The sequence below is a fragment of the Hemiscyllium ocellatum genome, chromosome 21 (assembly GCF_020745735.1).
Source record: "Hemiscyllium ocellatum isolate sHemOce1 chromosome 21, sHemOce1.pat.X.cur, whole genome shotgun sequence".
Taxonomy (NCBI): Eukaryota; Metazoa; Chordata; class Chondrichthyes; order Orectolobiformes; family Hemiscylliidae; genus Hemiscyllium; species Hemiscyllium ocellatum.
The window spans coordinates 22,732,132-22,795,466 of NC_083421.1; the positions used below are offsets into that span (position 1 = coordinate 22,732,132).

Here is a 63,335-nt window from a genome sequence, read left to right on the forward strand (position 1 = left end):
AATCTGAGCAAAACACTAAAAAAAACACAAAAGAACAGCTGGAAATCTGAAACAAAAGTTACTGGAAAAACTCAGTTCTGAAGTAGAGTCACTGAACCTAAAACATTAACTCTGCTTTCTCTGCACAGATGCTGCCAGACCTGCTGAGTTTTTCCAGCAATTTCAAATTCTGAACAAAACACCATTCTACAAGATGAAACACATGACAACTCAAAATGTGAAGAAAAACTTTATTTTAGAATCCTGAATAAAATATTCCCACAAGTCACCCACAGTGAAACGTTAATCATTCAGCTCCTCTTTGCAAGTAACTTGATCTATATTATAAGATGCGTCCAGAAAATGCCAGACTTTACAATGGAGTGTATAATTGTCATTACACTTCAGAATTTCTTTGTGCAGCTCTTCACAGAGATGGCACCTAGTGGGGATGCTGACAGAGTCCCTCTACATATCACAGTAAGATGTACAAATTCATCAACCCACAACTGCTAACTCCCCAAGAGACAATGCAAAACCTCACCAAACAACATGATAGCATCTTGGAATTCTTATTGTCTCGCAGTGAAAACACATTCCCTTTCCTGTGGTACATTTAACAATGGCCTGACAAGTTTGGAGACACATATAGCAAGGCAGTTATTTCAGGAGGCCGATTAGCTGCTGCAGAGAGTGGAGAATGTGAGCTTTGGGCACTAGCCCCTTTGCCCCAGCAGGTTGCTCCTTCTCTCTGCAAAGCAAGTAACTCTCCATTCCCACGGCCCTGGCTGCTAGATAATCCTTCTGCAAATCATCACCTATGTGAGTGGCCTGTTTGGGCTGTATCTGAGCAAGGCTCAGGGCCTTAATAAAGATACGAGGGTCTGGCTTGCCTATTCCAAAGTCCTCTGATGTTAGCACAAACTGGAAATGCTGCCGCAGGTTGCAGTTGGTTAAAATCTGCTCCAGGCGGCGGTCAAAGTTGGAAATGACTGCCATGTGAATGCCCAGCCTGTCACAGTGAATCAAGGTGTCCTTCACATCATTAAACACCTCCCAGTTCTTAGCACTGCTGAACCCACGATACAGGTTCTCTGCCAGTGGAGTCAGCACCTGTTCATCTCTCACCCCACAGAGCCGAAAGGTCTGTTTGACTGTTTCCACCCACCACTTCTGGGAGCTTACGCCCTGGCTTACACCATAGCTTGGGAGCAGCTTGTTCTGTGTTCGGAGGGCTGCCAGGAACGACCTGTCGAGTGCCTCAGCCTCCACCCGGATCCCATGCAGCTTGGCCTCTGAGGAATATTGCTCGCCGACTGTGTGACGTACTCGGAGCAGAGTGTCCTTTACATCCCAGGTCAGCAATCGAGGCCTCATCCTCAGTCACTGCTTATTTTAACCAATATAGACCATGGCTGCATACTGAGCAAAGAAAGAAGAACTCACAATATACACCGTCTTTCACATTCTCAGAACATCTCACAGTGCTTTACAATCAGTAAAGTTCTTTTGAAATGTAATCATTGTTGTAATGTAGAAAATAAGAGCCAATTTGTACACCACAAATTCCTGCAACTAACAAACATGAGAATTACCAGAGGTTCAGGTTTTGAAATCAGTGTGTAAAAAATGATTTGGACAGATGCCCACAATTTTCTTGAGTTATGAGTAGCAATTTATCATCAGGTATCCAAAACAGCACAGCATTCTCCACAGTGGATCTGCTGTATGAGTAGACCAAAAAAAAACTTGACTTTTCAATCCAATCATCAGATTGAAGAATCCGCTGAGACATGCAGAGTCTAAACCAGGAACTATAAAAGAAAATATAATTAATTGTAAAATTCTGTAAAGAAAGCAAAATAAAAAAGCCTAGAGAAGGGATTAAGAGGGTGAAAGTTAAGAGACAGAAGAAAAATGTTCCAATAAAAGTTTAAAATATGCTTATAAGATTAAGTTGTGATTTCAGAGAAACTGGTCGTAAATTATTTTTTACTCTTTTTTATAAAAAAAGATTTGAATGCACCAACTGTAACATTTTTGCATATTCAGTGGATTTCACATACTTACGTACAAATGGTGAGTCTCTGGGTGTGGTTTGGGTATAATAACATTATGAGGGAACATGGCAACTCAAGACAGAAACTTTCTGATTCCCTGCACACTTAGTGTCTTTGGAAGTTACTAACTGGTTTATTCTTTAACAATTAAATGTGATCACTGGCAGTCTCGCTGTTATTAACTATTGCAAAAATCTGGACCATTTTTCAGTGTTGTTTGAAGAGTAATAAACATTGGCTACCTCACCAGAGAACTCTCTTGCTATTCCTTGAAATAAAAACAAAAACAGAAATTGCTGATTAACACAGCAGATCTGATAGCATCTTTGGAGAAACCTTTCTTTTAATGAATCGGCTGAAACATGGCAGTGTGGCAATCCCGCAGTACTGCACTGAAAGTGTCAGCCTAGATGGTACGATTAAACGTCTAGCTTGGAGTTGAAATTCATAATCATCTGATTTAGCAGGTATAAGTGCCAAGTGTTAATGGTGAAACAGGGAATGAGGTTGACTGACACATTTAGTACAGCTTTAGAGCACAGAAATGGGTAACTAATTAGAAATTCTGCACTGCACACAACCTCTCAACCGGTGACAATTACCCTACAAGGGGTGAGAGGCAGCACATTGCTGCACTGCAGTAAGCAGACATTCCAAGGGTTGAGCAGAGGCAGATATTTTCTAAACGAGACGAAATGACACACTCCTGGAGCAAGTGGGACGTGAACCTGGGGCCTCCTGGCTCAAAAGGTAGGGACACTACCACTCCACCACGGGAGCAGTGTGAGGTGGCAGCATCTTAGCCTCTCACCACAAAACGCACACACCGTGAACCATTTACCCTGGCAGCAGGAGATGTTACCTCCCACAGTGACAGCTGTCCTGTCAGTGCGTTTCCCTGGAGACCAGGGGACGAGGCTTCAATTCCAACCCCAGCAGCTTAGCAACTTCACCCAGGGAGGGAGGATCAAAAATATCACTATTATTAATCAGCAGCCTGTCTACCGTCCACACTCAGCAAATTACCTGCTCCCTTTCCGCTCCAGCACCGACAGCCTTCACCACCGGAAGCGGGCTCACCCGGAATACTGAGGCAGCACAACTTCCGCTTTGTTCCCCCCGTCCCAACCTAAGTCCGATCCGGAGACAGTCCCCCGGAAACCTGTTGTCGCTGCCCACTGTTCCGCCGAGCGTCCCCTTCAGTGCACAGGTGGAGGCCTCTGCTGGGGAGTCACATTCTGAGAGAGTAGAGTTTATAAAAGTGGGGTGGGAGTCGAATTTCGCTGATGTTTCTGCTTTATAAAAGTTTGAGGAATTCCAATCCGTGATAACTTGTAAACCAGCTTTACTTCATTATTTGCCTCAATGAAAAATGTTGCAAGTTCAAATGAGAGACTGAAAGAGAAAAAAACAATAAATTTTTAACTTTTTTTCTTCAAAGGTGTAGACAGCATTGCCCTCGAGATTGACATTTGACTTCCTGGGGACTCTGGTCTTTGCAATTATACCTGGAGCTTTTTGTTTCAGATTCCCAGCATCCACAGTATTTTGTTTTACAGTACTTACCTAGATCCTGGATCGCAAATCACCCAAGGAGCACATTCCAGCCAAATAGAGCTGCCAACACAACAGGATAGCCCTGGCGACTTTAGAAATTCATCTCCTAGATTTTACTGTGTATACACAAATTTATCAGGATAGGATTTTGCACCCCCCCCCCCCCCCCCCCCAGCAACACCAGTGGTGATTTAGTTCTAAATCTGGATTTTATATAATTTGGAGGAAACTATTCAGATGGTGATGTTCTCGTATGACTGTTGCCCTTTTGTTTTACGCAGGAGAGGCTACAGCTTAGGGAAGATGCTGTTGAAGTAGTCCTGTCATGTTGTTGCCATCTGTCCTTAAGCTGGTACCTAATGCTGCTCCTCTGTCCCAATGGTGATGGTAGTGAATGTTACCTGCCAATTCCCCAGTTTTCAGATGTTGCTATATGAGGGTAGGAACTGCTTCTGCATCTGAGGAGTTGCAAATTATACTGAATGTCCTCACAACTGAACTTATGATGGATGGGAGTTAATTGTTATGAAGGTGAAGGCATGTGCTGTACCTTTAAGAGAGTTTGAATGCTGAGAAGAGCAGCAGGGATGGCAGACGAATATACATTTGTGCATCAGGCAATGTTTAGCTTCCGACAAGAATTCCGTCCTGTGAAGGATAGAATTTGGGAGAAGGGGAGATCCTACAGTACAATATAAAGAGTAGGGAACACTGGTAATAGTTGACCATAGGTGAAAAAGGAAGCCCTAGAGGGTGGACAGGAGGTGAAAGGCCTCAGATGTTTTCACTGTAATGGAGACACAGAAAATTACAGTGCTGATGGTTTTTTAAGGGCACTGGAAAATGTGTTTTCACTGCCAGAAGGTGGAACACGTAAAGTCACAGTGCTGGTCATTGAAGAAAAGATGTTGTAAAAGAGGCTAAGCCAGTGGCATTAGTGAAAGTAGTAAAGTTGAGGAGCTGCAGGAGAATGCACAGCCTAGGGGCTGAGTATGGAGTTAATAAGTGATCTTTATAAAGACTTTGCCTCTGTGGGTAAACTTTACTCAGGAATTACAGGGGGAGAAGGGAAAGAAGTTATAATTTTGAGAGCTATGGGATCTAATGCGTCTCTAATAGTAAGAGATGAATGTATTTGCACTCTTTCTAACCAAGAGAGTGGTAATTGTGGAATAGATGGACAGAAATTTAGCGTTCCCCTATATAAGATCATGTTGGAGTACCAATACAAGACTGGGGAAGTAACAGTGGGAGTGATTGACAGAATGTGAGTTTCAAGAATACAGTTTGTTCTTGGGAACGATTTAGCAGGATCCAAGGTGGGGGTGACACTCCTTGTGGACAAGCACAAGGAAGACCAGGGAACTGAGGAGTTAAAAGAAAAATATCCTGGAATTTTTCCAGATTGTGCAGTAACTGGATACCACTATCATAAGTCACAGCACAAAGCAAAAACTGAGGAGTGTTAGGCCGGAACCTCGGGATTCCAGTCTTTGCGAGTTCTTTGGAAGGAGAGACCGCACCAGCTTCTTTAGTTTGGAGCAGAGCACCGTTTATTTTACAGAATCAAAACTGGCAAACTATACAACGAATTCTACAGCATGCAATTCGTTGGAGAAGGCGTTCTGTCTTCTCCTTCGGACTTGGCTCAATTATACTTCGCGCCGCCAGGAGTTCCCGGTCAGTTCTCCCTCGTTCGTCCCTCTCATTGGTCAGTACACCTGAGAGCGAGGGGTCTGCGCCTCTATTGGCCGCATCGAGGTGCCTGTCCAGCTCCCGCTGTGCCGGACAATGGTACAGCCATCCTGGGGTCGGCAGTTCCGACCCTGCAATCAATAGTCCATTGTTCAGAGTATCGATCTCATTACTATGTGTCTGACAGGCTAGGCGTTTTCCGTAACAGAGTCAATGGTTTTCCGCAAGCGAATTAACAATCATTATTATTTATCATGGGTTTCGATGGGAATCAGTTCTAGTAGGTACATTAACAGATGCTTTAACAATCATGTACTCCGATAGCGCAATCCACACCGTTCGACAGTTACCGGTTCCTTTATTAGTCATGAGTTCTCAATGGGGCAGTCTGATACTGGCTGACATGATCTAATCAGCGAGGAATGTTACTTCAGACAGGTAGCCCTGCAGTTGCTAGGTTCTCCCCCATGGCTGTGATTAACTGTTTGGGGACTGGAACTGGTAATGTCTGCTGTAGCAATAGTGCTACCCTCCCTAGCCCCACTCTAGGCAATCTGATGGTGTATTCTCCCCAACAGGAGAAAGACGAAGGGATTGACGTTAGTGGACACCCTGTTTGATGTAATGGTGTAGGCAAAACCTGAACAAGCTGAAGTGTTTAGTCCTGAAAGGTCCTAATGGACTTATAACAGAAAGACGAGACTACATATATATCGATGCATACTCAGAAAAGGAATTTGAATGTATTCCTGAGGGTTATTAGCTTAAAGATAGAATGCTAAGTCAAAAATGGAGACCACGGCAGGTTAGTGCAGGAGAGAAATGGGCAGAAGTGCACCAGATTGTGTTGCTGGTAGCATACAGACTGTAATGTTACGGTAGCACATGAATTACCAATAGGAGGTCACCTAGGTGTGAGGAAGACTCAGGCTAAGGTACAAAAATATTTCTATTGGCCTGGAATGCACAAGAATTTGGTTAAAGTTTGCTGTACATGTCATACATGCCAAATGGTAGGTATGCTACAGGCATTAATAAAACCAGCACCTTTGTTGCCGATTCCCGCATTCAAAGAACCTTTCACGTGGGTTATGATTGATCATGTTGGTCCTCTCCATGAAACTAAAAGTGGGATCCAGTACTTGCTAACCATCCTGGATGTGTCTACCAGATTTCTGGAGGTCATTCCATTACGAAGTATTAATGCAAACAGGGTGGTAGAGGAGTTAGTAGCTTTCTTCACGTGGTATGGGCTACCCAGAAAGACTCAATCAGACCAAGAGTCTAATTTTACAGCTAGGCTGTTTAAGGAAGTTATGGATAGCTTAGGCATACAGTGCTTTAAACAAAGTGCGTACTATCCTGAATCCCAGGGAGCTTTACAAAGGTGGCATCAGACCCTGAAGACCATGTTGAGAGCATTCTGTCAGGATTACCCGAATGATTGGAATGAAGGTATCCTATTCGTATTGTTTGCCATTAGAGATGTGAATCTACTCAGTTTACTCCCTTTTAGTTAATATTTGGACAGGAAATGAGATGGCCTTTGAAATTAATTAAAGAAAAATTGACAGGACTGAAGTCAAAGACTTCTGGATTAGGTATGAGGTGAGGGAGAGATTAAATCGGGTGGGTGAGTTAGCTATACAGCACCTGAAGAGACCACAGCATAGAATGAAGCACATGGCAAATAAAAACTCTGAAGTTCGGCCGTTTTCCCGTGGGGATGACGTATTATTATTGTTGTTACCAATGGTAGGAAATCCCTTCCATGCCAGGTTTAGTAGTCCCTATCAAAGTGAGAAAAACATTAAGTCAGGTAAACTATCCGGTAAAGATGAAAATGTGTTGCTGGTTAAAGCACAGCAGGTTAGGCAGCATCCAAGGAATAGGAAATTCGACGTTTCGGGCATAAGCCCTTCATCAGGAATGAGGAGAGTGTGCCAAGCAGGCTAAGATAAAAGGTAGGGAGGAGTGACTTGGGGGAGGGGCGATGGAGATGTGATAGGTGGAAGGAGGTCAAGGTGAGGGTGATAGGCCAGAGTGGGGTGGGGGCGGAGAGGTCAGGAAGAAGATTGCAGGTTAGGAGGGCGGTGCTGAATTGAGGGAACCGACTGAGACAAGGTGGGGGGAGGGGAAATGAGGAAACTGGAGAAATCTGAGTTCATTCCTTGTGGTTGGAGGGTTCCCAGGCGGAAGATGAGGTGCTCCTCCTCCAGCCGTCGTGTTGTTATGTTCTGCCGGTGGAGGAGTCCAAGGACCTGCATGTCCTCGGTGGAGTGGGAGGGAGAGTTAAAGTGTTGAGCCAAGGGGTGGTTGGGTTGCTTGGTCCGGGCGTCCCTGAGGTGTTCTCTGAAGCGTTCCGCAAGTAAGCGGCCCATCTCCCCAATATAGAGGAGGCCACATCGGGTGCAGCGGATGCAATAGATGATGTGTGTGGAGGTACAGGTGAACTTGTGGCAGATATGGAAGGATCCCTTGGGGCCTTGGAGGGAAGTGAGGGAGGAGGTGTGGGCGCAAGTTTTACATTTCCTGCGGTTGCAGGGGAAGGTGCCGGGAGTGGAGATTGGGTTGGTGGGGGGTGTGGACCTGACGAGGGAGTCACGAAGGGAATGGTCTTTGCTGATAGGGGAGGGGAGGGAAATATATCCCTGGTGGTGGGGTCCGTTTGGAGGTGGCGGAAATGACGGCGGATGATACGGAGGTTGGTGGGGTGGTAGGTGAGAACCAGTGGGGTTCTGTCTTGGTGGCGGTTGGAGGAGCGGGGCTCAAGGGCGGAGGAGCGGGAAGTGGAGGAGATGCGGTGGAGGGCATCGTCGATCACGTCTGGGGGGAATCTGCGGTCCTTGAAGAAGGAGGCCATCTGGGCTGTGCGGTGTTGGAACTGGTCCTCCTGGGAGCAGATGCGGCGGAGACGAAGGAATTGGGAATATGGGATGGAGTTTTTACAGCGGGCAGGGTGGGAGGAGGTGTAGTCCAGATAGCTGTGGGAGTCAGTCGGTTTATAGTAGATGTCTGTGTTGAGTCGGTCGCCTGAGATAGAAATGGAAAGGTCTAGGAAGGGGAGGGAGGAGTCTGAGACAGTCCAGGTGAATTTGAGGTTGGGATGGAAGGTGTTAGTAAAGTTGATGAACTGTTCAACCTCCTCGTGGGAGCACGAGGCAGCGCCGATACAGTCATCAATGTAGCGGAGGAAAAGGTGGGGGGTGGTGCCAGTGTAGTTGCGGAAGATGGACTGTTCCACATATCCTACGAAGAGACAGGCATAGCTGGGGCCCATGCGGGTGCCCATGGCAACTCCTTTAGTTTGGAGGAAGTGGGAGGATTGAAAAGAGAAGTTATTCAGGGTGAGGACCAGTTCAGTCAGTCAAAGGAGGGTGTCAGTGGAAGGGTACTGGTTGGTGCGGCGGGAAAGGAAGAAGCGGAGGGCTTTGAGTCTTTCGTGATGGGGGATGGAGGTGTACAGAGACTGGATGTCCATCGTGAAAATAAGGCGTTGGGGACCGGGGAAGCGAAAATCCTGGAGGAGGTGAAGGGCGTGGGTTGTGTCCCGAACGTAGGTGGGGAGTTCTTGGACTAAAGGGGACAGAACCGTGTCGAGGTATGCGGAGATGAGTTCGGTGGGGCAGGAGCAGGCTGAGACAATGGGTCGGCCGGGGCAGTCAGTTGTGTGGATTTTGGGCAGGAGGTAGAAACGGGCAGTGCGGGGTTGGATTTTGGGCAGGAGGTAAAGATGCCCGATAGAAAAAACTGTATTGGGTATGTCATGTGAACATATTCAAGCCGTATAAGGCAGGGAACTGGAGAAACAAGTGTTAGTTACTCCCTGCAGAGTGAGGAATCAAAACCAGATGTTATGGAATTTGATGTGCCTCAAAATACGTTAAATAATGAGGCAGTCCTTGGGATAGGTTAGTGAATTATCTGTCTCAGGAGCAAAGAACTCCTTTGAAAAGTTTGTTGCAACAGTATGAGGACATATGCAGGAATAAGATGGGAAGGACTGATATTATTGTGCATGAGGTAGATATAGGAGATGCTGTTCTGTTAAAACAACACTCCTACAGGCTTAATCCTCTCAAAACCAGTCCAGAAGGAAGTGGATGCGGTGCTCAACAAAGAAATCATCAAACTGAGTCAGTGAGTAGCGTTCGTCGATCATGTTAGTTCCCAAACCTGACAGGACTCAACGATTTTGTGTGGATTATCAGAAGATCAACGCCATAACAAATCAGACTCATACCCAATACCAAGATTGTAGGATTGTATAGAGAAAGGTGGATGAGCCAGGTACATCACAAAGTTGGGACTTACTGCACGGTTCTTGGCAGGTACCTTTATCAGAGAAAGTGAAAGAAGTTTCTGCGTTTGTAACTCCAAATGGGCTCTATCAATTCAGAGTGATGCCCTTTGGAAGGTAGAATGCACCGGCCACATTCCAAAGACTCATGAACAGAGTTGTGGCTGGGTTAACAAACTGTGCAGTCTATCTCGATGATGTAGTGATCTTTAGCAAGTCATGGAACGATCACTAGGGACAGTTGGCAGAACTCTTTGAACGATTACGAGAAGCAAAACTGGTAATAAACTTAAAGAAAACAGAATTTGCAATGGCAGAGGTGCTATTTTTGGGACATAACCTTGGTCATGGAAGATTGACCCCAAGGAATGCAAAGATGAAGGCCATTGAGGAATTTCCATGACCAGTATCAAAGAAAGAGGTTGCTTCCATTTTTGGGATTAAGCGGATTTTACCAGAAGTATGTTCCAAAAGTCAGCAGCACAGTGACATCGCTAACAGATTTACTGAAGAAGAACACAAAGTTTCGGTGGACAGAACAATGCCAGGAGGCATTTGAGAATTTAAAATCAGTATTAAACATGGCACCAGTTTTAGCTACACCAATTGTTTGAAACCCTTCAAAGTTGGAATCAATGCTCGTGATACAGGAGTTGGAGCTGCTACAGGAAGATGATGATGGAATTGAACAGCCAATTGGCTCCTTTTCAAACAAACTCAACAACAACCACCAGAGAAAATACTCTTTCTTTGAAAAAGAATTACTGTGTTTGGTACTGGCCTTCCAACATTTTAATGTTTATGTGATGAACAATGTGTCGGAGACAGTTGTGTACACGGATCACAATCCTCTTACATTCTTGGAACGATTTAAAGACAGAATTATGAGACTATTTTGTTGCAGTCTTATGTTACAGACTTTTAATTTACAAATTACATGTTGCGGGTCGTAAAAATGTGATAGCAGATGCATTATCGCAGATTTAAAGGATAAAGTATAGATTAGATTGGACAGATTCTAATGTTATGTATATGTGTGCAGAAATGAATATAGATTAATGATCTATATATTTCATTGTAATGGGATTAAGAATTAGAAAAAAAGCCGTCCTTTCATTATGATGATTCATTTTTTTCTTAAGGGGGAGGTGTTATGATGTTGAAGGTGTGTACTGTACCTTTAAGAGAGAGTGAATGCTGTTCTGAACTGAGAGCTTACAAGCACCTGTGTATATGACTAGATGGCAAGCCCAAAGTGTACTGGAAAATTGAAAATATGTAACATTTGACTGTGAAATAGATACTGGAGTTGGTTGTTGTTTTGACAACAAGTTGAATTTAACCAATCAGTTTAAATTATGCCCCATGATACTAAAACCCAATCAAGTTTGAATTTATTGTTTTGCCAACACCAAACCAATGAGACAATCTGATGTTAGGGATATAAAAAAGGCAAGCATTTTCAAAATTGGAGACAGAGCAAATGCCATCAACACATATCTAAGAAATTAGGAAACACTCTCTATCAAAGGTACCTTTTTCCTACAAAACATATTCTCAGTAAAAAGAAAGACATGACCCAGGGAGATCTTCAGCCCAAAAAAGAAAGACACCAAAGACAACAGTCGCTGTGTGGTTTTGAAATTAAGTTGATGTAATTTTAATAAGTGGAGCAGCATATTATAGAGTTGGAGGCAGGTAATCAGCTGTTAAGAGAAAGGGGGGCATAGAGCTGTGAATAGTTGTTGTTTAATGTTCACTACAGATTTAAAGAATAATTTGATATTATTTTCTTTAAATAGTGGAATTTGGGGAGCTCTCTGTCACTCATTTTTTAACAGATTACTAGGTGAGGTGAGCTTTTCTGGGTGTTTGGTTTAATTAACAGAAGGGTTCACCGCCGTGTCATAACACAATAATAAAACAGATATGGAAAGGAAGTGACTGATGTAATGAAGAAATTCAAATCTTAATTGAAATGAAAGGAATTAATGAAAATAAATCACACTGAGGACATCTGAATAAATGCCGAGAAAGCGATGAGAAAACACTATAAAGACCACAGGAACAGAAGGAGGCCATTCAACCCATTGGGTTTGCTCCTCCATTCAATGAGATCACGGCCGAATCTGCTTAAGTCTACTTTTTAACATTTTTCCATAATCCTTCATTCCCTCACTGATTAAAAATCTTCCTATCTCCACCTTAAGTATACTTACCCAGCCTCGAAAGCTCACTGCAGTAAAGAATTTCACAAATTCACCACCCTCCTTGAGAAGAAATCCCTCCTCAACTCTTTTAGATGGGTGAGCTGTTACACTAAGATTATACCCTGAGTCCTACACTCTCCCATAAGGGGGTACACTCTCAGCATCTACCCTGTCAAGTCCCCTAAAAATCCTAACTGCTTCAATAACATTGTCTTTCATTTTCAATGAGTACTAACGCAAGCTGCTCAGCCCCTCCCAATAAGAAAATCCCTGGTATCAACCTAGTGAACCTTTTCTGGACTACCTCCAATGTCAGTTTATCTTTCCTTAGATAAAAGGCCCAAAGCTGCCCCAGTATTCCAGGTGTGGCCTTGTATAGTTTTACCAAGACCACCCTATTTTTATATTCCATTCCCTTTGAAATAAAGAACAACATCCCACTTGACTTCCTTATTACCAGCTGATCTTATATGCTAGATTTTTGTGATTTAGACTTGAGGATCCCCAAATCCCACCATGCCACTGCGTTCTGCAGTCTTTCCCCAATTTCCCCAAATAATATTGAGCTCCTCTCTTCTTCCTGCCAAAGTGAATTGTGTATAAAAGCATTGAGAACATTGGAGGCCTGACTACTGCAAAACAGCAAAACCTTTGTGAGATGAAAAAAAATGTAAACCTCAAACATTCATCGAGTTTGAAACAGAGTGAAAATATTTAGAAAATTGTTTTCGTTAATACAATGAACAATGAAAACATTTTTCTCTCTCTCTGCCACAGAGACCAATTGTAGGTATTAATAAAACAAAACATACAAAGACATTGGCCAGCTATCTGGGGACACAAAAGGATTGCATTTATTACCAATTCCCTTTGAAGATGGAGACAGTCAATAAAATATTATACTGGCATGAGTATATTTTTCATTAAATCTTATTTGCTTGAATATCCAAAGGGGTTTTCAAGGTGGATTTAAGCATTATATAACAACTTGAAGTAGAATATGCAAAACCATGCAAATTTGTAAGGAGATCTCAGTTATCTGTAAGAAAATAGGGTGGTAATGGTAGGGGATTTTAAGTGTCCGAACATAGACTGGAACTACCACAGTGTTAAGGGCTTGGATGGAAAGGAATTTGTTAAGACATGAGATAGCTTTGGCAAATAGGGTTGAGGAGAATCCAAAGGGTTTTTACAAATACATTAAGGACAAAAGGGTAACTAGGGAGAGAATAGAGCCCTTTAAAGATCAACAAGGCCACCTGTGCATGGAATCACAGGAGATGGGGGAGAAATTAAACAAGTATTTTACATCAGTGTTTACTGTGGAGAATGATATAGAAGCAAGAGAACTTGGGAAGATAAATAGCAACATCTTGAAAAATGTCCATAATACAGAGGAGGAGCTGCTGGACATCTTAAGGTGGAGAAATCCCCAGGATATGATCACGTGTATCTAAGACTTTTGTAGGAAGCTAGACAGATGATTGTTAGGCCCCTTTGTAAGATATTTGAATCATCGATAGCCAAAGGTGAGGCACCAGAAGACTGGAGGTTGGCTACTATTGTGCCGCTATTTACGAAAGGTGGTAAGGAAAAGCTAGGAAACTATAGACCAGTGACCATGACATCAGTGGTGGACAAGTTATTGGAGAGAATCCTGAGGGACAGGATTTAATGTACTTGGAAAAGCAAGGACTGGATAGTCAACATGGCTTTGTCTGTGGGAAATCATGTCTCACTAACTTGAGTGTTTTGAAGAAGTAACGAAGAGGATTAGTGAAGGCAGGATGTGATGTATATGAAGTTACTTCATTAAGGTATTTGACATGTTAACCAGTCTATCATGAGGAACCAAGGTTAGATCTCATGGAATATATGAAGAACTAGCTACTCGGATACAGAACTGACTCGAAGGTAGAAGACAGAGGGTGGTAGAAGGTTGCTTTTCAGACTGGAGGCCTGTGACCAATGGAGGGCCACAAGGATCGGTACTTGGTCCACTACGTTTTGTTTTTTATATAAATGATTTGATGTGAACATTGGAGGTATGGTTAGTAAGTTTGCAGGTGAACCAAAATTGGTGTTGTAGTGGACAATGAAGAAGGTTACGTCAGAGTACAATGGAATCTCAATCAGATGGGCTAATGGGCTAAGGAGTGGCAGATGGAGTTTAATTTAGATGAATGTGAGGTGCTGCACTTTGGACAGACAAATCAGGGCTGGACTTATAATACTTAATGGTAAGTTTCTGGGAAGTGTTGCTGAACAAAGAGACCTTGGAGTGCAGGTTCATAGCTCCTTGGAAGTGGAGTTGAAGAGTGAAGAAGGCATTTGGCACGCTTGCCTTTATTGGTCAGTGTATTGAGTATAGGACTTGGGATATCATGTTGCAGCTTTACAGGACATTGGTTAGGCCACTTTTGGAATACTGTGTGCAATTCTGGTCTCCTTGTAAGGAAGGATGTTATGAAACTTGAAAAAATTTCAGAAAAGACTTAAGGATATAGTCAAAGTTGGAAGGTTTGAGCTATAGGGAGAGGCAGCTGGGACTGTTTTCTCTGTAGTGTTGGAGGCTGAAGGGCAACCTTACATAAGTTTACAAAATCATGAGGGGCATGGATGGTGTGAATAGCCAATGTCTTTTCCCCAGAGGAGCGGAGTCCAAATCTAGAGGTTTAAGGTGAGAGGAGAAAGATCTGAAAGGGACCTAAAGGACAACTTTTTCATGCAAAGGGTGGTGCGTGTATGGAATAAACTGCCAAGGGAAGTGCTGAAGGCAGGTACAACTGCAATATTTAAAAGGCTTCTGATTGGTATGTGAATAGAGGGATATGTGCCAAATGCTGGCAAATGGGACTAGATTATGGGGCGGCATGGTGGTTAACACTGCTGCCTCACAGTGCCAGGAACCCAGGTTCGATTCCAGCCTCGGGCGACAGTCTGTGTGGAGTTTGCACATTCTCCCTGTGTCTGCGTGGATTTCCTCCAAGTGCTCCGGTTTCCTCCCACAATCCAAAGATGTGCAGGTCAGGTGAATTGGCCATGCTGAATTGCCCATAGTGTCAGTGCATTAATCAGAGGGAAATGGGTCTAGATGATCAGTATGGACTTGTTGGGCCCAAGGTCCTGTTTCGACACCAAAGGGAATCTAATCTAATCATTAACTTAAGAAACCTGGTTGGCATGGATGGGTTGGACCGAAGGGTCTGTTTCCATGCTGTACATCTCTAGGACTATCGTTGATTGACGATAGAGGTACCATTCAGATGATGAAAATACAACTATAGTGTCAGTATGATCCAGTGTAGCTTAGAGCAGTCAATATCTGTATAAGTGATGTGATTGTCTTTGAGTGTCATATTTGCTCAAATACATAATATAATCCAGTTCCAGTCCCACACTGACAATAACACAAGCCTAAATTCAGACAACAATTCATAAATTAGGATTCGAAGTTCTGATATTAGTAGTGAAAAATTAAGCTGTTTCTGCCTTGATGTATGTGTAGGTATATTAATGCCAGAGATAATTTTGCTGAGTTGGAAATGTGGGGAAGAGGAAATTTCCTTCAAAGAAGCAGTAAAGGGTGCCCTGTCTGAACAGTATAAACAGCAAAGGTAGTAAAGAGTAAAGTATTAGGACAGGAGTAGACCATTAGAACTTTTGAGCCTCCTCCACCAATCAATATGATCATGACAGAGTTGGTAATGATGTCAGCTTCACTTTCCTGCCTGCCTCCCTATAACCTTTTGTCTCTCTTGTCTATCAAAAACCTAAGTTAGCCTTAAATAAATTCACACCTTCAAAAATAAATCTATTCTTTATCCTTATGCAAAGTGACAGCCAGGAGCTCTTCTTTTAATGTGTCCAAGGTAATTGGTTAGAATCGTGAATGAATTTAAATATTGTAGAAAGTTGCAACACCGCAGTGTACTGTATTTCAATATGTTACCCAGAGTCTGGACTTTCCCCACCTCCAATTCTCTAACCAGTGACTTACAGGACAATACAGAACTGATTGGCAACCACTGTGGAAGCAGATTTGCAAGGGGACGGGGGGGGGGGGGGAAGTCACGGGGACATCTGGGGATTCAGATTGGCAGATTCATTTCAGGAAGGTGGGGCTATGCTTAGCGTGAATGTCAAATTTACTGAAGGAAGAGGACATAAGCTGCTGACTAACTTCAAACCTGTCTCCTCCTCACCCATTCTCGTTTACATTTGTCTCAGTCACAGAGAAAGATCAATGAGAATGTATGGGAAAGACATAAATTGTTCAATAATTTAACATATGACTCAGAAGTACAAACATAAATACAATTTTAAAAATACTTTTGTTTAATTATATCACCACTGATTAAGAAATACATTTATAATGAAATAACTGAGACCAAGCAATTGTACTGTACCAGAAATTCAAAGTTTTAAAAGTTTTTATGAATTAATGACATTGCTGGCACTGTCCTACAGTGTCAGTATGATCCAGGGTAGAATTTGAGATTGTGGGAATCAGCTCTGTCATCGGGGCATGTTTAAAGTGAGTGACTGATGCCAATGCTTGCTAAATGGTGGCACACAATATTAGAACATAGAACATTACAGTGCAGTACAGGCCCTTCATCCCTCGATGTTGCACTGAGCTGTGGAACTAATCTGAAGCCCATCTAACATACACCATTCCATTTTCATCCATTTGTTTATCCAATGACCGTTTAAATGCCCTTAAAGTTGGTGAGTCTATTACTGCTGCAGGCAGGGCATTCCACACCTCTACTACTCTCTGAGTAAAGAAACTACCTCTGACGTGTCCTATGTCTATCACCCTCAATTTAAAGCTATGTCTCTATGTGCTAACCATCACCATCTGAGGAAAAAGGCTCACACTATCCACCCTGATTATCTTATATGTCTCAATTAAGTCACCTCTCAACCTCCTTCTCTCTAATGAAAACAGTCTCAAGTCCTTCAGCCTTTCCTCATAAGACCTTCCCTCCATACCAGGCAACATCCTAGTAAATCTCCTCTGCACCCTTTCCAAAGCTTCCACAACCTTCCTATAATGCAGTGACCAGAACTGTATGTAATACTCCAACTGCGGTCGCACCAGAGTTTTGTACAGCTGCAACATGACCTTGTGGGTCCAAAATTCAATCCCTCGCCCAACAAAAAATAACACACCTTATGCCTTCTTAACAACCCTATCAACCCAGGTGGCAACTTTCAGGGATCTATGTATATGGACACCGAGATCTCTCTGCTCATCTACACTACCAAGAATCTTACCATTAGCCCAGCATTCTGTATTCCTGTTGCTCCTTCCAAAGTGAATCACCTCACACTTTTCCACTGTTGTCTGTGTATGCTTCAGATGGAAGAGTGCAACACAGTGACACACCTTTCTCTTCTTGTCAGTGGAATTTAGTGTTCAGTGACTCTCCTGCCACCCTCACCTTCCTCTCTCCAACCTATCGGTCCCCAACAGTTTGATATTGCCCACCCAACATATCTTCCACCTGAATCTCATTTAATGCACCATCCAATTAGTCAGTGCTATCGAACGGTTTAACAATTCTGTTTGCAAGTATTCTTGGATGTTTTTATCACATGAGTCCAACGACCCTATTCAGCCTTTCACCCTTGCCCTTACCTTCAATACATTTTAAGTTAATAAGCAAAAGTTTTCAAATTAGAAAATGAACAGAAAACATAGTTTCACTGCCCTGGTTAATTTTCTTTTAGGTTACTTGGAAGAGTGTCCAGAAGATTAATCTTAAATTTAGAGAGACTCTAGGTCAATGCTGGAAGGTGGATGGCTCAAACCTTGCTCTATCCCTGACAAATCCTCTAAAAGGTAGCGTTAGAGTGACATTCCAAGAACTATGTGAGAAAAAGAGAGAGAAACAGAGCAGAGGCTAATTTTGTATTCTCAGGTCTCACATTCTAACCCCCACTAACCAGGCAACATGGTTCCAGTCACCAGTATTAAAAGCAGGAGGACCTGGAACTGGTCATTCAATTCTCCTGTCTCTACTGCCCAGTATCATTCAGATTAATCTGGACCTGGATCTAGTAGACGCTGGGAATCTTCACATTCTCCAGGGAACACTGAGTTGGCAGACACGAAAAACAAAGTTTGAATTTCACACAGTTTCCACAATTTTACAAACTGTCTGCAACCCCTTTGTGGTTGCTCCGTAAACTAGCTTATATTCTGATGAAACTAAGTTACCAGGGTGACAGTAACAACAACGAAAACTTGTAATAAAACATTCCCGAGACATAGAGTAATAAATCACAGTATGGCACAGAGCTACACAACCAGGCATGAGGTCAGGTCAACAAAGGTTTAGCCAGAGGTTGCTGGAGCTTCTTAAAGGCAGAAGGATTTTGGGATGGAATTCCAGACCTTGAAACCCCAGTGACTGAAGGCGCAGCCACCAATGGTGGAGCGGTTATAATCAAAGAGACTGAAGAGACCAGAATTACAAACAGGATATGATCAGGGTCAGTACTCCTGGGTTAAGGAGAAATCAGAGCTGAAAAATGTGTTGCTGGAAAAGCGCAGCAAGTCAGGCAGCATCCAAGGAGCAGGAGAATCGACGTTTTGGGCATAAGCCCTTCTTCTCATGCCCGAAACGTCGATTCTCCTGCTCCTTGGATGCTGCCTGACCTGCTGTACTTTTCCAGCAACACATTTTTCAGCTCTGATCTCCAGCATCTGCAGTCCTCACTTTCTCCTTAAGGAGAAATCACCCTGGTTCCTGACCATTGTCTCTATCCAGTAAGTCCCTCCTCTGACAGTGAAATAACCACTGTACTATAATATAGTGGAATGCACTGGGTATGTTACTGAACTAAGAAGCCAGAGAATGAGAGTTCAGATTCCACATAGTAGTTTGAGAATTTGATTTAATTTTATTTAAATCTGGGAATGAAAAACTGATATGAGTAATGATAACCATGAGTTTTTGAATTTTAATTAAAACACAACTATTTCACAAATGTGCTTTCATGAAGGAAAACTGCCATCCTTACCTGGTCTGGTTTACATGTAACTCCGGCCAATGAACTATTATAATCTACAGCAGCAAAAATAAAACAATACTGGGCAGAAAACTAGAAAGGAAAAACTTGATGATAAATGTTTTCCATGTTTAAATCCAAGTTCTGCCGGACGTTGCTGTGACTGGAGGGTTTGAGCTATAGGGAGAGGCTGAATAGACTGGGACCTTTCACCTCTGGAGTCGGAGATTGAGGCGTGACCTTATGGAGATTTATAAAATCATGAAGGGGATAGATACAGTGAAGAGCCAAGGTCTTTTTCCAAGGGTGGGGGAGTCCAAAACTAGAGGGCATAGGTTTAAGGTGAGAGGGGAATGATTATAAAGACCTGAGGGCTATGTTTTTTATGCAGAGGGTGGTACGTGTATGGAATGAGCTACCGGAGGAAGTGGTGGAGGCCGGTACAATTACAGCATTTAAAAGGCATCTGGATGGGTGTATGAATAGGAAGGGTTGGAGGGATGTGGGCTAAATGCTGGCAAATAGGACTAGATTAATCTAGGATATCTAGGTGGCATGGATGAGTTGAAGCAAAGGGTCTGGTATGACTCTATGCCTGTAATCTGCTTTTCATTTAGATTGGGGTCTCTTCCTCGAATTATTTTCCTCTTTATTCTTTAATATTGGTGTCAGTGTTAAGGCCAACAGTTGTTGCCCATCCCTAACTGTCCTTGAACTGAGTGGCTTGTTAAGTTATTTCAGAGGGCTGTGAAGAGCTAACCACATTGCCGTGAGTATGGAATATCGAGGTGAGAATGGCAGCTCTCCCTTCCCTAAGTGATATTAATGGATCACATAGGTTTTTACAACTATTGACAGTGGTTCTCCAATTCCCTTCAGACCTTTTTTACAATTCCATAGTTATTGAATTAATTCCAATTTCACCACATGCCACAGTTGGCTTTGAACCCATGACCTAAAGCATTACCTTCTAGATTACGAGTTGAGTGACATCGCCATTGCATCACCATCTCCTCAATAAAGAATGAAAAAATTGAAGGAAAATGTTAGGGTGCAGACCTGGCGACTTTCAGTGTTCCCATTAAATCTTCTATTGGACTATTGTAATACAGTTGTCTGCTACTGCGAACGCTGCGTGGACGGGAAAGGAGAGTTTTGTTTGGTAGCTGTGAATTATAGCACAGGCGTCAGCATCGTAGAAGAGAATTACACCTCCATCATAGTCCACCAGTACACCGATCAACTTTGGGCGCCGCAGCAGATCCAGGGTCTTCACCTGGCCGTCATGAGCGACCGTGTACTCTTCGGCGTAGCGGGAGAACACCCAGGAGGACGAGTTATATCCGAGACGGGACTCATGACCGGTTCCCTTGCGGGGAAGGCAGCTGTAAGCCAGGCCCACTTTGTAGGCGCAGCTATTCTCCACGTCTACTCTCCAGGTACAAAGGCCCCTCTGGAAAGACTCCAGGCCCAAGGCATTTGGCCAATGCTCAAAGCGCTCAGGACAGTCCGGGTACAAATGGACCTTTTTCCTGACGAAACTCAGTCTCTTTTTGTTCTCGGACAGTGTCAGCGATGAATGCAGTGTTTTCTCATCAATGTGCAAGTTTTCAGTAACTGAAACACAAGATTCTTGTGTTACTGAGGATCCTTACCCATTAAAATCTTTACATATCCAGCTCACCAGAGTTGGACCTGGAATGATCTTTACCCTTTCCTTTTGAAAACAAAATAATGTTTACAGTCCTGGGTTCCAGAACACCGAGTCTTGGTTCGCTCTCCCACGGGCAGGACTACGGAAATGCTGCACTGGCACAGATGTTGTTTTTTTGTCACACAGCCCGAGTATATAGTTCGGAGGATTTGGAGGAAGTGTGGAAATTTACTGCAGAGGGGAAGAAGTACATTTTGCTTGCTTTTTCGGTTCATAGTTTGTAAGGTTCTTTTAAAACAGGATAAATTGAGGGCAGGATTAGGAGCCCAGCAAAATACAGTGATATCACAGGGAAATGGTAAGTTCATTGGTTAATAATAACTACTATTTTGACTATTTCGGGTTACTTTCAGATTTAAGGTAAGTAGGGGAAATAGTTACAGGTTACAAAGATCAGTACAAGATTTTTAGAAATCAAATTAAGAACCATGTAATGCTGGGTCAGGTGGTGTGTTGTAACTGCACGATGTGGGAACTGGTGGACCCCATTGTGGTTCATGCTGACCACATCTGTAGTAAGTGTTGGTTACTTGAGGAACTCCAGCTAGAGTTGATGAGCAGGAGAATGAGCTACAAACACTGACACATCAGGGAGGGGCAAGAGTTGTCTGGAGGCTGTGTTTTAGGAGGCAGTCACACCCCTTAGATTATCTCCCTCAAATTTGGTCAGTGGTCAGTGACAGGAGGCTGTGACCATGAGTGACGTGGATAGGGAGATCTGGGAGGTAGTGCTGAAGGAGCCTGAACCCTTGAGCTTGTCCAACAGGTTTGAGATTCTTGCCCCTGCGGATGAGAGTGGGGGCTGTAGAGAGAATGAGCAAACTGACCAGAGCACCATGGGTAAGGGAGTCGTTCAAGAGCAGGGAGAAAAGAGAAATGTAGTTGTGATCGGGGATAGTATAGCCAGGGGAGTAAATCTGGAAATAGAAAAGGCTTGTAAGAAAGGCACAATTACAATAATCTTGGGGGACTTCAATATGCAGGTAGACTGGGAAAATCAGGTTGTTAGAGGATCTCAAGAAAAGGAATTCATAGAATGTCTGTGAGATGTAACGGTATTGAGTAAAGGTAACTACAAAGGATTGAGAGTCCTGGATCAAGAGTCCTGAAAGCTGTGTTGCCGACCTAGTGCCCAGGTTCAGGATATCTCAGCTGGGCTGCAGAGGAACCTGGAGTGGGAGAGGAAAGATCCAGTTGTTGTGGTCCACGTAGGTACCAATGATAGAAAGAAGGAAGAGGTTCTGCTGAGGGAATATGAACAGCTAAATTAAAACACAGAACCAGAAAGGTAATAATCTGCAGATTACTAACTGAGCCACAGGATCAACAAGATTAAATAGGTAAATGCGTGGCTCAAAGATTTGTGTGGAAAAACAGGTTTGGATTCAAGGGACAGTGGCACCAGCACTGGGGAAGGAGGGAGCTTTCCAATGGGACACACCTCGCCTGAATCAGGCTGGGACCAGAGTCTTGGCAAATCACATAACTACGGCTGTGGATTGGGCTTTAAACTAAATTTGGGGGGATTGGGTTCAGTTGTATGGAAAATTATAGAAAAAGATAAAGAGGGGTAGGACTCAGCAAATGTTAAAGTTTCAAGATGAAGTAATAGTACAGAAAAGGGTCAGGAATCTAAATTCAGGCACAGCAGATAGGGGGACAGTTATTAGAAGGGAGGGGAGTCAACATAGGACTAAGAGTGTTGTACTTAAATGCACACAGAATACAAAACAAGGTGAATGAGCTTGTACTGCAGATTGAAATTGGCAGGTACGATGTTGTGGGTATCATAGAGATGTGGCTGCAAGGGGATCAGAACATCCAAGGATAGACATCCTGTCGAATGGACAGGCAGATGGACAGATGGGGTGTGGTTGCATTGTTAGTAAGAAATGAAATTAAATTGATAGCAAGAACCATACAATTTCTACAGTGTGGAAGGAGGCCTTTTGGCCCATCAGGGCTGCACTGATCCTCCACAGAGCATGCCATGCAGACCCACCCCCCTACCCTATCCTTGTGGCTAATCGAGCTAAGCGGGCACATCTCTGGACACTTGGACAAATTAGCATGGCCGATCCATTTAATTTGGACTGTGAAAGGAAACTGGAACACCTGGAGGAAACCCATGCCACCACGGGGAGAATGTGCAAACCTCACACAACAGTTGTGGAATCGAACCTGGGTCCCTGGCGCTGTGAGGCAGCAGTGCTAACCACTGAGCCACCACGCTGCCCTAGAAGAATTGATATAGCATCTGTATATTGATATACAGGATCCTAAAAGTTCTCAGGATGTGAGGAAGAAAATAAATCTGGAAATAGAAAAGGTTTGTAGGAAAGGCACAATTACAATAATCTTGGGGCACCTCAGTATGCAAGTAGACTGGGAAAATCAGGTTGGTAGAAGATCTTAAGAAAAGGAATTCATGGAATGTCTGTGAGATGTAACAGTATTGAGTAAAGGTAATTACAAAGACATGAGGGAGGAGCTGGCTAGAGTTGACTGGAAGGGGAGCTGAGCAGGGAAGATGGAGGTACAACAATTGCAGGCATTTCCAGGGTAATTTGGGAAGGACAGCAGAAATTCATCCCCAGGAAGAAGAAACATGCTAAGGGAAGTCCGAGGGAACCACAGCTGATTAGGGAAGTCAAGGACAGCATAAAAACAGAAGAAATAGCATACAATGTGGTGAAGATTAATGGGAAGCCAGAGAATTGGGAAGTATTTAAAAATAAGCAGAGAACAACAAAACAAGGAATAAAGGGGAGAAGGTGAAATATGAAACCCAGGTAGCTGGTAACGGAAAAGAAGGAGGCAAAAGGTTTTTTTTAAAGTATCTAAAGAAAGTCAAAGAGATGCAAAAATGCACACTGGGCCTCTGAAAAATGAGGCTGGAGGAGTAGCAATGGGGAGAAAAGACTGGAAAAAAGAAATGGCAAAGGAACAAAATGGGTACTTTGGATCAGTTTTCACAGTGGAAGACACCAGTAGCATGCCAGAACTTCATGAGCGTCAGGGATAGAGGTGTGTGTAGTGGCCACCACTAAGGAGAAAGGTACTTAGGAAATTGAAAGGTCAGAAGGTGGATAAGAGACCCAGATTAGACCCAGACTACACCCAGAATTCTGAAGGAGATAACTGTGGTGATCTTTCAGGAATCATTGGAGTCAGGGAGGGTTGCAGAGGACTGGAAAATGGCCGGTGTAACATCCCTGTTTAAGAAGGGAGGGAGGCAGAAGACAGCCTGACTTGGGTCATTGGTATCCCATCCATTTATAAGGATGAGATTGCAGAGTACTTGGAAGTGCGTAGTAAAATAGGACTGCGACAGCACAGCTGCATCAAGGGGAGGTCATGCCTGACAAATCTGTTAGAATTCTTTGAGGTATATCAAGCAAGTTAGTCAAAGGAGAGCTAGTAGACATGATCTGTTTGGATTTCCAGAAGGCCTTTAACAAGTTGCCATAAAAGAGGCTGCTAAATAAGCCTGATGTGTTTGTGGCGTGGATGGAGGATTGACTTACTGGCAGAAGGCAGAGAGTGAGGATAACATAGTCTTTTTCAGGATTGGCAGCTGGTGACTAGTAGAGTTCCTCAGGGGTCAGTGTTGGGACCGCAACTATTCATTGTATACATTAATGATCTGGACAAAGGAACTGAGCGCTGAGTTTGCAGATGACACAAAGAAAGGTGGAGGGACAGGTAGTGCTGAGGGTGTAGAAGGACATGGACAGGCTGGGAGAATGGGCAAACAAGTGGCAGATGGAATACAATGTGGGAAAGTATGAGGTTATCCACTTTGATAAGGAAAATGGAGGTGTAGACTATTTTCTAAATGGAAGGGCTTTGGAAATTTGAAACACAAAGGAACATAGGAGTCCTAATTCAGAATTCTATTAAGGTTCATTTGGCAGTTAGGAAAGAAAATGTAATATTAGCATTCATTTCAAGAAGGCTCGAATACAAGAGCAGAGATGTACTACTGAAGCTATGTAAGGCTCTGGTTACATTGCATTTGGAACATTGTGAGCAGTTTGGGCTCCATACCCAAGTGCTGGCATTGGAGCGGATCCAGAGGAGGTTTACAAGAATGCTCCCAGGAATGAATACCTTGTCATATGAGGAGCAGTTGAAGAATCCGATCTGTACTCGATGAAGTTAAGAAGGATGAGCTGAGATCTGACTGAAACTTATAGTATATTGACAGGCCTGGATAGATGGTTACACTAATAGGAGAGACTAGGACCCGAGGGCACAGCCTCAGGTTGAAGAGATGACCCTTTAGAACTGAGATGAGGAGGAATTTCTTTAGCCAGAGGGTGGTTAATCTGTGAAATTCATTGCTGCAAAGGGCTGTGCAGGCCAGATTATTGAGTCTATTGAAGATAGAGGTAGGTTCTTGATTAGTAAGGGGATCAAGGGTTACAGGGAGAAGGCAGGACAATGGTGTTGAGAAACATATTAGCCATGATGAATGATGCAGCGACTCAGGCCAGATGGTCTAATTCTTATCCTATATCTTGGGTCTTAGAGGAGTATATTAAAGAAGGAAAAAGAGATAGAGAGATGAGGATGGTTAAGAAGAGAATTTCAAAGGCCACGGAAGGCATGGTCACCAATGGAGGAGAAATGAAAATAATTAATTCTCAAGCAGGCAGAATTAGATGAAGCCAATATCTCAGTGAGTTGTGGGGCTGGTGAATGTAACAGAGGTAGGGATGGGCAAATCTGTGGGGGGTACCTGAAAGGCTGCATTTGTTGACACTAGTGCATGCACACTGTGCCCTCCCAAATTTCTGCATGTGCATTGAAGGGGTAGACGGGGGGGGGGCATGATCTAGACTCTGGAAGGAAGAAGGGAGTATGTGTATTGGAGAGGGGTAGAAGAGCAGATGGAGAAAAGTGGAGGATGGGGCAGAGTGAGTGCAGAGGGAGAGAGGGGAAGAAGAGAGGTGGGCAGAAAGAAGATGGAGGGTAGGGGGAGGAAGTGGGGTAGAGGGAGGAGAAAAGGGGACCTCATGAACCTCACATTCTCACTGCCAAACCTCCCCCATCCTCACTTGCTGCCGCTGAGCTCTTCTTTGCATTCCCTTCTCTGTGGATGTCTAATGTAGCCTTTTACATGATGACAGGATGAGTATAGAAGTGTGTGCATGAGCAGTTGCCCTCAGTCGTAAGTGGGTCAGACACAGTTTAAATGGAGCCGATGTAGATCAGCCAGCCCAGAATGGTTGGGGACCAGGACTTGGTACAAATAAAGCAAAGTCTTGGCTTGATTCAGAAAGGATTGCCGGTTAGTTATTACTGACCTGGAATGCAGATCATGGCTGCAGATGCCCACAGGTTACTAAGGAGATGACTGTGAACGCAGGCAAGGTTGAAGTTCAGCTTATTAGAGTCCTCGGGTTCAAGAATTCCCTCTGCCTCCTCCGCCCTAGAACAGAGAAATTACATTCAGAATAGAGTAGCTGGAACATTGCTTACAGTTCTACACAATGTACTTTTGGAAGGTTTTCAAGATTTTGGAGTGACTACAGAGGAAATGACAGGGATGAAGGTCTTCAGTTACGTTGACATAACCGAGAAGTTGGAATTGTCCTAAACAGAGAGTTTAGAGGAGACTAGAGATACTTAAAAAGATTGAATAAATATGGAGAAAAAGTATCCATTGGCAGGAGGGTTGGTAAGCAGAGGACATAGATTTAAGATAAATTAACTGCAAAAACCAACAATCACATGGGTCGGCTTTCCCTCGTAGTAAGAATGGGAGTTTGGGGTCTGTTTATCAAATGTCAAAATGTGACGGAGTAACCAGGCTTCATCAGTAACGTGAAGCCATTGCCTGTGACCTTGGACCTGCGATAATCTACGCCTACAAAACCCCCTTTTACTGTCAGATTGCAAGCTGCTGAAATACAGACAGATTTTCTTTTAGCAAATGCAGATGTAGAATTAAAAATTCAGCTCCAGGACACTCCTGAGAACAACATACAACAAGGTGGTACATTTTAACAGGCTGTTTGATCATCTGTGATAAAACCCAGAATATGTTCTATTCGAAACAACAACCAACAGAGTTTAACCTGGGACTTCCCTGTGTAATGGTAAGTCGGGAATAGAAGAATGACGAGGGTAATGATGAGAGCCAGTCAAGGACAGTAGTGGGAAGTTGTGTGTGGAGTCTGAAGAGATAGGAAAGGCACTAAATTAATATTTTTCGTCAGTATTCACAGGGAAAAAAAACAATGCTTTGAAGGAGAATACTGAGATATCGGCTATTAGACTAGACTGGATTAAGGTTCATATGGAGGAGGTGTTAGCAAATCTGAAAATAGATAAGTCTCCTGGGCCGGATGGGATTTAACACAGGATTCTCTAGGAATCCAGGGAGGAGATTGCAGAGCCTTTGGCTTTGATCTTTAACTCGTCATTGTCTACAGGAATAGTGCCAGAAGACTGGAGGATAGCAAATGTTTGTTAAACATTTGTTAAAGAAGTGGAGTAGAACAACCCGAGTAATTATAGACCAGTGAGCCTTACGTCTGTTGTGGACAAAGTTTTGGAAAGGATTATAAGAGATAAAATTTATAATCATCTAGAAAGGAATAATTTTATTAGGGATAGTCAACACAGTTTTGTGAAGGGTAGGTCATGCCTCACAAACCTTATTGAGTTCTTTGAGAAGGTGACTAAACAGGTGGATAAGAGTAAAGCAGTTATGTGATGCATTTGGATTTCAGTAAGGCATTTGATAAGGTTCCCAATGGTAGGCTATTGCAGAAAATACAGAGGCATGGGACAGAAGGTGAATTAGCGGTTTGGATCAGAAATTGGCTTGCTGAAAGAAGACAGAGGGTAGTGGTTGATGGGAAACATTCATCCTGGGGTTCAGTTACTAATGGTATACCACAAAGGTCTGTTTTGGGACCACTGCTGTTTGTCATTTTTATAAATGATCCAGATGAGGACTTAGAAGGATGGTTAATAAATTTGCCGATGACACTAAGGTCAGTGGAGTTGTGGACAGTACGGAAGGATGTTGCAGGTTACAGAGGGACATAGATAAGCTGCAGAACTGGGCTGAGAGGAGGCAAATGGAGATTAGTGTGGAAAAATGTGAGGTGATTCACTTTGGAAGGAGTAACAGGAATACAGAGTACTGGGCTAATGGTAAGATTCTCGATAGTTTAGATGAGCAGAGAGATCTCGGTGTCCATGTGTATAGATCCCTGAAAGTTGCCACCAAGGTTGATAGGGTTGTTAAGAAGGCATATGGTATGTTAGCTTTTATTGGTAGAGTGATTGAGTTTTGCACCCAGGAGGTTAGGTTGCAGTTGTACAAAACTCTGGTGCAGCCACACTTGGAGTATTGCATACAGTTCTGGTCACTGCATTATAGGAAGGATGTGGAAGCTTTGGAAAGGGTTCAGAGGAGATTTACTAGGATGTTGCCTGGTATGGAGGGAAGGTCTTATGAGGAAAGGCTGAGGGACTTGAGGCTGTTTTCGTTAGTGAGAAGAAGGTTAAGTGGTGACTTAATTGAGGCATACAAGATGATCAGAGGATTAGATAAGGTGGAAAGTGAGAGTCTTTTTCCTCAGATGGTGATGGCTAGCATGAGGGGACATAGCTTTAAATTGAAGGGCGATAGATATCGGACAGATGTCAGAGGTAGGTTCTTTACTTAGGGGCGTAGAATGCACTGCCTGCAACAGCAGTGGACTCGCCAACATTAATGGTCATTGGATAAACGTATGGATGATAATGGAATAGTGTAGGTTAGATGGGCTTTAGATTGGTTTCACAGGTCAGCGCAACATCGAGGACCAAATGGTCTGTACTGTGCGGTAATGTTCCAAACTGAGAATGGCCTCCTGTTAAAAATAAATACAGTCATCAGAACATAAGAAACAGATGCAGTCAACTGTATGCGGTCTGTCAAACTGGGAAGGTGAAAGATTTGAACCTAGGTCCACAAGCTTATTAAAATCACTTGCAATTTTAAGCAAGGCCCTGTACTAACACTCAATTGTTGCTGACATTCCAAGCTGCAAAAAATAAAACTTTAATGGATTATTCCAAGTTTCGTGTCAATAGTCAATATCTGCGCTGTATGATTGACTGCACGTACCTGTCGAAGATTTCCTTCTGGTGTTTCTGCAGGAAAAGAGAGGGAATTTAGTTACTCAGTAAACCACAATGACTCATAAATGAGACAGGATTTGTAGTGGAGGTGCTGCTCACCACCAGGACGGTATCGTCCATTTTTGTCACTATGTCTACCAGGTAGTTTTTAATGTCAGCTAGCTTTTGCTGGGACTCCATCCAATAGGTATTCTGGGTCAAAATGCTTTGCTGGACTCGCTCTTCCTCATCATGGATCACCTCCAACAGTCTCTGCTCCTCATTGTCGCACATCTCACGGATAAAGTTGAGACGTTGAATGACCTGTTCCCTGGCACTGCTGGCATCAGCCTGTGGGCATGAACATGGAGAGAAACAGCCTGAGAATGAGCTGTACTAAGTGGGATTAGTCAGCGTTACAATACCTTCCATTGCTGAGATCACCCCAATCAACAAAAGTAGCATTATTACAAGTTGGAGTTCTGTGTCACTTAATGCAGCAATGAATCCTGTTAAGGCACTTCCCAGGAGGTTATCAAAAAACATTTTACAATGAACTGTTTTAGGGAGTTGTTACAAAAGATTGAACACAACCATGGGCTTTAAAGAATGCCGTAAAGGAAGAGGATTAGAAAGGGAATTCCAGAGCTTGAGGCCTGGCAGCCTAAAGCTCTTGCAAAGAAATAATCAGATTCAGGTCTGCACATGATCTTGCTGTTTTTATTTTCAGACGCCCTTTAGTGATGCATTGCACATGCATTACATTCCATTCCCCTCCTACTGGATAAATGAGAGGTACATTTCCTTTTCCTCAAATGTTCAGACTTCTGGAACAAGCTGCTCTGTAAATAATGATAACAATAAACTCAGATGCAATTCAAACATTCAATTTCACCAGTCTTCTTTCAGTCCTTGCTTCTTGTTTAAAATTAGTAACTAATGTGGACTTTGAGCTCAGTCATGTACAATGAGATGAAAAGTTTGCTCCAGTCCCTTCCTCGTGACTAGTACAACAACTGCTGGCAAAGAATAGTGTGCAAGGCTGACCTTGTCTGGCTGATACTCAGAACTCATTCTCTTTTGCTGTGCGAGTTGTTCAACAGGTATTCTAGTGACCTATGATCAGTATTATTTCAAACTCACTTTCATACAAGTACAGATGAAAGTGCAAGGTATCAGACATGATTGAGAATGCTTCTCTTTGTCTGTGAATGGCATTCTCTCTGGCCAAAAGTTGAGTACACATATATACAATCTAACTTCGCACAATACAGCTTATGATAGTTTGTTCAAAACAGTGGAACCTCTTGCTTTATTCTCTTAGTACGCTTGTGGGATCTCACTATTTGTTCTCTTTCAAATAATACTTATTTACTCTTAGCCAGACAGTATAGCCCCTACCACAGCACAACCACTTTTGTCCACGTGTGCATACCACGAAGATTCAGAGAGCATGTCAAAGTGTAAGAGGTTGGGCTCAGTAACTACTATTTTGATCATTAGTGCAGTGCTAATGCTTGATCAAGGATCTCGGATTGTGTTCTGATAGTGTGCATGTTACACACTCTGTGTTTGTTTTTTTGTCCTGCAGAACTAGTGGTCATTGTGTTTTCTGTTTAATCTGTCCTCCATCACTGCAAAATGGTACAATGGAGGCAGAGTGATAATGTCACTGGAATAGTAAGCCAGGGGACATGGGTTTAAATCTCACCATGGCAACTGGTCAGGTTTACTTCCAAATAATTATGGTGGAATTGGAAGCCAATCTGAGTAATGATGACCACATAGTCAATGTTGATTGTCATAAAAACAGTGGACGTATCTCTCTTTCTCTCTTAGGCAGAGGCCTGGGTTCAAGTCCTGCCTGTCCATGCATGTCCATAACATCACTGAACAGGTTGATGAATAATGCCCACTCAGATGTCTTCGAGGAGCTCTGCTGGTGCAATGGTAGTGTCCCTATCTGTGAGCCAGGACGCCTGAGTTCAGTTTCCACCTGCTCAGAACATCTCTGAACAGGTTGGTTAGAAAGTATCTAAAAACCCATCTGAATAACTAATATCCCTTAGGGAAGGAAATCTGCCATCCTTACTCAATCTGGCCCGCTGGCCCAGCAAAGGCACTTGGGAAAGGGTATCAAATATTGGCCTTGCCAGTATATATCTATATCCTGTTAAAGAATAAAAGAAATTAAACTGGTGTTGGGAGCTCCACAGTAAAAAATAACTGTAACCTCTACAACATACCTCTGCATGCCCTGTAAATCTCAACTGTCTTGTTGATGCCTCTCTCCAAAAAGAGAAAAGGTAGGAAAAGTGCTCTCTGCTGGGGGCTCACCAAATAAAATTAGACCCAGTGATGCAAATAATTCCTTGAGACCTCAGGCATGGTTCGTGTACCTTGTGCTCCATATAAAATCATCACAGGAAGCATTTTGTCCCAAGAGCTCAACTATTTAAAGCTCAAATTGCTGAACGTTTGTCACTAACCTTATTGCATGCATGCTCACTGCTATAATAATGTTCTTGATAATAAACATTTTCCAACTAATTGCATTTGCACCTTCAGCGAAATACATGGACTCAAATAAACAACAAAGACAATAAATTATAGTATGTCCTTATGTGAAGGCTCTAGTTGTATTGAGTTGAACTGCACATAATATTGCTACAATGGCACTATCATCACTGAATCTCCCACATAACATTTTGAGGGTTATCATTAACCAGAAATTGAATGGGTCAGCCATATAAATACTGTGGTCACATGAGCAGAGTTCAGAGACTGGAGGTTCTGTGGCATGTAATTACCCAAATCCTGTCCACCAATAGGATGATTGCTGTTCCAACAACATCATTCAGCACAAACATTCCAGCCACCACTTTAAACATTCACTCTGAGAGAGATGGGCACCACGGGGTATACACAGCTTTATTTCCACCCCCCCTCAACTTCATTTTGATTTTGTTCCTTCCCTCACTCCTTACCTCCCCCTCAATTTTGATGATTTGCATTGCCCTTAATGGACTTAGCATATAAATATCAAATTGGCTACGTGGTGGTTTTACTTGTGGTGGTTAGCAATTCAAAAGAAAAACAATTTAAAAATAGACATGGTGACTTTGATGATGGGAAGGTCGTTTACTTGTGCATAATGGCACTTTAGATACATAAGGAAAAAAGTATTCACTCTGGCAAGGCTTTTACGTCACTGTGGTTGTGTCCCTACCTCTGAGCCAAGAGATCCACCTATTTCCACCTATCTCAAAGTTGTGTCATAACATCTCGGATCAGGTTGATTAAAAAGTATCTAAACCTCCATCACTGGCGCACACTAGCGTCAATGTGTATGACATACAAGGTGAGCGAAAACAACTCACCAGGATTCCTTTAACAGCACCTTCCATCTACCATCTGGAAGCTCCTGTAAGCTGCCCTCCAAGCTACATACCATTCTGACCTCAAACTATATATCACTGTTCCAGCACATAAGTCACTGGGTCAAAATCCTAAAACTCCCTAACAAGAATGTGGGTGTCCCTACAGACATGCACTGCAGCAGTTGAACATGACTCCTCCTCCAGGACAACTAGGGATGGCCAATAAATGTTAGTCCAGCCAGTGAGATTCACATGACACAAAATAAAAATACGTTCTCCACCTGCTCCCTTCCCACTGCTTTGCACTTTGTTCCTCTTTAAGTATATGTCCTGTGAAAATCAACCCATGAACATAATGCTACCAGGAAGTAAATCTCCCCAGAAAAAGGGAGCACATTCTTCAGCCAGAAACTGGAATGGAAGTTAAATGGAGGCACTTGCCTTAACGCTGCGGCGTTTGTTGTTCAGAGTCCCATCCGTGAATCTTTCCACTGAAGCTAATCTCAGCTGTAATTTCTCACAATCATCAACCAGTTTATTCTGGGGAGAGAAAAGAGACCCAGTTACCCGTCACACCAATAATACAGCAAGGGCAATCAAATCACGTGCATCAGTAACTCAAGGAATAAGTGTGTTTATTGTATGTACAGTAAAGAGATTTGTAACTTGAGAGATCACAAAACGTGCAGTCTTTGTTTATCAGTGTGAGGGGATACTTCTCTGTTTGACCCAGGTTTAAACAGCCCAATTTTAGCCATTTTATGTAATAATTTTCACTGTTTAAGAAAACTATATTAAAATAGTTTAAACCTTGGCTCAGTGGGAGCATTATCACTTTGGAGTCAGAAGGTTGTGGATTCATGTCTATTTCCAAAGATGCACTGGTATGTGCTACGCTGTCAAAGCTGAAGTGTTAACCTGTGGCCCTGTCTACCCTCTCAGGTGGACATAAAAGATTCCACAGCATTATCTATTATAAATAGACAAGTTATGTGCATGCACTGTGTGTGTGTGTGGTTTCTTTTATGTGGAGCCCTATTGGAACTTTCTTATGTGGAGTGTGGGACCTCCTCATGACCTCCTGAGTTGATTAAGCTAATTAAAATTCAAGGACCAATATCCTCCAAATGCAGGGGCTGCAAAAGATAACAACTTAGTTACAGGGCCTTATTGGGACTTTCCAGAGCGGAGTGCCATGAGTTCCTACATTGACTAGGCTGGTGAGAATTTATCTAGAATAATCCCCCAATTAAAAATAATTCCCATCTGATCAAAGATGCTAATAACTCTCATTTAATGTAAAAGTCAACACCATGTCTTTGCTCCAATGAAGTTGTGTAAACATTCTCTGAACTGTCTTCACCATAGAAAGCATTCTATCTGGATGCATCTTTCCTGCTCTCCCTTGGACTCCCCTGGATTGTAAGAAATTACTGAAAGTTGTGAACACAGCCTAGTGTACAATGCAAGCTAACCTTTCATTCACTGATTTCATCTATACTTGCTGCTTCGAAAAGGCAGCCAGCATCATCAAAGATCCTCCCAACAATCTCTTCCAACCTCTTCCATCAGGCAGAAGATAGAAAAGCTTAAACACACATACCAATAGATTCAAGAACAGCTTCTTCCCTGCTGTTAATAGACTTCTGAATAGACCCCTCAAATTTCAAATCTAATGTTGAAGTTGCTTTTTGTGCATCTTCTTTGTAGTGTACCATTGAATGTCTCTCTCTGTTCTATCACCGTATGATCTTTGTATGGTGTGATCTTCCTGTACTGCATGCAAAACAAAACTTTTCACTCTACCTAAGTACATGAGACAATAATAATGCAAATCAAATCAATGTATTTACATCTTTCCTTAAATAAGGTGACCAAAACTGTACACAGTTGTAGTCTCATCAGTGCTCTGTAAAACTGAAGCGTAAACTCACAACTTCTGGATTCAAATCCACTTCCAATAGATGAGCTTTCCTGCATATGAGCCTTCTGTGATTCATTCACCAGGGCACCAAGATCCCTCTGTATCTTAGAGCTCTGCAATCTCTCACCATTTGGAAAATGGACTTTGTTATTCTTCTTGCCAAAATGAACTATTTCATATTTTCCCACATCATATTCCATTTGCTACATCCTTACCCACTCACTTAAAGACTTTATATATAAAAAATTGATAGGTTATGTGTTATTCACAACTTATTTTTTACCTGGTAGCAGGTTTTACATTCTCTACACTCTCTGGTTAAAGAACTTTCTCTTGAATTCCCCACTGGATTTACTAGTGACTGTCTTATGTTCATGGCTACTAGTTTTGATCTTCCCTCAGTTGATCCTGTTGAACCCCTCTGCCAAAATTAAAGGATTCAATCAGATCACCTCTCAGCCTCCTCTTTTCTCCTGCTGGCCTATTTTATGTTTATTCAGTAGGAATAGTGGCAGGGTCTTGGTCATAAGGTGCCAACCTGAAGTAGTACTGGATACAGCATAGCTCCCCGGGCTGCTTGATACATGCCCAATTTCCACCAATTCAGCCTAGTCTGTGAGCAGGCAAACATTGAGCATTGAAAATCCAGCAGACGAAAGTGAGGACTGCAGAGGCTCAAGATCAGAGTCATGATTAGAGTGGGGCTGGAATAACATAGCAGGTCAGGCAACATCCGAGGGGCAGGAAAAGCCCTTCATCAGGAAAGAGGCTGGGAGCCTCAGGGGTGGAGACATAAAAAATGGGAGGGGCGTTGGGCTGGGGGGAAGGTAGCTGAGAGTGCAATAGGTTCAAAGTTTGTGCGAAGATTTGTAGCTCGGGTGCTCGTTGTTGTGGTTCTGTTTGCCGAGCTGGGAATTTGTGTTGCAGACGTTTCGTCCCCTGTCTAGGTGACATCCTCAGTGCTTGGGAGTCTCCTGTGAAGCGCTTCTGTGATCTTTTCTCTGCAATTTATAGTGGTTTGTACCGCTTCCTTAGTAGCCACACACTGAGATGACAAGCAACATGAGTTCGACTGAGACAACACTACTATTATAGGACAAGCCAAACAGAGAACAGCCAGGGAATTCCTAGAGGCATGGCACTCATCCACAGATTCAATCAATAAGCATATCGACCTGGACCCAATACACCGACCACTGCAACGGACAGCTGGAACTGACAACCGGAAGTGGCAGATACCAATCACTATAAATGCCGGAGGAAACATCACAGAAGCGCTTCACAGGAGGCTCCCAAGGACTAAGGATGTCACCTAGACAGGGGACGAAACGTCTGTAATACAAATTCCCAGCTCGGCGAACAGAACCACAACAACAGTGCAATAGGTGCATGGAGGTGGGGGTGAAGGTGGTAGGTCGGAGAGGAGGGTGGAGCGGATAGGTGGGAAGGAACATGGACAGATGGGACAGGTCATGAGGAAGGTGCTGAACCGGAAAGTTGGAACTGGGGTAAGGTGGGGGGGAGGAGAAATGAGGAAATTGGTGATGTCTGCATTGATGCCCTGGGATTGGAGGATCCCAAGACAGAAGATGAGGCATTCTTCCTCCAGGCGTCGTGTGATGAGGGAGTGGTGATGGAGGAGGCCAAGGATCTGCATATCCTTGGCAGAGTGGGAAGGGGAGTTGAAATATTCAGCCACGAGGCGGTGGAGTTGATTGGTGCGGGTGTCCCAGAGATGTTCTCTAAAGCGCTTTGTGAGTAGACGTTTGGTCTCCTCAATGTAGAAGAGACCGCATCAGGAGCATTGGATACAGTAAATGACATGTGTGGAAGTGCAGGTGAAACCTTGATGGATGTGGAAGGCTCCTTTGGGGCCTTGGACAGAGGTGAGGGGGAGGTGTGGGCGCAGGTTTTGCAATTCCTGCACTGGCAGGGGAAGGTGGGTTGTTAGGGGGCATGGACCTGACCGGGTAGTCGCGGAGGGAATGGTCTTTACATAAAGCGGAAAGGGGTGGGGAGAGAAATATTTCTCTGGTGGTGGGGTCCGTTCGTAGGTGGTGGAAATGGTGGAGGATGTTGTGATGTATACGGAGGGTGGTGGGGTGGAAGGGGAGGACGGGGGGTGGTTCTGTCCTCGTTGTGGTTGGAGGGGTGGGGTTTAAGGGCAGAGGTGTGGGACATGGATGAGATATGCTGGAGGGCATCATCAAACACGTGGGAGGGGAAATTGCAGTCTTTAAAGAAGGAGGCCATCTGGTTTGTTCTGTGGTGGAACTGGTCCTCCTGGGATCAGATAAGGCAGAGGCAGAGGAATTGGGAATAAGGGATATCGTTTTTACAGGAGGTAGGGTGGGAGGAGGTATAATCCAGGTAGCTGTGGGAGTCAGTGGGTTTGTAAAAAATGTCAATGTTGAGTCAGTCATTGTTGATGGAGATGGAGAGGTCCAGGAAGGTGAGGGAGGTGTCGGAGATGGTCCAGGTGAATTTGAGGTCGGGATGGAATGTGTTGGTGAAGTTGATGAACTGCTCAACCTCCTCGCGGGAGCACGAGGTGGCGCCGATGCAGTCATTGATGGAGCAGAGGAAGGAGGTGGGGAGTGGTGCCGGTGTACTACAGAAGATAGACTTTTCCACATAGCCGACAAAGAGACAGGCATAGCTGAGGCCCATGCAGGTGCCCATGGCTACCCCTTTCATCTGGAGGAAGTGAGGATTTGAAGGAAAAATTGTTGAGAGTGAGGACCAGTTCAGCCAAACAAATAAGAGTGTTAGTGGAAGGGTACTGGTGGGGATGTCGGGGACATTTGACCAAAACGTCCATTTTCCTGCTCCTCGGATGCTGCCTGACCTGCTGTGCTTTTCCAGCACCACTCTAATCTTGTGAATCCAGCAGCCAGGGGGCACAACACTGCAGTGAGTCCAGGTGGAATCACTGGATCTTGCAGGAAAGCCATGGAAAGCAGCAGAATTAGTTCCTTGGCTGAGTCAAGGAAGGACTTGTTGAGAGCTGGCTTAGTGGTTAGCACTGCTGCCTCACAGCGCCAGGTACCCAGGTTTGATTCCAGCCTCGGGTGACTGTGTAAATGGAGTTTGCACATTCTCCCCGTGTCTGCACGGGTTTCCTCCAGTGCTGCAGTTTCCTCCCACAGTCCAAAGATGTGCAGGTTAGTTGAATTGGCCATGCTAAATTACCCCATAGTATTCAGAGATGTGTAGGTTAGGTGTATTCATCAGGAGAAATGTCGAATAATAGGGTAGGGAATAGATCTGGGTGGGATACTCTTCAGAAGGTTAGTGTGGTCTTGTTGGGCCAAATGGCCTGTTTCCACACTGTAGGGATTCTATGAACACTCTGGTTATCAATTGAACGTATCCTGCCCAATCATTATGTATATTCATAATTTTAAATAATAACAATAAAAGCAGCAAAAACTCAGCTGATGAATTGAGTAGTAATGAAACGGACCTGAAAGTTGTTTCCTTTCATATATACTCCATGACCAGCTGCACTTTACCAGCTTTAAAATCTTACTTCACATTTCCAGCTTCTCCAATATTTTGTTTTTGTATTCAGGTATAATTTTAACCTTAATCCCTGACAGATGATCACAAATGACCATCAGTTTTACACATCATCCTGTTTGTTTCTCTCACAAAGTAGACACGCTAGTGAGGTAAGAGGTAAAACAGGGAGCCTCCTTGGTCACACTGCTGTGGATAAATGGTCAAATTTGTCCCCGCTGTCATGGATCCCATTCACAGAGAAATTGAGGAGCCTTTTAGTAGTGTTTCAAGCAACCCGAAAGCTGGAAGGTGGGGGGTGACATAGTTAACTCTTGAAATCACTCTGAAACCTGTACATTCAGCTGCACAATGCATATTTGGGTACAGAATAAAGTCGCAACATTTTTTTTGTGTGTGAGAGAGACAGAGAAATGAGGCAAGATGAAATGAAACGAAGAAAAAGCATGTAGTTCAAATTTGTCCAAGGCTCGTCGTTCTCCTGATCTCTGTCACAATCCCCAGTCCAACAACACACTGAGATTGCTACGTTCTTCCAATTCTGCCCTCTTGCACATTCCCAACATTAATCAATCCATTATTAGACACCATTCTTTCAGCCACCTACCTCCTAAATTCTGGAAAATTCTCCCTAATCCTGGATTCTTTTTTAAGATATGCCTGAAAACCTAATTTTTTGACCAAACATGTCATTGCCTGTCCTTGTGTCTGATATGGATCAGTGCCAAATTTTGCTTGGCCATTGTTGCACTGAAGTACCATGGCTTGTTCAAGGTACCACATTATAGAATCATGGAATTCCTGCAGTGCAGGAAGAGGCCTTTTGGCCTATCAAGTCTGCACCAATTTTCCGAAGAGCATCCCACCCGGACACAGCATTTCCCATGGCTAATCCACCTAACGTGCATACTCCTAGTCACTATGGACGATTTAGCATGGTCAATCCATCTAGCCTGCACACCCTTGGACTGTAGAAGGAAACTGGAGCACCCAGAGGAAGCCCACGCAGAAACAGGGAGAATGTGCAAACTCCATGAGGCTGGAATCAAATCCATGTCCCTGGCACTGTGAGGGAGCAGTGCTAACCACTGAGACACCGTGCTGCTTAAATATACAAATACATGTTGTTGTGACAGAGACTATTATTTAGTGCTGTAACTAACACCATACCTGATTATAATCAGGCCATTAATACACATTCTGTGGTCGATTATATTCATATCACATGCCCGTCTTGAAATGTTCTTTCAAAACAATACAAGCAACGACAACACTTCTATGTCATTCTGTAATTTCAGATGATAGTGGGAATCCCAGAATTAGTCTCAATGCCCTGTGCACAGAGTAAAGCCAGACTACACCAACTGCTTTCTGACCAGCCAGCAGGAACTGCCGATGTTTACTGATGGCCAGCAGCCACGGGGAGAGAACAAAAATGTTTCTAGCTTCAAAGGAAAAAAGCTCTTCTGATAACATGGGGTAGACTCTGGGCAGGGTTACAAAGAGAAACAATAGATAAATGGCAGTAAGTTGGAGACACTGGACGCGCAAGGCAAGTGGAAGTGAGAGGAACAGCAAGAGTTAACAATTGATTAAAATTATTTTCACTGTCAAATCTAGTGAGGCACCTGCACCAAAAGAAACTTACTGCATGGCTTTTTATGTAATGTCAGAGCTAAACAATCATGAAATGTACTTTTAAAAAATAATAAAGAATATTATTTAGGAAAAAAATATAAAAGAAACAGAAAAGATATTTCAAAGAGAGGGAGACATTGAATAACAAGCAGCACGAGTTAGTTCAATGGTTTGTCTGCATTCTTCCTATATGTTTTATATTCCTGAGCACGTGTGTTTTGGATGTAAATATCTTTACAGTTTAAGTGTGGGGTGGGGTAGACAGTGTGACCTTGTGCAACTGTGTCACATAAAGATAGTGAATCATTTTAGATCACTCCCCATTTTTACTCACATTGAAGTTGGTGTTGCATTGTAAAAGAGGCCAGCTGCTCATTATCACCTGTGCCATGCCAAGGCACGGAGTCAAGATTTACTCCAATAGGTTTGCAAACAGAACAGTGATTACACTTCAAAACAATTCACTGTTTAAGAAGCACTTTGCCAGGTGCGATAAGCCAATACATAAACAAATGCCTGACCTTGCTTCCATTGTTTTGCGCACTTTGAGCCAAGGTGCGTGGCAAGAAAATAATTCGATGGTGAGGATATATTGTACAGAGAGAGCACGAGTACACACTGCTAGACCCAGTGCTGTGGATAACATTGTCTCATTTACGCTGGATGTGAGTGGGAGGCAGAATGGTGAAGATTCTACTCAAGCAATGATTAACTAGCTCAATCTGCAGTCTCCTTTTCTCAGATTTTACCTCAGCATGTATCAAAACCGAATGAATGTAGTAGCACACAATGAACTATCAAAGCTCGAGTCATTGTAATGTTTCTCATGGGCTCATGGTTTGAAATAAGTGGACTTCACTAAAGAGAGCTGGCGTATTGACTCCTGGTCTCAGAAATTCGCTATCACACAAAGTAATATGATCCAAGGATCCAGTCTTAAATTAAAACTTTTAAATCCTGGGGAAAGAAGTGGTTACATTATCTTCTCACCTTAACCTTCACAAGCTATGGATAGCACTTTGCAGACTTTACAGAGTTCTTCTTGATGACGGAATGATGAGTGTCCGGGTGTTCATTGCGTCCGCCTCAGTTGCTGCTGTAGGAGCACACATTCTGCAAGTCTATTCAGGTTCACCAGGTTTTTCAGTATGGTGTCAGTGTGTACCTCAGTGGTTCAGCATGAGACTCAGCCTGCACTATTGCTTGCATTATGAGATCAATGCCTAGCTTTGTGTGATACACACTATGTGCTAGTACATTCATTCGGTTTTGATACATGCTGTACTGGGGTACCCTCTGGCCTGGGTGACCCATTCGACTTTTGACAGAACCCTTAAGTCAAAACAATTTGCCTTTGTAACTTGTTTGAGGAATGAACTGATTAAAAGGTAACAGGGGATTGTGGACTGCATTAAATGGCAGGACCAATGTGATTTAAGGATGAGAAAGAAACATAGGCAGAACAGAGGAGGATACCGGGTGAATTAGAATCCAGTTAGGTACTGAGAGAGGAATGGGGAGGATGAGAGCACGGTAAATGAGATAGAAATGAAAATGAAGAAAAACAAATTATATATTTTTAAAAGTTCTCAGAACAAAGATCTCTTTCTCTTGTGCTTTTTTAACAGATACTCCAAAAATATCGTCAAATGCTGCAGGTTAATTATTATGTATCATCACAGACTTACACTCCATTGAAAGCAAGGGGCAATCAGCTCTGTCTGTTCATTGACTGAATGGTGACTGAACCACACTAAAGGGGTCAGCTTGGATTCAGGTCTCTGATCTGGGACTAGAACCTCATGATCTTTTGTATGAGGAACAATATGTCATGATGCCAAGCAAACACCTTGACAGACCACACCAATACGGAAAACCAAACTCATTAAAGGGTAAATTAGTCTGAGAATGAGAGAATGAACTCCATGGCTTCATTGTGCAGACAGATTATACAACCCAGGATTGTTATCCTTAGATGTAGAAAGTTAAAAGGTGATATATTTGAATTTTTCAAGAAACAAAGGGGAACATATAAGTTAGATAGACAGAAACTGTTTCCTATGGTTAGGGAGTCTAGGATTAAGCAAATTAGTCAAAAAATTAGAACTAGACTTTTCAAGAGAGAAATTAGGAGATACATTGACACCAAAAAGCCTATACCTGCTCCTAACTCTCATGTATATAGATATTTCGAATTCTCTTCCACAAATAGTGACTGCACCAGATCAATTATGGATCTTAAAGCTCAATCTAATCTATTTTGTTATACAAAGGCTCATGGGGTGAAGACTGAATTAACGAAGTTAGGTCACTGATCAGCTACAATCTCACTGAGCTCAACTTCATCCAGAGGCTCACTGATGATGTTACTTAATATGGTGATGAAACGTCTGAAAATGAACCTTCCAGCTCAATGAGCAAACCGACACTCTATGACTATGACTCTATACATCCACAATCTCACTGAGTAGCAGAACAGGCTCAAGTGATGAAATAGCACCTCTTTCTGTTCCTATGTCCCAATGAACCATGGCATCACTTCTGCGATTGAAGAATTCCAGCTCACTCAATGCGTTAAAAGACTCAATTCATCGGGATTTGTTGGCTCATAGCTTTAGGCATACATCAGCTCACCATTCAAACAGCGAGGTTACATAGGAACCTTTAAGAATTTCAGTTAAGAGATGCATTGCTGTAGTTCTGGGTTAACCTTGTACTGCATGATCAGTGAATGAAAGGAAATTTCAGGAAAGGAAACCCACCATTACCCAGTCTAGTCTTTATATGACTCCACTCTTAGAGCTGGTGGATGGATAATTGTTAACGCTATGTAATGGGATTGAGCAACACATACACAATTTAAAAACATCTCGACAGAAGGTCCAATATCTTCGTGGGAACATTAGAAACAGGAGCATGCCACTTAACCCCTCAAGCCTGATCCACTATTTAATTTGATCATGATTTGGAGCTGCTGGTGTTGGACTGGCGTGGACAAAGTTAAAAATCACACAAACCAGGTTCAAGTCCAGCAGGTTTATTTGGAAGCACTATAACCTGGTGTTGGGTGATTTTTAATTTAATCAAGGCAGATCTGCACTGACAATATCATAAATAGGAGCAAGTCTGGGTCATTTAACCTTTGAGCCTGTTCTTCTATTCAATGTGATCATAGTTGATCTTCTACCTGAACTCCACTTACCTACCTGCATTCTTTGATTCATTGAAAGTGCTGACTCCAGCCTTTTGTAGTAGAGTATATAAGTAAATCAGTCTTGCTAGGACTGGACAGGGCATTGGTGAAACCACACCCCAAGTATTCAATACAGCCTTGATCTATTTAAGGGGGGAAATTCACTAGCATCACAGATAGTTCAGAGAAGATTCATTAAGTTGACTCAGGGAATGAAGGGATTGTCTTCTGAAGAAAAGTTGAGCAGGTTAGGCCTGGATTCATTAGCATTGAGGTTATCCTATTAAAACATGTAAGATTCTGAGAGGGGCTTGATAAGGTGGATGCTGGGAGGATGTTGCCTAACGTAAGGAAGTCTCGGAAGCTCAGATCGAAAGAGGTCACCATTTAAGACAGAAATGAGGAGGCATTTCTTCTCTCAGAGAATTGGCCATTTTGAAATTCTGTAACCCAGACAGCACAGGAGGCGAGGCCATTCAATACATTCCAGACCGGGATAATGACTGCATTTGATCTACAAAGGAGTCAAGGGTTATGGGGGTCGAGTGTGTGTCAATAGCAGGAGTGCTGGCAGGAATGTGGAACTGACTGCATTGTTCTATCAGCCAAGATCTTATTGAGTGGTGAAGCAGATGTGAAGGACAAAATGGCCCACTCCTGCTCCTTTTCTGATGTTCTAATGTCAATCTAAAATCTACCAATCCTAGTGAAACATCCACCACCCTTCAAGATAGATTAGATTAGATTACTTACAGTGTGGAAACAGGCCCTTCAGCCCAACGAGTCCACACCGACCCGCCGAAGATGATTCCAAAGTTTCACAGTCCTGTAAGAAGAACCTTCTCCTCAATTCAGTCACAAATCCAGTGGATGTGCCACTATGGTTTTGATTCTGCAGTCTCCCACAATTGGACAAACCTCTCATCCCAGGGATCAATCTGCTGTATCATCTAGAACCAAGAGGTTCTAGTTCATAGCTCCCTGAAAGTGGTCACACAAGTAGATAGGTGGTAAAGAAGGCATATGGCTTGCTTGCCTTTATTGACCGGGGCATTAAGAACAAGAGTCATGAAGTGATGTTGCAGCTTTATATGACTTTGGTTAGACCACACTTAAAAGTATTGCATTTAATTCTCATAGCCACATTACAGCAAAGATGTGGAGGCTTTGGAGGTGCAGAAGAGGTTTACTATAAGGAGAGGCGAGACAAACTACGTTTGTTTTCTCTGAAATGGCAAAGGCTGAGGGGAGGCCCAGTGGAAATCTGTAAAATTATGAGAGGCATAGATAGGGTTGACAGTAGGAATCTTTTTCCCAAAGTTGAAATGTCTAATACTAGGTAAGAGGGAGAAAATTTAAAGGAGTTGTGAGGGGAAATATTTTTACACAGAGGGTACTGGGTTCCTAGAAGGTGCTGCCAGGGGGTAGTGGTGGACGCAAATATAATGGAGGCATTTGAGGGGCTTTTGGATAAGCCCATGGAGGGACATGGACCACGGCCAGGCAGAAGGGATCATTTAACTTACCGTCATGTTCGGCACAACATTGTGCGCTGAAGGGTCCATTCCTGTGCTGTGACTGTTCTATGTTTATGGCAAGTATATCCTTCCTTAGGTATAGAGACCAAAACTGCGCACAGTACACCAGGCAGAGTCTCAACAAAACCTATACAATAGCAAACCTCTGGGGCTCCCATTGACTAAACATTTAATTGGACCAACCATGTAAATACTGTGGTTACAAAAGCAAACCACAGGCCGGGAATTCAGCAGTAAGTAACTCACCTGATTCCCCAAAGCCTGTCCACCATCTGTTCCCCACTTACCTGGATAAGTGCAACTCCAACAACACTCAGGAAACTTGACACCATAAAGGACAAAGGAACCTACTTGATTGACACCCCATCCATCACCTTCAACATTCACTCCTTTCAACACCAACACACAATAGCAGCAGTGTGTACTATTAACAAGATGTACTGCAGTAATTCACCAAGGTTCCTTACATAGCATCATCCAAACTCACGACCACTTCCATCTAGAAGGACAAGCGCAGCAGATAGATGGGAACACCACCACATGCAAGTTCCCCTCCAAGCTGCTCACCATGCTGACTTACAAATGCATCACCATTCCTTCAGTGTCGCTAGGTCAAAACTGGAAGTCCCTCCCTAAAGGCACTGTGGCTCTCCTGACAGGACATGGACTTCAGAAGTTCAAGAAGGCAGCTCTCAAAGGCAATTACGGATGGGCAATAAATGCTGGCCAACCTAGCAATGCCCATATCCCATCAATTTCTTTTTAAAAATCCTTCTTCTTTTACTCCAATCCCCTTGCAATAAGGCCAGGAAAACATTTACCTTTTTAATTGCTTGCTGTACCTGCATGCCATAGTTTTTGTGTTTCTGACACAAATACACCAAAGTCCTTCTGAATATCGACATTTAAAAGTGTCATATCTTTTAAAAAATATTTTATTTTTCTTGTTCTTGAACTCAAAAGTGAATTCACTTCATCACGCTGTTGCTGACTCACTTAACCTAGCTATAGCTCTAGATATCACTGGGTGCTCCATATTGCTTACATTTCTACTTAGCATGATACCAGCAGCAAATTGAGGTACATTACTGACTATCTCTGTCTAAATCATTCATATAAATTGTAAATAATTGAAGTTATGGACTGCAGCAGTTCAGGAAGACAGCTCACCATAAGGACGGCTAGGGATGGACAATAAATGCTGTCTCAGGCAGCAATACTCATCTCGTGAATGAACGAAAATCACTTCAACACTGATCCTTGTTGCACTTCACCAATCACAGACCACCAACTTGGAAAATGCCATTACCTTACTCTCTGCTTCCTGTCATTGATCCTCTACATTGCTGACATATTACCCCAACTCCATGAGATCAGCCATTTGCTGATTAACCATTTCTGTGACATCACGTGTTTTAGAAAACCTAGGTATTCTACACCTATTACTTGCCCTTTATCTACCTAGAGGTTACCTCAAAAAACTCATAAGGCATTTGTCAAACCATGTTGACTCTTTTCAATTATGTTTTTTTTCTTTTAACTGCATAGGAAAAACTTAGAATGCGTACATTATGAAAGCAGGCCATTCAGCCCTTCGGCCCTCCAAAGATCATCCCACCCAGACCCACCCTACTCATGCAACCCTGCATTTTCTATAGCTAACCCTCTTAGCCTGCACACCCGTTGACATGAGCAATTTTAGCATGGCCAATCTCCCATACCTGCACATCTTTGGACTGTGGGAAGAAACTGGAGCACCCAGAGGAAACCCACACAGACACAGGGAGAATGTGCAAACTCCGCACAGTCACCCAATGGTAGAATCAAACCCAGGTCCCTGGTATGGCTAGGCAGCAGTGCTAACCACCGAGCCAGTGCGTCACCACAAACTTCCTTATTAACAGATTCCAGTGGCTTCCTGATCACTGATGTCTGATTAACTGGTCTGACTGTAGTTTCCTGTTTTCTTCTTCCCTTTCTTAAGTAGCAGTACTCACTTGTTAATTTCCAATCCACAGAGATCATTCTAGAATATTTCAAACTTAGAAATAATAATTGCACAGATTTGAGTAGCATTTATAACTACTCAGATGACATAGCTGTGCTGTCATGCAAGAAGGCATGGAAAATATTCAGGCTTGAGTTAATAAGTGGCAACTAATGTTCACAGCACATACGTTCCAAGCAATAAGCATCTCCAACAAAAGAAATCTAACCACCTTATCATTCAATAGTATTCATTTCTGAATACTCTATGATCAGTAGCCTAGGGTTACCACTGACTAGACATTTAACAGGACCAGACATACACAGTGGGTACAACAACAGGTCAGAAAATTCTGCAGTGAGTAATTTAACTCCCAACTCCTTAAAGACTCTCCACTGTCTACAAGGTGCATGTCCAGAGCGTGAGGGAATACTTTACTCACCTGGATGAATGGCAGCTCAAGAATAATACCCACGACACTTGCACCATCCAGGACAAAGCAACCATCTTGATTCACCATCCACCTTTTAAAACATTCATTCCCTCCACCAACCACATGCAACGGCAGCAATCTGTACCATATTCAAGATGTACTGCAGAAACCCTCCAAATTTCCTCTGACAATACATTAAAAATTTGCAACCTCTATCACTTAGAAAAGAGAAGCAGGCACCTGGGAATCTGTACCTTCCTGTCCAAGTCACACACCATCCTGACTCAGATATATACCTCTGCTCCTTCACACTCCCTGACTCAAGCACCCAGCAAGATTCTAGAAACAGCAATGAGATCATTAATCCGTCTATTTTTTTTTTAGATTAGATTACTTACAGTGTGGAAACAGGCCCTTCGGCCCAACAAGTCCACACTGACCCGCTGAAGCGCAACCCACCCATACCCCTACATTTACCCCTTACCTAACACTACGGGCAATTTAGCATGGCCAATTCACCTGACCCGCACATCTTTGGACTGTGGGAGGAAACCGGAGCACCTGGAGGAAACCCACGCAGACACGGGGAGAACGTGCAAACTCCACACAGTCAGTCGCCTGAGTCGGGAATTGAACCCGGGTCTCTGGTGCTGTGAGGCAGCAGCGCTAACCACTGTGCCACCGTGCCGCCCGCATTCTCCCTGTGTCTGTGTGGGTTTCCTCTGGGTGCTCCAGTTTGTTTTAGCGTTTAGTTTTAGCTAGCTAATTTTGTTTAGACAAGACAAGATAGACCCTATTTCTCACCGGTGGTTGGTGGATAACCCATTAAAGGCACAAAACAAACCACTCAAATATAAACAATTCTGAGTAGTTCAGGAGAAGTCCATCACTTCTACATAACTGCAAATTCTTGTTTTTTTTTGCTTTTCTTTAGTGGATGACCATATAATAAAGAAGTACTGTATATTAAACTCCAAACTGAAGTTTAATAATGAAGGTACAACCAGCAATAGTTCTGAGAATGGCTTGATTTGAATAAATGCATTGTCTAGATTAGGGGAAATGACTGCATCTCTTATATTGTGTAACACCAACATCATACAGAGACCTGAGGCCAGGCTGAGGAAAGACCAGAGGAGAGGAAGAAGCACAGCATCAGCAAGCAGGGACCCGGAGGGCTGTGGAATATAGTCCCAATGAATCAGATTGGATAGGAATTGTGTGTGACAGGACAGATCCCTTACTGGATTGAAACCTACCTGCCTGTGGAGGTAGAGAAACTGATCCTGTTAATAGAATATAAACAGTCTCTGAGTTATTTATGGAGTCATATAGCACGGCACAGTCCTTCAGTTTAAGTTCATGCCGACCATAATTCCAAACTAAACTTGTCCCAGCTGCCTGCGCTTGGCCAACATCCCTTCAAATATTTCTTACTCATGTACTTATCCAAATGTCTTTTAAATGTTGTAACTGTACTCGCATCCACCACTTCTGGAAGTTCATTCCATATTTGAACCACAATCTGTGTAAAAATTGCCCTTCTTGTCTTTTTAAAATCTTTCTCCTCTCACTTCAGAAATATGTCCTTGAGTCTTGAAATCCCCTACCTTAGCGAAAAGACACCTGCTATTCACCTCATCTGTACACTTCATGATTTTATAAACCTCTTATAAAGTCACCCCTTAACCTCCTGTATTCCAGTCAAAAGAATTCCCAGCCTATCCAGCATCTCCTTAAAACTCAACCCTCCATTCCTGGCAACATCCTGATAAATATTTTCTGAATCCTTATCAGTTTGATAATATCCTTGCTATAACAGGGTGATCACAACTGGACACAGCAATCCAGATGACTTCTAACTACCATCCTGTACAACCTCAACGTGATATCCCAACTCCTATACTCAAAAAGGTCTGAGCAATGAAGGCAAGCATGCTAAATGCCTTCTTAACCATCCTGTCCACATGTTATGCAAACTACAAAGAAATATGTACTGAACCCTGAGGTCTCTCCATTCTACAACACGACCCAAGTCCCAATTTAATTGTATAAGTTCCGGCCTTTGTTTGTTTTACCAAAATGAAATACCTCACATTTATCCAAATTAAACTCCATCTGCCACTCCTCAGTCATTTGAAGCAATTGATCAAGATCTCTTTGTCATCATAGATAAACATCTTCACTGTTTGCGGTGTCATCCACACTGCCACAAGAAATCAATCCTTGCCTACATGAAGTTAAAAATCACACAACGCCAGGTTATAGTCCAACAGGTTTATTTGGAAGCACGAGCTTTCAGAGCACTGCTCCTTCATCAGGTAGTTGTGGATGAAGGAGCAGCGCTCCAAAAGCCAGTGCTACCAAATAAACCCGTTGGACTATAACCTGGCATTGTGTGATTTTTAACTTTGTCCACCAAAGTCCAATATCAGCACCTCTACATCATAGCGACATGAAGTTCCACCAAGCTCTATATTATTGAGATATCAATCACTTGTATTGATCAGTGATGTGATCTCTTCGAAGATTCAACCTTCGAAATAAGAACACAGCTACATGATAGCTCAGTGACTTTCTGTGGTGAGCACCAGAGACATAGAGTCATAGAGATGTACAGCATGGAAACAGACCCTTCGGTCCAACTCGTCCATGCCAATCAGATATCCCAACCCAATCTAGTCCCGCCTGCCAGCACCTGGCCGATATCCCTCCAAACCCTTCTTACTCATATACCCATCCAGATGCCTTTTAAATGTTGCAGTTATACCAGCCGCCACCACTTCCTCTGGCAGCTCATTCCATACACATACCACCCTCTGCATGAAAAACTTGCCCCATAGGTCTCTTTTACATCTTGCCCCTCTCATCCTAAACCAATGCCCTCTAGTTCTGGACTCCCCCACCCCAGGGAAGAGACAGTCTATTTATCCTATCCATGCCCCTCATAATTTTATAAACCTCTAAAAGGTCACCCCTCAGCCTCCGACACTCCAGGGAAAACAGCCCCAGCCTGTTCAGCCTCTCCCCTTAGCTCAAATTTTCCAACCCTGGCAACATCCTTGTAAATCTTTTCTGAACCCTTTCAAGTTTCACAACATCCTTCCGATAGGAAGGAGACCAGAACTGCGTGCAATATTCCAACAGTGGCCAAACCAATGTCCTGACTTCCCAACTCCTGTACTCAATACTTTGACCAATAAAGGAGAGCCTACTAAACACCTTCTTCACTATCCTATCTACCTGCGACTCCATTTTCAAGGAGCTATGAACCTGCACTCCAATGTCTCTTTTTTCAGCGACGCTCCCTCGAACCTTACCATTAAGTATATTACTCCTGCTAAGATTTGCTTTCCCAAAATGCAGCACCTCGATTTATCTGAATTAAATTCCATCTGCCACTTCTCGGCCCATTGGCCCATCTGATCAAGATCCTGTTGTAATCTGAGGTAACCTTCTTCGCTGTCCACTACACCTCCAATTTTGGTGTCATCTGCAAACTTATTAACTACAGCTCTTATGCTCACATCCAAATCATTTATATAAATTATGAAAAGTAGAGGACTCAGCACCAATCCTTGTGGCACTCCACTGGTCACAGGCCTCCAGTCTGAAAAACAACCCTCCACCACCACCCTCTGTCTTCTACCTTTGAGCCAGTTCTGTATCCAAATGGCTAGTTCTCCCTGTATTCCATGAGATCTAATCTTGCTAACCAGTGTCTCATTGGAAACCTTGTCAAACGCCTTACTGAAATCCATGTAGATCACGTCCACTGCTCTGCCCTCATCAGTCCTCTTTGTTACTTCTTCAAAAAATCTCAATCAAGTTCATGAGACATGATTTCACACACAAAGCCATGTTGACTATCTTTAATCAGTTCTTGCCTTTCCAAATACATGTAAATCCTGTCCCTTAGGATTCTCTCCAACAACTCGCCAACCACTGATGTCAGGCTCACTGGTGTATAGTTCTCTGGCTTGTCCTTACCACCCTTCTTAAACAGTGGCACCACGTTAGCCAATTTCCAGTCTTATGGTACCTTACCTGTGAGTATCGATGATACAAACATCTCAGCAAGAGACCCAGCAATCACTTCCCGAGCTTCCCACAGAGTTCTCGGGTACACCTGATCAGGTCCTGGCGACTTAGCCACTTATGTGTTTCAAGACATCCAGCACATCCTCCTATGTAATATGGACATTTTTCAAGATGTTACCATCTATTTCCCTACATTCTATATCATCCATGTTCTTTTCCATTGTAAACACTGATGCAAAATACACACAAAGGCCGCCCTGCTGATTTTTGAGGGTCTCTTTTCTCTCCCAAGTTACACTTTTGTCCTTAATGTGGTTGTAAAAAGCCTTTGGATTCTCCTTAACTCTATTTTCAAAGCTATCTCATGTCCCCTTTTTGCCCTCCTGATTTCCCTCTTCAGTATACTCCTACTGCCTTTAAAGTCTTCTCAGGTTTCATTCGATCTCTCTTGTCTGTATCTGACATATACTTCCTTCTTTTTCTTAACCAAACCCTCAATTTCTTTAGTTATCCAGCATTCCCTATACCTACCAGCCTTTCATTTCACCCTGACAGGAATACACTAACCCTGGACTCTCATCCATGCTGCACTCTATTCTCTTTCAAGGCTGCAACAGAGTATTTTCCTCCTCCTTAAACTACAATTGGGTGCAGTTCCCCTGTAAAAAGAAAGTAGAAGCTGGGCAGGGCTCTAACTGTTCATTACTGCTTGATGAATCCGCGTCAGATGCCATATCACTTGCCCTTCACTCCTCCCTAAAATATTTTGACACCAAGAACAGCTACATAAGAATCCTACTCATTGACTACAGTTCAGCCTCCAACACCATTTCCCCTCGAGACTGATTACTAAACTTAGTGATCTCAGACTAAGCCCTTCTCTCTGCAACTGGATCCTCAGTTTCCTGACCCACAGGCTACAATCAGTGAAAAATGGGGACAATATTTCATCCTCACCAACACTCAACATGGGAGCCCTCCAGGAGTATGTACTCAGTCCCCTAACTGCACTCACTGTATACCCCTGACTGCATCGCCAAATACCACACTAACGCCATTTACAAGTTCGCTAATGACACCACCATAGTCGGTCGAATCTCAGATGGCGACGAAACAGACGACAGACAGGAAAAATGGTGCACTGAGAACAACCTAGCTCTCAATACCAGCAAAACCAAGGAACTCATTCTTGACTTTGAGCGGGATGTTACTCATGTCCCCCTACACATTAACAGCATAGAGGTGGAACAAGTGGAGAGTGTCAAACTACTGGGAGAGGTCATCAACAACAAGCTTTCCTGGACTCTGTATGTGGACACATTAGTTACAAAGGCCCAACAACGTGTCTTCTTCCTCAGGCAGCTGAGGAAATTTGCCATGACGGTGAACACCCTTGCCAACTATTATAGGTGCACCATCAAGAGCATTCTGTCTGGATGTATCACTACCTGGTATGGCAACCATACCATTCAAGATCGGAGATGACTACAGAGAATGGGGAACTCGGCCCAGACAATCACAAAGGCCAACCTCCCACCCATAGAATCCATCTACCAGGCCTACTGTCAAGGAAAGGTCACCAGCATTCTTAAAGATCCATCCCACCCTGGCAATGTTTTTGTACAACCTCTACCACTGGGGAGAAGGTACAGAAGCCTGAACACACGCACCAGCTGGTTTTGTAACAGTTTCTACCCTACTGTTGTTAGAATACTGAATGGACTCTCAAACTCTTAACATTCACCTATACCTGTTTACCTATTATTTACTATTTATGCTACTTAAGGCCATAAGACCATAAGACATAGGACTGGAAGTAAGGCCATTCGGCCCATCGAGTCCACTCCGCCATTCAATCATGGCTGATGGGCATTTCAACTCCACTGACCAGCATTCTCCCCGTAGCCCTTAATTCCTCGAGACATCAAGAATCTATCAATCTCGGCCTTGAAGACATTTAGCGTCCCGGCCTCCACTGCACTCTGCGGCAATGAATTCCACAGGCCCACCACCCTCTGGCTGAAGAAATGTCTCCGCATTTCTGTTCTGAATTGACCCCCTCTAATTCTAAGGCTGTGTCCACGGGTCCTAGTCTCCTCGCCTAACGGAAACAATTTCCTAGCGTTCACCCTTTCCAAGCCAAGACTTAATTATGGAATCAGCCTGTATTGCTAGCAAGACAAAGCTTTTCTCTGTGCCTTGGTACACGTGACAATAAATTCAATTCGATTCAATTTAATTATTGAATGGTTATTGGATCAGCTGCAATCTCTCCACAGTTCAATAGTCCACAACCACTGTTTTGGCTCACATGGAACAAGAGGCCAGAAATGTGGGAAATTAGATCCCAGCAAAGACCCAACTCCAGCCAAATAAGAAATCCACTGTATTCCAGCAAAAAGGGGAGGAAAGCAGAATCAAAATAGGAGGCAGGGAGAAGGGGAATGTGGAAATCTTAACTGGATTTCCCATCAGTGTCCAGAAAAACTTGAGAAGCTGCAAAAAAGCAATTACAAAATGATATCACAACAAAGATATTATAACAAATTTGTAAGAAGACCTCAGTTATCTGTAAGAATAACAGGATGGTAATGGTAAGGGATTTTAACTTTCCAAGCATAGACTGGGAGTACCAGAATGTTAAGGACTTGGATGGAGAGGAATATTTTATGTGTGTGCAAGAAAATTTTGTGACTCAGTATGTGGATCTACCTACTAGAGATGGTGCAAAACTTGACCTACTCTCGGGAAATAAGGTAGGGCAAGTGACTGAGGTGTCAATGGAGGAGCACTTGGGGGCCAGTAACCATAACTCTATTAGTTTTAAAATAGTGATGTAAAAACATAAGTTGGGTCTAAAAATTAAAGTTCTAAACTGGAGAAAGGCGAATTTTGATGGTGTTAGGCGAGAATGTTCAAACGTTGATTGGGGAGTCGCATGTTCATAGATAAAGGGATGGCTGGAAAATGGAAAGTCTTCAAAAATGAGATAACAGCTACCCAGAGACAATAGGTTCCTGTTCGGGTGAAAGGAAGTGCAGGTAAGTGTAGGGAATGCTGGATGACTAGAGAAATTGATGTTTTGGTCAAGAATAAGAACATGAAGCATGTGTCAAGTAAAAACAGCAGAAATCGAATGATCCCTTCGAAGAGTAATAAAAACAGTCGGAGTATACTTAAGAGGAAAATCAGGAGATGATAAAAAGGGGTCATGATATAGCTTTGGCAAATAGGATTAAGGAGGATCGAAAGGGATTTTACAAATACGTTAAGAACAAAAGGATAACTAAGGAGAGTATAGGACCCTTTAAAGATCAGCAAGGCCACCTATGTGTGGAGCTGCAGGAGATGGGGGAGATACTAAACGAGTATTTTGCATCAGTGTTTACTTTGGAGAAGGATATGGAAAATAGAGAATATGAGAAAATAAATAGCTACGTCTTGAAAAATGTCCATATTACAGAGGAGGAAGTGATGGATGAATAAATCCTCTGGAACCTGATCAGGTGTACCCTAGAACTCTGTGGGAAGCTAGAGAAGTGATTGCTGGGCTCCTTACTGAGATATTTGTATCATCAATAGCCTGAATCAAGGTTCTGGAAGACTAGAAGTTGGCTAACGTGATGTCACTACTTAAGAAAGGTGGTAAAGAAAAGCCAGGGAATTATAGACTGGTGAACCTGACATCGGTGGTGGGCAAGTTGTTGGAAGGCATCCTGAGGGACAGGAACTACATGCATTTAGAAAGGCAAAGATTGATTAAGGATAGTCAGCATGGCTTTATGCGTGGGAAATCATGTCTCACAAACTTGATTGAGTTTTTTTGAAGAAGTAATGACGAGGATTGATGAGGGCAGAGCGATGGAAGTGATTTATATGGACTTCAGTAAGACGATCGACAAGGCTACTCATGATAAACTGGTTAATAAGGTTAGGTCATAGCTAGCTATTTGGATGCAGAACTGGCTCAAAGCTAGAGGACAGAGGATGGTGGTGGAAGGTTGCCTTTCAGACTGAGGCCTGTGACCCGTGGTGTGCCACATGGATCAATGCTGAGTCCACTGCTTTTCATCATTTATGTAAATGACTGGGATGTGAACTCAGCAGGTATGGTTAGTAAGTTTGCAGATGACACCAAAATTGGTGTAGTGGACAGCGAAGAAGCTTACCTCTGAGTAAAATGGGATCTTGATCAGATGGACCATGAGCTGAGAAGTGGCAGATGGGAGTTTAATTTAGATAAATGTGAGGTGCTGTATTTTGGAAAGTCAGGGCAAGACTTATACACTTAATGGTCAGGTTCTGGGGAGTGTTGCTGAACAAAGAGACCTTGGACTGCAGGTTCATAGTTCCTCGAAATTGGAATCACAAGTAGGTAGGATAGTGAAGAAGGCGTTTGGTACCGTGCCTTTATTGATCAGTGTATTGAGTATAGGAATTGGGAGATCGTGCTGCAGTTGTACAGGACATTGGTTAGAACATTTTTGAAATACTGCATGAAATTCTGGTCTCCCTGTGATAGGAAGAATTTTGTGAAGTTTGGAAGGGTTCAGAAAAGATTTACAAGGGTGTTGCCAGGATTGGAGGGTTTGAGCTATAGGAAGAGGCTGAATATTTTCCCTGGAGCATCGGAGGCTGTGGGGTAACCTTGTAGAGGTTTATAAAATTATGAGGGGCATGGACAGGGTAAATAGACAAGGTCTTTTCCCTGGGGTGGGAGAGTCCAAATATAGAGGGCATAGGTTTAGAGTGAGAGGGGAAAGATTTAAAAGAGACCTAACGGGCAACTTTTTACGCAGTGTATGGAATGAGCTGCCAGACGAAGTGGTGGAGGCTGGTACAATTACGACACTTAAAAGGTATCTGGATGGGTATATGAATAGGAAGGGTTTAGAGGGATATGGGCCAAGTGCTGGCAAATGGGGGACCAGATTAATTTCAGATATCTGATCAGCGTGGATATGTTGGACCGACATGTCTATTTCCATGATGTATATCTCTATGACTCTACAATGATAATGAAACTTTCTCAGGAAAAAAAAGAAAAGGACTTACATGGTGAGCCTGGTGTCAGTGGTGAGTAAGTTGTTGGTGGGGATCCTAAGAGGCAGGATTTACATGCATTTGGAGAGGCAAGGGAAGATTAGAGATAGTCAAAATGGCCTTGTGTTTGGGAAATTTTCTCTCACAAACTTGATTGAGTATTTTGAAAACGTGACCAAGAAGATAGCTGAGGGCAGGGCAGTAGATAGTGTCTGCTTGAATTTTGGCAAGGCCTTTGACAAAATTCTGCATCATAGAATGGTTAGTAAAGTTAGATCACTTGAGATCCATGGAGAACTTGCCAATTGGATTCAAAATTGGCTTGATGGTAGGATTCAGACGATGGTGGTGAAGGGTTGTTTTTTGAATTGGAGGCCTGTGACCAGCAGTGTTCCACAGGGTTCAGTGCTGGATCCACAGTTGTTTGTCATTCGTATAAAAGATTTGGATGAGAATATAAGTAGCATGGTATAATGGACAGTGAAAATTATCTGAGATTACAATGAGAACTTGATCAGCTGGGGCCAACAGGCTGAGGAGTGGCGGATGGAGTTTCATTTAGATAATGCAAGGTGTTTTGGTAAGACGAACAAGGACAGGACTTACACAGTTAATGGTAGAGCCTGGGGAGTGCTATCGATACAGAGAGACCCAAGGGTTCAGGTATACCGTTTCTTGAAAATGGCGTCACAGGAACACAGGGTGGTGAAGAAGGCATTCGGCACACTTGTTCAAAACATTGAGTATAAAAGCTGGGATGTCATGTTGGGGCTGTACAGGATGTTGATGAGACCCCTTTTGGAACAGTTCCGGTCAGCCTGCTACAGGAACGACAGCATTGCGTTGGAAAGGGTGCAGAAAAGATTTGCAAAGATGCAACCAGAACTGAGGGTTTGAGTCATAAGGAGAGGCCGGTCAGGCTGGAGCATAGGAGGTTGAGGAGTAATCTTGTAGAGGTTTATAAAATCAAAAGGGGCATAGATAAGGTGAATAGCAAAGATCGTTTCCATAGGGTGAGGAAGCTCAAAACAAGGGCACATCTTTTTAAGGTGGAATAAGAAAGATTTAAAAGGAACCTGAGAGGCAACCTTTTTACACCAAGGGTGGTTCATACGTGGAATGAACTGCCAGAGGAAGTGGCAGATGTGGGTTCAGTTACAACGTTTAAAAGATATTGGGATAGGTACATGAATAGAAAAGGTTTAGTAGCACCTAGGCCAAATTCAGGCAAGAGGGACTCGTTTAGTTTGGGAAACTTGCTTGGCATGGACGAGTTGGACTGAATGATCTGTTTCCATGCTATCTGACTCGATTTATGTAATGTTCTTCACAATCACTGGACATGTCAAAACATTTTTACAGCCAATCAAGAGCTTTTTAAAGTGTGGTCACTGTTGTAATGTAGGAAATGCAGTGGACAATTTGGGCACAGCAAGCTCCCATAAACAGCAATACAATAATCCGTCTTTGTGATGCTATTGTCTGAGGGATACGTATTGTCCAAAACACTGGGAACTAGTCCCCTCCATTTTTCTGAAACAGTTCCATGGAGATGTTTACATTGACCCAAGCAGGCAGATGGGGATCTTGGTTTAACACCATATCTGACAGATGGCATCTCTGACAGTGCAATGCTCCTTCATTACCGGAGCAGCAGCCTGGGTGTTTTTTTGGCCTGTGACTCAGAGGGTTAAAGGATGATCTGACAGCAACCTTTAAGATTATGAAGTTTCACTTTGGTAGAAAAGGTTTCTTCTTGGCAGTGAGACTAGGAATTACAAATATTAGCCAATTACTGCTAAATTCTATGGAATATAAATAATAGTAAGGACCGATGAGCTGAATCACAGTTGTTAGTCGGGAGTCTTTTTGCTGACAGGTCAGTCCCTTCCTGTCCAGAAGGCAGTCTCATCCATCGGTTCAGGGATTGGAACATGATCTCAGCATGAGGGAGAGGGAGGACAGTCTATAGAATGATCCATGTCCCCACAGCCAGAGTCAGTCCCCACAGTCACCAAGACCATAACACCCCTGGCTGAACCCTGTGCTGATGATTCAGTACATTCTCCAGACCACATCACTGCAGCCTCCTGCTACTGCAGATCACAGTGGGGGCACAGTCCATACCACATCTGGGTACAGCCTTCCTTTACATCCAATCTCCCAAATGATGCTCTGGGTACCATTATCCCGATACCCCTCAGCTCTCCGTTACCATGATACCCCTCTGCTGTTACTCTGATACCCCTCAGCTCTCTGTTACCCCGATACCGCTCAGCTCTCTGTTACTCTGATATCCCTCAGCTCTCTGTTACCCCGATACCCCTCAGCTCTCTGTTACTCTGATATCCCTCAGCTCTGTTACCCCGGTACCCCTCAGCTCTCTGTTACCCCGATACCCCTCAGCTCTCTGTTACTCTGATACCCCTCAGCTCTATGTTACTCTGATACCCCTCAGCTCTCTGTTACTCTGATACCCCTCAGCTCTCTGTTACCCCGATACCCCTCAGCTCTGTTACCCCGATACCCCTCAGCTCTGTTACCCCGATACCCCTCAGCTCTCTGTTACCCCGATACCCCTCAGCTCTCTGTTACACTGATACCCCTCAGCTCTCCGTTACCCCGATACCCCTCAGCTCTGTTACCCCAATACCCCTCAGCTCTCTGTTACCCCGATACCCCTCAGCTCTATGTTACTCTGATACCCCTCAGCTCTGTTACCCCAATACCCCTCAGCTCTCTGTTACTCTGATACCCCTCAGCTCTCTGTTACCCTGATACCCCTCAGCTCTCTGTTACCCTGATGCCCCTCAGCTCTCTGTTACCCCGATACCCCTCAGCTCTATGTTATTCTGATACCCCTCAGCTCTGTTACTCTGATACCCCTCAGCTCTCTGTTACCCTGATACCCCTCAGCTCTGTTACTCTGATACCCCTCAGCTCTCTGTTACCCTGATGCCCCTCAGCTCTGTTACTCTGATACCCCTCAGCTCTGTTACCCTGATACCCCTCAGCTCCCCGTTACCCCGAAAACCCTCAGCTCTCTGTTACCCCGATACCCCTCAGCTCTCTGTTACCCTGATACCCCTCAGCTCTCTGTTACCCTGATACCCCTCAGCTCTATGTTACTCTGATACCCCTCAGCTCTCTGTTACCCTGATACCCCTGAGCTCTCTGTTACCCTGATACCCCTCAGCTCCCCGTTTCCCCGAAAACCCTCAGCTCTATGTTATTCTGATACCCCTCAGCTCTGTTACTCTGATACCCCTCAGCTCTCTGTTACCCTGATACCCCTCAGCTCTGTTACTCTGATACCCCTCAGCTCTCTGTTACCCTGATGCCCCTCAGCTCTGTTACTCTGATACCCCTCAGCTCTCTGTTACCCTGATGCCCCTCAGCTCTGTTACTCTGATACCCCTCAGCTCTCTGTTACCCTGATACCCCTCAGCTCTCTGTTACCCTGATACCCCTCAGCTCTATGTTACTCTGATACCCCTCAGCTCTCTGTTACCCTGATACCCCTGAGCTCTCTGTTACCCTGATACCCCTCAGCTCCCCGTTACCCCGAAAACCCTCAGCTCTCTGTTACCCTGATACCCCTCAGCTCTGTTACTCTGATACCCCTCAGCTCTCTGTTACCCTGATACCCCTCAGCTCCCCGTTACCCCGAAAACCCTCAGCTCTCTGTTACCCTGATACCCCTCAGCTCTGTTACTCTAATACCCCTCAGCTCTCTGTTACCCTGATACCCCTCAGCTCTCTGTTACTCTGATACCCCTCAGCTCTCTGTTACCCTGATACCCCTCAGCTCCCCGTTACCCCGAAAACCCTCAGCTCTCTGTTACCCCGATACCCCTCAGCTCTCTGTTACTCTGATACCCCTAAGCTCTCTGTTACTCTGATACCCCTCAGCTCTATGTTACTCTGATGCCCCTCAGCTCTCTGTTACCCTGATACTCCTCAGCTCTCCATTACCCCGATACCCCTCAGCTCTATGTTACCCTGAAACCCCTAGCTCTCTGTTACTCTGATACCCCTCAGCTCTATGTTACTCTGATACCTCTCAGCTCTATGTTACTCTGATACCCCTCAGCTCTCCATTACCCCGATATCCCTCAGCTCTGTTACCCTGATACCCCTCAGTTCTCTGTTACCCCGATGCCCAGGTAGAATGCCCTCATTGTCCCTGATGCCGTGTGCCCTGTCCTTCCCCCTGGTGCCCTCCCCATCCCTCACTCACCCTCATGCGGTCCGCCGCCTCCCCGATGCTGGCTCCCAGGTGCTTGCTGCAGGGTCCCGGGATGGCACAGGGAGCACACACCGCCCTGCCCTCAGTCAGGCAGTACCAGCCGGGCTGACCGCGGTGCACCGGGCACTCTCCGCAGTCAGGGGCCGGGGCAGCGAGGAGCTGGCTGCCAGGCCGCCGGCAGGTGCAGGGTGGGCGGCTCGCTTCCCCTTCCTCCCCCCGGCAGCAGCTCGGGCAGGCAGCGGAGAGCGGGGCTGGTGCCGGGGCTGGCTGTGTGGGCTCCGAGCCCCTGCTCTCCATCTGGGACATGGTCAGAGAGGAGCCGAGCGGCCGGTTCCAGGTGAATGCGGAAATACAGATCCATTCAAAGGTCAGCAGGGGAGTAGGAAGAGAGCTGAAAGTAGCAGTGCAGGAAATACAGGAGAGGGAGAGGCAACTGCAATCACCAACCCCGAACCTTCAGAATACATTTATCAAAAAGCATTTTACAAAAAAGTGCAAGAAATAACACTTTCAAACTCCAGGGCGCAAGAAATTAATGGGAAATGTGTGCCACTAAAGCAAGGAAATGTCAACTTTACTCTGGTAGAGGGCACTCAGTCCTCCATACCAACATTTCGCAGTCAATCGATACGCTGCATTGAAGTAATGAAGCAACTGCATTTCTATAGCGCCTTTCAGCAAAGGCCCAAAGTACCTCATAATGTAAAGCGTTGCTTGTTGTTTGTAGGCAGTCAGGTACAGCTCAAACATCCTGTGATACAGACTCTACATCTTCGTGTCACTACAACACCTACAATGGTAACCTAACCGTCACATTAAATGCTTGATACCTGAAGCATCTTTCTCAAAAGTCTGGCCTCGCACGCAGACAGCAGAAGCTGGGACATAGGGTTTGCAGGTTTGAGAGATACTTAGCTGGGGTTTGTGTGTGGCGAAAATGAGGACTGCAGATGCTGGAGATCAGAGACAAGATTAGAGTGGTGCTGGAAAAGCACAGCAGGTCAGGCAGCATCCGAGGAGCAGGAAAATCAGAACCTTCTGTGCTTTTCCAGCACCACTCTAATCTTGTCTGGGGTTTGTATGTGGTCAGAGGCGGGGGCATACACAGTGTTACAAATAAGAGGAGGTGCATTTAATTATTTTTATTACTCTCTTCATTTGTAAGCAAAGCCATGTGTGTATGTTTTTTTAAAATTTCTTTTTTGAAATAGAGATTGGTGTGTTCTCTCCAAAACACTTTGTGACGTGCAAATTTTAAATGACGTACAGCAAATTCTCCTCTGGGTTAAAAGTTTAGTTTATCCATGGATTCAAACCCCACCAGTTGATTGTCACAACACATACACATCCAACGAGGTAAAAACAATGACTGCAGATGCTGGAAACCAGACTCTGGATCAGTGGTGCTGGAAGAGCACAACAGTTCAGGCAGCATCCAAAGTGCAGCAAAATCGATGTTTCGGGCAAAAGCCCTTCATCAGGAAGGAAGAAAGAGGAAACGAAAATAAAAATGGTTGCAATTTGGAATAATTTAAAAACGCAAAGTTATGAGCGTTAATTCACATTTTTTTTACTTTTAAGTCCGGAAGTCCATGACCAGTGAAGGTTCTTTTCCATTGGCTGATCTTACAGAATCACTGTATTGAACTATATTACACTTTTGATGTGTAATTTGAACTATGCTACATACTTTTATAAATATTGTTAATAATGTATATTTTTAAAAAGAAATTGATGATTTTGGCAACTCACATCCACAAATTAACATGTATGGCTGCACACTAGGAACTCTATCAGCACGACACTTCTAAATGCTTGTAAGTCATGGAGACAGATAAGTTTATACAGCACAGAAATAGATCCTAAAATGTTTTTAAAAGCTATACTCCCTTGTGTACATTTTGAAATGAACTTTGCTGGTTTAAAATATAGCCACTGCAAATTAGCTGATAGCAGTTAACTAAACTTTCTGGAAAATTCCAATCAGTGGTAACCAGGACAGGGTTTATATTATTCTTCTGGAATGTCATAGCCTTGCATTGTGTGCACCACAAAAAGACCAGGAATTTAGACGCCTCTTGTTAGTTCTGACCAAAAAGGGTGGGGATGCTATTGAAACACATTATGCCTGAAGTGAGCTAAAGGCAATATTTATCTCTACAAGCCAGTAGTGGTCACGACAAGGCACACAGAAACGACACTATTAGCTAAAGTAACTTTCTAAGCATCCTGTCACATGCACAAAAACTCCCAGTCCCATGACCAATTTAACATTACTGTCCAGACTCAAGGAAAAGCTAGTCTTCTGTTAACATCATTGCCTTGACAGAACACCAGGCTTAGCTAGGCCGACCTTTTGTCCCAAACTCTCTGAAACCTGGTTTCTGGAAGAAATCCTACATTCACCTGAAAAGGGAACCCAGAACACAGACACATCTCTAAGCCACCATCAGAAGTGATTCTGGAAGATAAGCCGACAAAAAGGAACCTTCACTGGCCAAGGGTTTCGAGACTTAAGTAAAAGAAAATGTGCATTTATGCTCATAATGTTGAGCTTCTAAATTATTTCCTAATTGTAGCCTTTCTTTCCTTTCCTTCTTTTCTCTTTCTTCCTCGTATACTTGAGTGTGTACGTACTGTTACAATCAACGCCTGGGTTGAATACACGAATAAACCAAATTTTTGTTGATTTAAATACTGTATGTGGTACTCTTGAGATGCTTCACTACACCTTATCAAATTATGGGTTATATCTACAATACACCAGTGGTTGCCGAAACCCCAATCGTGAGCAACTATTCGTTAATCCAGAACTGTACATAATTTCAAACAAGCTATGTCATTGTATACAGTTCTGGTGACATCATCTACAAAGGTCACACTGCACATGTGCAAAGAGGCGCAATGTTGCAATAGAATTCTATATAGGGCAAGGGAAGGGACAGATGGAGAATACAAGGAAGCGATGGACTGTTAGAGCGAGGAAGGAACATATGCTAGGGAATGAGGAAGGAATGGAAGAAGCAGAAGGGATGGGAGGCATCCTCCTCCCCCTTCCTTTCCACCCACCTTCTCCATCCCTCTTCATTCGGCCCCTCAAGACTGCTCCACCATTCAACAAGATCATTTCTGATCTGGCCCAAGGGTCAATTCCTCTTTCATGCCTGATTCTCTTAGCCCTGAATTCGCCAATGCTTTAAAGTTCCCTGTACCTTCTCTTTAAATACTTTCAGTGACCTAGCCTCCACAACTGTCTGGGATAGAGAATTCCAGGCATTCAATAAACTCTTAGAGTCATAAAGATGTACAGCATGGAAACAGACCCTTCACTCCAATTCATCCATGCTAACCAGATATCCTAATCTAACCTAGTCCCACTTGCCAGCACTTGGCCCATATCCCTCTAAACCCTTCCTATTCATACACCCATACAGATGCCTTTTAAATTCTGCAATTGTACCAGCCTCCTCTGGCAGCTCATTTCATACATGCACCACCTTCTGTGTGAAAAGGTTGCCCCTGAGGTCTCTTTTATATCTTTCCCATCTCACCCTAAACCTATGCCCTCTAGTTTTGGACTCGCCCATTCTGAGGAAAAGACTTTAGCTATTTATCCTATCCATGCCCCTCATGATTTTTTAAACCTCTATAAGGTCACCCCTCAGCCTCTGACACTCCAGGGAAAACAGCCTCAGCCTGTTAAGCCTCTCCCTGTAGCTCAG

General features: G+C 43.5%; 2 protein-coding genes across 3 annotated transcripts; both read right to left on the reverse strand.

The window, feature by feature from the left end:
* Nucleotides 1–216: 216 nt before the first annotated feature.
* On the reverse strand, nt 217–3,149 carry hdhd3 (haloacid dehalogenase-like hydrolase domain containing 3). 2 transcript variants are annotated; one of them, XM_060841743.1, is made up of 2 exons: nt 3,066–3,149; nt 217–1,793 (listed from the first exon to the last, which is right to left on the reverse strand). In XM_060841743.1, the coding sequence occupies exon 2, from the start codon at nt 1,354–1,356 to the stop codon at nt 640–642; it is 717 nt and encodes a 238-aa protein (XP_060697726.1). In that variant the 5' UTR covers nt 1,357–1,793; nt 3,066–3,149; the 3' UTR covers nt 217–639. The 2 variants fall into 2 exon arrangements, with proteins under 2 accessions (XP_060697726.1, XP_060697727.1); XM_060841744.1 differs by having other exon boundaries at nt 217–1,401; nt 3,066–3,135.
* A 15,544-nt stretch (nt 3,150–18,693) lies between these two features.
* bspry (B-box and SPRY domain containing) lies at nt 18,694–60,363 on the reverse strand. Its single transcript, XM_060841009.1, has 7 exons — nt 60,221–60,363; nt 59,605–60,067; nt 32,487–32,585; nt 28,786–29,016; nt 28,673–28,698; nt 25,851–25,975; nt 18,694–20,441 (listed from the first exon to the last, which is right to left on the reverse strand). The coding sequence occupies exons 1-7, from the start codon at nt 60,361–60,363 to the stop codon at nt 19,915–19,917; spliced, it is 1,614 nt and encodes a 537-aa protein (XP_060696992.1). The 3' UTR covers nt 18,694–19,914.
* Between the last annotated feature and the right edge of the window lie 2,972 nt (nt 60,364–63,335).

Excerpts from the sequence above, each read along its gene's own strand:
- bspry (XM_060841009.1), bottom strand. The coding sequence starts at position 60,363 with ATGTTTGAGCTGTACCTGACTGCCTACAAACAACAAGCAACGCTTTAC. Across the intron at positions 29,017-32,486 it reads ACAAACGCCGCAGCGTTAAG|GCTGATGCCAGCAGTGCCAG; the intron begins GCAAGTGCCTCC and ends TCATGCCCACAG. Across the intron at positions 25,976-28,672 it reads CAGAAGGAAATCTTCGACAG|GGCGGAGGAGGCAGAGGGAA; the intron begins GTACGTGCAGTC and ends TCTCTGTTCTAG.
- hdhd3 (XM_060841743.1), bottom strand. The coding sequence starts at position 1,356 with ATGAGGCCTCGATTGCTGACCTGGGATGTAAAGGACACTCTGCTCCGA.